Source organism: Cydia fagiglandana, chromosome 10, assembly GCF_963556715.1.
Source record: "Cydia fagiglandana chromosome 10, ilCydFagi1.1, whole genome shotgun sequence".
In the NCBI taxonomy this organism is placed as follows: Eukaryota; Metazoa; Arthropoda; class Insecta; order Lepidoptera; family Tortricidae; genus Cydia; species Cydia fagiglandana.
This window is the reverse complement of record NC_085941.1, coordinates 10,473,398-10,545,486: the sequence shown is the minus strand read 5'-3', so window position 1 is coordinate 10,545,486 and position 72,089 is coordinate 10,473,398. Positions and strand designations below refer to the sequence as shown.

At 37.4% G+C, this 72,089-nt stretch overlaps 3 protein-coding genes across 3 annotated transcripts; 1 reads left to right on the top strand and 2 right to left on the bottom strand.

Moving 5' to 3' along the window:
• Positions 1 to 11,501: 11,501 nt before the first annotated feature.
• LOC134668080 (glucose dehydrogenase [FAD, quinone]-like) lies at positions 11,502 to 16,932 on the top strand. Its single transcript, XM_063525559.1, has 3 exons — positions 11,502 to 11,719; positions 12,874 to 13,004; positions 13,515 to 16,932. The coding sequence occupies exons 1-3, from the start codon at positions 11,554 to 11,556 to the stop codon at positions 15,084 to 15,086; spliced, it is 1,869 nt and encodes a 622-aa protein (XP_063381629.1). The 5' UTR covers positions 11,502 to 11,553; the 3' UTR covers positions 15,087 to 16,932.
• Positions 16,933 to 38,417: 21,485 nt separating this feature from the next.
• LOC134668322 (chymotrypsin-1-like) lies at positions 38,418 to 58,241 on the bottom strand. The gene is made up of 6 exons (XM_063525804.1): positions 58,077 to 58,241; positions 56,587 to 56,723; positions 54,030 to 54,192; positions 48,451 to 48,570; positions 41,400 to 41,528; positions 38,418 to 38,657 (listed from the first exon to the last, which is right to left on the bottom strand). The coding sequence occupies exons 1-6, from the start codon at positions 58,239 to 58,241 to the stop codon at positions 38,418 to 38,420; spliced, it is 954 nt and encodes a 317-aa protein (XP_063381874.1).
• A 3,865-nt stretch (positions 58,242 to 62,106) lies between these two features.
• On the bottom strand, positions 62,107 to 71,542 carry LOC134668218 (kallikrein-1-like). Its single transcript, XM_063525720.1, has 5 exons — positions 71,424 to 71,542; positions 70,943 to 71,105; positions 69,709 to 69,828; positions 63,818 to 63,943; positions 62,107 to 62,338 (listed from the first exon to the last, which is right to left on the bottom strand). The coding sequence occupies exons 2-5, from the start codon at positions 71,096 to 71,098 to the stop codon at positions 62,111 to 62,113; spliced, it is 630 nt and encodes a 209-aa protein (XP_063381790.1). The 5' UTR covers positions 71,099 to 71,105; positions 71,424 to 71,542; the 3' UTR covers positions 62,107 to 62,110.
• Positions 71,543 to 72,089: the final 547 nt, after the last annotated feature.

The window sequence follows — 72,089 nt, the reverse complement described above, 5'->3', positions numbered from 1 at the left end:
TAGGAATGAAAGCTTAAATTAGGGAGTTTTCATAAAATAATGTTTCCAAATTGCGTGAGTTGTTAAGAAAAGTCCGTTTTGTGACTACCACGCTAATTGGATGCCTACACTATTATTCGTGCGTCGTAGCGCAAAAATAATCACTTTTTCGTTCCCCTTTAATAAACCCCTAATTCATAATAAAAAAACAAAAAAAAAACTTCATAAGGCAAGGTTCATAAGGTAAGGGTTTAGGTTCTCCTAAACCGTACGTCGCAGTGCAAAAAATAGGATATCAAATTTTCGTTGCCCTTTAAAAAACCCGTAAGTAATGTTATTTAAAAACCACAAAAAAAGAAAAAAAACAACAAAAAACAAAAAGGAAAAAAATATATTTATAGGGCTGTATCTCCTAAACCGTGCGTCATAGAGAAATTTTCGTTCATCTTAAGAACCCCTCGCACTGAATAACCTATCTCATTAGGACATGAAACAATAATCATCATCATCAATTTGTATTATTACCTATGTCATTGCATGTTTAAGAAAAGCACTATACATATCTCGGCGTGAAAAGGGGTTATCGGCCTCATGACTATTCGTAGGTATTCGTCTATATGTAGGTATTCGGCCGGCAACCCCTTACTTCCCAGCCTCTGTAGCAATGTACCTACTATACTATACCTACCTGTGTGATATATTTCCGTAAACAATAGAGATGCACCGGATATTCGGTTACTATCCGGTAGCCGGAGTATCCGGCCATCTTTTTAATATCCGGCCGGATACTGGATAGTTAGTTGTGTTATGGATTGTGAAAAAAAAGCTAACTTTTTTTTAATTATATCACTAATTTATACGAACCACGTAGGTTTTAAGTAAAATACATACTTTGTACTATGACCTTTACATATTATTTTAACATCGAATTTGGACTAACTCTAGCCCCTAAGGCACAGGTGCTTACTTAGTTTAGGGGTCGAAAGTTTGACCACTACATACTGTCATGTTTGTACAAACTCTTGTGTACTAAGTTTATTATGTAACGTGCTCTTTTATGTACCTACAATAAAGTATTTTGTTTGTTAAATTCAAGGTATAAAGGACTTTTGTTTTAAAATACCGACGTTTATTATTTAATATTTTTGTTTATGTTTAAAAATGTTTTTATTTCTCATGCTCTGAAAGAGGGTCATTGTTGTTCTAAAAGGTGTGCAGAAAATAAGAGGTACGTTTCTGCACTAGAGCATTTCAGGTGCCAAGTGCGATTTTGTTATTTTATAATTTAAGCAATTGAAATTTGGGTATGAGAAATGAAAAACATTGTGTGTAATGTAACTCCAGGGGTAAGAATATTGTTACTTGAGTCTTTAATTCACTCCAGCCTACGGCTGTCGTGAATATAATAGACTCTCGTGCAATATTCCACTTACATCCCACGTTACACAATGTAGGTACTATTATTTCCACTTAGTCAGGGTAGGTACTCCATCATTGCCTACTGACCTACTGATGTAATTTCAGTTAAAGACGCTATGTAACGTCCTTGACTGACATTGCCATTCAGATTAACAATAAATTAACATTCTTATTGTTTAGTTCACAATTATAATTATGTAATACCTACAATTATTTATTTAATGTTGCGTAAAATAAAATAAAAGACAAATTTATTCAATAACAATTGTTCGTTACTTGTCAATAAGTTTCGTAAAACTTATTTTACACTTACCTACCTATGCGGAAAATTTAAATAATATCATACACGGACGATACAAGTAATACACAACTCGTGTCGATTAAAAACACTCCCTTCTTCCCCTTCGATGAAAATTTAAATAATATCATACACGGACGATACAAGTAACGGGTTGGCTTAAAGTAATGAGAATTTTCGTTTTCGGAAATATAAAAAAAAAGACAATAGCTGTGGGTTTTCGAAATTTTACAGTGACAAACAAGAGCATATTTTAAATTACAAGAAAACATTATATATACTATAACATCTCCCACATCCGATTTCTCATAACTGTGTTCAAACCCTCTGCGTCATGCTTTGGACAACGTTTTATTTACATTCCATAACTGTTTTATTGCCGTTAATTTTAATTATTTCGGCATATTAGCTTGTTATCTATATCATGCCATCATTCACAATTGCTAACTGATTAACATTTTCATGAAATCTGCAACTGATTGATATTTAGAGAAAATTGTTTATGTATCATATTTTGGTAAAATGTATGCAATGACGTTTTTAACTGGTTTTAGGCTCTCGCGGAAAAACGACTAAACGTTTCCAACCCTAGAATATCCCCAAGACTTAAATCAATCGAAGAATTTTGGCAAATATTATATACTCTGATATGTATATTGCGATAGTAGGCAAAAATATTATAGAATAAAATAAATTTTACCGTGTAATTACAAAACGATCAGTCAGAGAGTACTTGGTAGTTTGTCCAAAGTGAAAAGCAAACGGTCAGAAGCATGTTACGTAAACTAACACAAGGGAGGCCAATTACTTCATTCTTGAATTTGGTTCTAATGTTGGATATTGCATAGTTCTTCAATATAACATCCAGAAATCCATGGCCATTGTCTTTTTGTCTTTATGTCCGAAAACAAAAATTCTCATTACTTTAAGCCAACCCGTTAATACACAACTCGTGTCGATTAAAAACACTCCCTTCTTCCCCTTCGATCGTGTTTCAATTTATTCCCACTCGTGAATTTCCTACTTGTATCGTCGCAGGTACTATTATCACATATTAGATATTTAGTCATAGAAAATGGTGGAGTAGTGACAATATGGGGCATTATCTATGAAAAGGGACCCTATTGTCGACGGCGCTTACACCGCACAGCGTCGCGCGGCATTGTATTTACATAATTTACATCGGAGCATCGTTACTAATGGCGTAAGCGCCATCGACAATAAGGTCCCTTTTCATAGATAACGTCACATATTCTAGTTTCACTGTAGGTACTCTATGCATATATCTAGCAGTTTTTTGGTTAGAAGATTAAAATAAAATGTCAATTAAAGTTCGATATAATTTGCGACAGTAAAACAATACAAAATACAGGCGTGGTGATCGTTGCTTCGTTCCCACTGAGAAATTTCAAGTAGCTGGTGACCCTGGTAAAGAAGCTGTCATGGCGGCTACTTCGGATCGCGTATCCGCACGTCACCCCGACAATTACTCCGTAGCCTCTGTCGTTCGGGTCTCCAGTATCTTTGCACACCAGTGGTCCTCCTGAATCACCCTGCATCAAACAGTCAACTATACTCCAAAACGTAATTCAAGACCAAAAAAAGTAAGAAAATGTTGCCATTGCAATAATTTGTTTGTAAAATAGTAAATTCATTTTGATAAATGACCACGCTAAGATAATTTATTCATTAGTAATTTTACTCCTACTATTTAAAAAAGCACTTTTATTTACTTATTTGTACATAAATACAAGACGCGCTAGTAAAAAAATGGCAACATTTCTTACTTTTTTTGGTCTTGAATTACGTTTTGCAATTTAAACGTATTATCTACCCCTTTGTATTTAGTTGGGTTGGGTATCTATTTACTTATACTTGGTCAAGCAAATCTTGTCAGTAGATAATTTTTAAGAAAAAAAAACCGACTTCTTTGGGGGCCGGTGAAAGATTATTGTAGATAATACACTATGTAGAAACGGAGGTAAAACCACCCACTTTTCTACTAGCATTTCGCTTCTGTAATGGCTCCTCTACAGGATGGGCCAACGCCGGCCACTCCAAGGGACGCAGCCTTGCGGTAGAATGAGATAGCAATATTACTTGCTCCCTCTAACGCATAAATGCGGAGTTGGCCCATCGTGTAGAGGAGCCATAAGGGTCGTAGTTCTAGCCTAACCTAACCCACTTCTCAGATAGCAGTTCGGTTCTGTGAGGATCGCAGTTCGAACCTAATCAAACCCACTTTTCAAGTAGTATTCCGTTTCTGTAAGGCTCGCAGTTTCAACCTAACCTAACCCTTGTTCGGTTCTGTGAGGATCGCAGTTCAAACCTAACCTAACCTAACCCACTTAATGGCGCATGCGGTGCGGTGTACGGGGGTTTAAGCGGGAGGGGTTAGTAAGATTGGCATCATCATACTTTATACCTACATTTTATGGTAGGTAATCATAGTGGTTTATTTAGTTAAGGTATCATAGTGGTTTTCCGGGCCAAGGTCCGGGTCCGAGTCCGGGTCCGAGTCCGAGTCCGAGTCCGGGTCCGAGTCCGGGTCCGAGCCCGGGTCCGAGTCCAGGTCCGAGTCCGGGTCCGAGTCCGGGTCCGAGTCTGGGTCCGAGTCCGGGTCCGAGGCCGGGTCCGTGTCCGTGTCCGGATCCCAGACCGGATCCGAGTCCGGTTCCGAGTCAGGATCCGACTCCAGGTCCGAGTCCGGGTCCGAATCTGGATCCGTGTCCAGGTCCGGGTCCGGGTATGAGTCCGAGTCCGGGTCCCAGTCCAAGTCAAAATCGAAATTCGTTATCACCAGACGTGTACCATGCGTCGTTGAAGAGTTCTGTTCTGGTCACCATCAGCAGTTCCACTTCATCAAATGCGACAGTTTTTAATGTAAATGCTTGATTTTATGATGAAAATACAGAAAATTCTATACGTATGCCTTTAAGATTTGAGGAGTTCCCTCGATTCCTTATGGATCCCATCATCAGAACTCGAGCTTGACAAAAGTGTGGCTTAAAAACTTAACTTGCTTAACGAACATAACGAAGAGGAAAAATCGCCAAACGTGAACTATGCGTCGTTGAAGAGTTCTGTTCTGATCATCATCAGCAGTTCCACTTCATCAAATGCGACAGTTTTTAATGAAAATGCTTGATTTCCTGATGTAAATACAAAAATCTCTATACGCATGCCTTTAAGATTTGAGGAGTTCCCTTGATTCCTCATGGATCCCATCATCAGAACTCGAGCTTGACAAAAATGTGGCTTAAAAACTTAACTTGCTTAACGAACATAACGAAGAGGAAAAATCGTCAAACGTGAACTATGCGTCGTTGAAGAGTTCTGTTCTGATCATCATCAGTTCCACTTCGTCAAATGCGACAGTTTTTAATGAAAATGCTTGATTTTCTGATGTAAATACAAAAATCTCTATACGCATGCCTTTAAGATTTGAGGAGTTCCCTTGATTCCTCATGGATCCCATCATCAGAACTCGAGCTTGACAAAAATGTGGCTTAAAAACTTAACTTGCTTAACAAACATAACGAAGAGGACAAATCGCCAACCGTGAACTATGCGTCGTTGAAGAGTTCCGTTCTGATCATCATCAGCAGTTCCACTTCATCAAATGTCACTTTTTTGGATGTATATGCTTGATTCGTTGATAAAAAACCAAAAATCACTATGTGTATGCCTTTAAGATTTGAGGAGTTCCCTCGATTCCTCATGGATCCCATCATCAGAACTGGGTTTTGACAAAAACGAGACCAATCTGTATGCATAAAGCTTGAACACGCCAAAACGTGGGCACACATTTTTGCTTATACATTTTGGAAAGGGTGGTTAAATTTTATTACTTTACTTAAATTAAAATCGCTATAGTATGAGGAATATATGATACCACAATAGTTGTCAATTGTATGATTCGTTTTCATGATAACGAGCTTTAAACAATAACGGAGCGAAATCACTTTGCACCAATAGAATTGGAAAAGTCGATTAGGCTAAAGAACCTTGTGAAAATGTTAATATATCGAGGATCGATTAGTTTTTGTGTTTTTGAAATGTTGCGGAGACGTCAATGAATGGAAAGACAACCAGAAAGCAGAATAACACGAGATACAAATGAGAAAAAAAAAGAAACTAGGAAAATACAGCGTTCTTACATAAAGACCGAAACCAAATTTTTCTTATGTTGCAAAAAACGTACAAATATCTCAAATTTATGTACAAAAAGAGAAGTCAAGTTAAATTAAGAGCTAGCAAGAGCTTATCTGCTCCCAAAATAGTGGTGCTAAATGAAATTTGTATGCAAAATGTAGGATATTAAAACGTTTGATCATTTTTAACGTATTTGAGCGTGTTAGGTGTTAGACGATGGTTCTATAGAAATACATACTTCAAGCAATACACAAAATAAAAAGTTTGACTTGTATGAGTTGCTAATACATTCCCGAAGATTGCAAGATAAAAATAATGCTAAGTATCCCCATTATTTATTGGTTGAGCCAGCTACTTGTGATTGCATCAAGCGACGCCGTTAATTGATTCGCATAAGGGACATTGACTATAGAAATGTATGCAAGAAACATTTGCGAAAATGACCTAAACCTATTTTAAAGAAGCCACAGCTCACAGTTACTATTTTGGTAGCATTCATCGTGTTGTCATTACACTATAACAGTGACGAAGGGGTATTAACATGATGGACATGCTGACAATGCCAAAAGGGTACTTTTGGCGGATGGTAATAAATGAAGGCGGATGGCAATGGACTGGGCCCATATCAATGAATATTTGAAAAAGACACCCGTTAAAGTTATATTATCAACTTATCCGCAAATAACTCTGGCTTGGACTACTTAAACATACAGTAATCATGTCGTGCAAAGTGCCTGTGTCCTGGTCATCACGAAGTCTGTGACATGTCAAATCCTGAGGCTGAAATGATAGTCTAGTATATTAGCATGATAAACTATAATATTTTCAATTATATTCAATATATATTTCGCTCCATTAGACCTTTATTTTCTATTTATTTGTAATTTTATGTGCCCACGTTTTGGCGTGTTCAAGCTTTATACATTCAATCAAAAAAAGAATTTTCAAAATCGGTCCAGTAATGACGGAGTTATGAAGTAACAAACATAAAAAAAATAAAATAAAAAATAAAAAAAAATAAAAAAAAACATACAACCGAATTGATAACCTCCTTCTTTGAGATTTGGAAGTCGGTTAAAAAAGGCCGCAAATTTAAAAATTATACGCGCGAAGGTTTATCGTACCATAGAAAATTTGAATTTCGCGTCTTTTATCTACTGACAAGATTTGTATAACTGATATAATGATAATTCTATTCGTGGAATCATTTTACAATTGTGGAATTACAGGTTCAGGGCTATAACCGCGAAAATAGAAGTTCGCAAATTGCGGGCATCTTTCTCTGTCACTCGTATTACGCCTTCATTTTAGTAAAAGAGAAAGATCCCCGCAATTTGAGAATTTCGGTTCCACGTTCCCACGTTCGACGTGTGTCCTGTCTTTCGCACTCGCACTTGTAAATTCGTACGTAAGTGTGACAGCGAGGCAACGCGAAACGAGGCACGTATGTCGGACGTGGTTCGCCGGTAGACCTTCAGGTATTTCGCTAGCTTGATTTTAATATCTACCTAAAAGCAATTTATTGTAATATTTTCGAAAATTAAGTACCTACCCATACAATTATATTACACATGTATAGTTTTCAGTTTTGCCCTGTATGTATTTCTATTGTAGCATAAGTCGATATTACTTGCCCATAGTTCTAGGTCAACGGAACGTAGAGATACATTTTGATTCCCTTGAAAGTGTCGAAATATAGATACATTTTTTTACGGCATATTTTTTTTTTGGATTCAGGTGATCTATTTAAAATATGTCTCTGCAGTAGTATCATAGGCTGTTATTTTTTTAATATTTTCGAAAATTAAGTACCCATACAATTATATTACACATGTATAGTTTTCAGTTTTGCCCTGTATGTATTTCTATTGTTAGGCCAAGCAATAAGAAGTTATAGAGGGAAATGCTAGGCACACAATTTTTGACTCCGTAGCTTTGTTTGGACTAGTTAGGAGGTGAACATATCAAAAGCCCCCAGCCGTAGCCCCGGTGCTGGGGGGTAGAGGAGGGAAAGAAGGTCTCATTTTTCGGTTTTTCACTTATATCTTGGAAACTTTGCGTCTTAGTGACATGACTACTAAGACAAACCAAAAGCTGATAAAATTTGTTACAAGTTTTATTCGTCAAGTTTAGGGTTTCTCGACCTTTTTAATTTCTCGAGGCACGGGAATTCTCGACCAAGATTTCTCGAGTTTCTCGAGTATCTCGAGAAATTTTGAATGTTTCAAAAAACACCATGTTATTTTCATTTATTATTTGCTTTATTACAAATCAGACTCATAGGAATCGTAGGTGAGGTCAATAATCAAACATATGGTAAATTTTTAGTTACCATAAATTGTACTTAATAATCAAAAATTCAACAACAAACAAAAAAAACTATAGGTGCAGGCATGCGCGCCGGCGATGTGATATGGTATAATGTATTTATTTAGGTATTTAAAAAATGAAATCAAACCACAATACCTATGGTATTTTATTAGGCAGGAATATTCAAGTCAATAAATTTAACTAGATGTGACAAACTTACAGACATTTTACTACGAAATAGTCAACGTAACAATGAAGCTGCTAAAATTGTGATATTTTGCTAATAGGAATATATCGGGATGATTTGATTTATCAATAGTAATTTATCATATTTGTTATTACATGGCCCTATATGTAATTCGTTTTTAGCATTAGAAAGAAGTTAAGCGATTTGGACGAGTCTTTCTATCGAAAAACACTTGAAAATTAAATCACCGCAAATAAATTATGTAACAATTACAAATCATATAGGTACGATAGTTTACATTAAGTATTTTGCTTTCATAAGTAGTAGTTATTTTTTTATTTGGTTGGTTAAATAAATGTTTTAAGTACCTGAAAATGTAAAAAAAAATATTTCACTACCTAAAGAATAACACTTTAGACATATCACGTTTTATACGCGTGTTTTCTGTTTACTTATCACATGAGATTTATTTCTCGACTTCTCGAGGCATTGAGTGCTTTTTTCCCGTCTCGACTTAGGACAAATTTCTCGAGATTTCTCGCCTCGATAATTCTCGAGCAGAAACCCTAGTCAAGTTTTTCGATATCTTGAATAGTTTTTAAGATATCCGCTATTGAAAGTTTATTTAGGGCTTTCAATTTTATCTTGATATCTACATTAGTGAAGCTCTTAGGCCGTGTTTGGTATCATTTTCGTATAAAGATAAAAAGTATCTTATGTCAGGACATCGTCTTGGGACTCGAAATATCTGTATACCAAATTTCAATTAAAGCGGTTGAGCGGTTTAAGCGTGAAGAGGAATAAAAAAAAAAGGTATTTGTTTACATTTTATATGTTTTTTCTTAGGAATGGTGCCAATGTGATACCAAAAATGAATTCAGCACCCCCGATTTATACGAAAATGATACCAAACATGGCCTAACAGCTTCACTGACGTAGATATTAAGATAAAATTAAAATCCCTAAATAAACTTTCAAGAGCGGGTATCTCAAAAACTATTCAAGATATCGAAAAACTTGACTGGATAAAACTTGTAACTAATTTTATCAGCTTTCGGTTTGTCTTAGTAGTCATGTCGCTAAGACGCAAAGTTTCCAAGATAGCAATGAAAAACCGAAAAATTCAACCTTCTTCCCCCCTCTGCCCCCAGCACTGGGGCTACAGCCGGGGACTTTTGATATGTTCACCTCTTAACTAGTCCAAACAAAGTTACGGAGTCAAAAATTGTGTTCCTAGCATTTCCCTCTACAACGTTTTTTGAGCATTCATTTCCTGACCTATGTAGCATAAGTCGATATTACTTGCCCATAGTTCTAGGTCAACAGAAATATAGGTACATTTTTTTGCGGCATATTTTTTTTTGGACTCAAGTGATCTATTTAAAATATGTCTCTGCAGTAGTATCATAGGCTGTTATTTTTTAAAGATTTAATTAAATCCGTGATACGCTAGCCTAGTAGCCTATAAAAATGTATGTCATGACTTTTGCTTGTCACCCGACGATGTGTTTGAAGTGATTAACTGATTACATTGAATTGTTCGGAGATTAGTTATCTAATATTTTATGAATGATGTAACCCGGTTTCTTGCGTATCTAAAATAAAATAATTTCGAGTATTTTTAAATTTTATTATTATCTGTATACACTATTAGCTTTAAGTTAGTTATAAGGTAGGCCCCCACTGAAAATCAGCGCTGCGGCTTGCTGTAGCATTACGCTGAGTGGGGGCCCTTTTAACGTCCATCAGACCTATATTGTTTTAATTTAACTGGTTTTGTAACTATGATGACGTGAATAAATGTATTTTCTTTCTTTTCTTTATTTCTTTCTTTCTTAAATAATCATATCTTGTTTGATTGGCTTCGATTTTTTTTTCACAGCTTCAAGAGCTAGGTTACTATGCTACCAATGCTGCCATGTATAAGTTATATAGTTATATGTATAATTTCAACTCTATAACCTCGATACTCGATACCTACATTCCCTTCCCATACCATATATAATTATTAATTATACATGGTATAAATGTCAACACGATACCTCAACGCGTTCCCGAGATAAAGGACCCGATTCGGATTTTGAAATAGACATCAATTAGATATCTTTTAGATATCACCAAGATACGATATCGATATGTTTAAGATCTAATCTGTCAAATTTGACATTTGCGCGATTCTGGTGATACTCTTGAACGATTTACACAGGATGACTTAGAGATCCAATTCACATTTAATATGTTTAATATATGTATATGTGTCGTTTAACTTCAAACTCGGGTAAATCCATTGGACCCTCTCAGCAAATATCTTTATTACGTTTTCTTAATACCAAAATCGCATAATCTGACAGATGGATTTACCCGAGTTTGAAGTTAAGCGACTCATATCTTACTCTATCTAAAGTAAAAGTGACATTGGTTGCCCGAATTGCGCTGCAAAAGAGAACTAGTTGATATCTAAACTATAACGTATCTAGAATGGATCTAGTACGTGTCGTCTCTTGTGAATATCTTGAAGTTCGAATACGGCAGAAAGGGTCATGACTGACATACGGACAACAAAGTGATAGTCCTAAGGGTTCCGTTTTTTCCTTTTGAGGTACAGGACCCTAAAAATCAAATCATGTAAATTAGAACATCCTTATTCACAAGCCCGTGGTATTTAGCTTATTATGTTAGTCGATAATTCGCGAACTCCACGGTGAATGGTTTTTAATGAAGCTAGTTACATTCAATTACGTGATCATTTAAGGCCCCGTGGGTTCAGGTTCTTCTGTCACTTTCAGTGAGCGTAAGTGTGAGCGAGATGGCTGTGCGTGCTGGGGATCGCGGTTATCATTGTTTATGAATTTTTTCATTTAATTCTAGCGTTAAAGAAAATGTTTTACTGAAATAGACATGTAATATTGAGGCCGTCTATACGTCCTCGTAATAATAGACGATATGTACCTAGTCATAGTAACGATATTTTTAGTCGCATTAAATCATGATTTGTTTTTTTCCAAAAATTGAGTTCATTATTTTATATTGTATTACAGCAGATAAGATAATACACCCTTATCTACAAAATGGGACCAGGTTATTATATCATTAGGTACGGTCAATTTAACGACATCTTTATTTAACAGCGGCTAATAAAGCACGCATCATCATTTGAAGACAAGTCGAGCACTGTAGCGGACATAGGAGATTTTTTTCTGTGGTTATGGATTTGTGGCCCTGCAATCAAACTCTGCCATTGCTGGCTTCAGAAGTCATACAAAGCAGTGGGTTTACGTTTGTATCCGTCGTAAACACTGTGATAGCTGCACATTGCGCTCTAACAACTCCTCAGCAATGGCCACCCGACCGATCCGAGGAAGTAATAGCAGGTAACAACTGAGTGGCTACCGCGAAAACCGAAATTCGCAAATTGCGGGGATCTTTCTCTTTTACTCCAACGAAGGCGTAATTAGAGTGACAGAGAAAAATCCCCGCAATTTGCGAACTTCGATTTAATAATAATATAATAATAATAGTATGTTTATTGCTTTCATATTGGTGTTTATACAGATGTTCTTAACTAATAATGTTCCACAATATGACACCCTGTAAGGGTATTGCAATGTTATCTAACACATAAAACAATTATACAAGTTACAGAATACACAACAAATAGTAGTCGCAAAAAAATTGTTTATAGTATACATATGCCTATTTATGGTATTTATTATCATCGAAAAATTCTTGTATAGAATAAAAACAATTACTTATTAAATAAGTTTTTAAGTGACCTACATATTTCTCATATTTAAATTCTTCTGCTATTTCTTTAGGAAGATTGTTGAAAATTCTTATAGATATGCTATAGGGACTTTTATTACTCATTTGTAAATTACTGGCAGGAAGGGCAATCTTATTTTGATTTCTATTTCTATTTGATTTTCGCGGTTATAGCCCTGCTCATTTAATTTAATTACACAAACGGGTCTACAGCGATATAAACAATGAAATTATATCGCGGTAGATCGCGGTAATTAAATATGTGTACAATACGCGAGAGTTTAAAGTGTTAATCTGTTCATTTTGTTATTGAAAAGAAAGTGTAGGTAGTTGTATAAGGGACACGTGAATTTGGAAATTCGAATATTTGTTTGTAATATTTAGTATGCATATATAATATATTTTATGACAATATGTAATAGGATAACCGTGGTGATAAAGAGAACTATTTAATACTAACAGAAAGACCACGTCTGTAACGCTATGAATGTGCTGATTTTAGTGCAAAATATTTGGTGACACATTTTGAACGATTGATATTTCCAATTTGTTAATCAAACTATACTGTTGCACTTAGCCGTTAATAGAATTTGAATAATGTTCTTCATTTTGTTTATGCATGTATAATATGTATTTTAGGTTTTCGTAAAACTATTTTATTTATTTAAAATATAAAACAACAAAACAAATACATTTCAACACATTGATATGATAGATCTAAAATTGATAAAAATTATTGATAAATATAATATGATTGTTTCAGATCCAACATTTGATTTTATTATAGTTGGGGCTGGTTCGGCAGGTTCTGTTATAGCCAGTAGACTATCCGAAAATCCCGACTGGAGAATACTTTTAGTAGAAGCAGGCGATGACCCCACTTTGGATACCGAGGTAGTTTATTAAAGAAACTGTCCGCGTAATATTAATAGTTATATGTTTTACAAGGAGGCAAAATTGTTGCTTAACCGCACGTCCTAATATTGATACTCGTACGATAGCAAGCGAAAGATTCCAAAATTGAATCATGATTGAATCATGAGCGTTGTGAGGGTTTCAAAGCACGAGGGTTAAACAAAATTTGCCCCCGAGTGAAACACAAAATTTTTCACCACACCAACCCGAAGAAAATAATATTAACTATAATATATCAAACAAAAAGAAACCAAATCAAATCCAAATGAATGTAATTAAATAAAGAATTATCAATCAAAATCATCATTTAAAAGTCAAATTAAATACAACATAAGAAAACAACTCAAAATTTGCTGCCGGTTTTTGGACAATCAAGAGAGCCTTTACCAGTTGGGGTGGTGAAAATTAATATACATAGACGTAAGTTACATTACTTACATTATATATTTACAATGAAACTTCTCAACATTTAATTATTGTATGTTTTAGCTGATAAGTGCCTTCTTCAATACATTCCACTCGAAAAATGATTGGGAATATAGGACAGAACCATCACAAAGTTACTGCCTTAGTTCCCAAAATAAGCAATGTTACTGGCCAAGAGGGAAAGTTTTGGGAGGAAGCAGCAGCATAAATGCCATGTTTTATGTCCGTGGGCACAGAGAAGACTTCAACGAATGGGGAAACATGGGGAATGATGGCTGGAGTTATGAAGATGTATTGCCATTGTTCAAAAAAAGTCAGGCGTTGCACGCTGACGATATATCAGTTGAAGAAAAAGACAAATTTCACAATGAAGATGGACTACTTAACATAGCAAGACATTCAGAATCAGATGCTTTTAGTGATGTTATTTTAAACGCATATAATGAAATGGGAGTACCGACTGTATATGATCTGTGTGGAAAGGATACCGTCGGGGCTTTGAAGACATTAGCTACTGCGTATAAAGGACGTCGTCAGAGTACAGCGCGGGCATTCCTGACACCAGCCAAAGAAAGAAGTAATTTGTACGTAATGAAGAAAACGTTAGTCTCTAAAATAATTTTCAATGCAGATACTAATAAAGCTTTAGGAATTGAAATTCAACAAGAAGGAGAAAGATATAATATTTATACGCAAAAAGAAATTATAATTTCGGGCGGTGCGATTAATACACCTCATTTGTTAATGTTATCTGGCATAGGTCCGAAAGAACATTTAGAAGAATTAGGTATACCAGTAGTTCAAAACTTGCCAGTAGGATTTCATTTGCAGGACCATTTAGTTGTCTCCAACTTCATCACCCTCAAAACAGACATGCTTCAAGTTGGCAATGATGATTTCAGCATTTCGATGACTGAGTACTTAACCAAACAAACTGGTCTCTTCTCCAATCTTGGGCCAACGGAAGTAATTTCTTATGTAAATATTTTTGATTTAAATGACACGCTGCCCAATATCCAATTTCATCACCTCGTACTTCCTCCTAAATATTATGAGGTGTTAGATATATTTAAAATTCATGAATTCGATGAGTCCACGTTAAATATAATCAATAAATTAAACGAAGATTATCCCGTGCTTATGTTTTGGTCTGTATTGCTAAAGCCAAACTCAGTCGGAATGCTAAAATTACGAAGTGCTGATCCTCATGATAAACCATTAATATACCCAAATTATTTCGGCGACCCATATGACATGCAAACCATTGTGGCAAGCATGAAATTTGTATCAGAGATAGCAGAAACACCGACATTGCAGGCATTGAATGCATCCCTTGCCTACGTGCTTTTGCCCGGTTGCGAAGATTTTGCCTTCAAGAGTACAGAATACTTCGAATGTCTCGCGCGGCACTTGACTACAACGTTGTACCATCCCGTTGGAACAGTGAAAATGGGCCCATCGGAGGACGCCACATCAGTCGTCAGTCCAGAGTTAAGAGTCCATGGAATTCAGAATCTCAGAGTAGCGGATGCAAGTATAATGCCGCGAATCGTTAGAGCAAATACAAACGCTGCTACAATCATGATTGGCGAAAAATGTTCCGATATGATAAAGCAGTTTTGGAATTTTAAGTAAATTACTCATATCTTAGTACCTTGCTAAATATTAAAATTTCAACGACACCAGTTACTACATTCAGGAAGGGATAAAAAAACTCTTTAGACAAATTAGAGTTACGCGTTTATTACCTACATTGATGTGGATCCGCACGCTGTAATATGTAAGGGTGATACTGATAGCACTATGCACGCGTATATCGGCTCGATTCGGGAAATGAATGAGAGACTCACTAGATATGAAAAATAGTAAAGATATGTGAAGTTCCACTGCGAAAGGTACTTTATGGCGACTGGCGCCGCAATTCGGGAAATTAATTAGAGAGAAGAGCCAACCGCTGTAAGGTACGTTTACCCGTGGGACGTCACATATCTTTACTATATCATATCTAGTTAATTTTTTATTCATTTCCCGAATCGCGCCGCCTGTAGATAACCCGCACGCACACCGGGAGCGCCGAGCCGATTCGTATTTCATGTAAAGCAGGATTTTCATTCTGTTTTAATTTAACTTTTTACAACGAGGTAATCATGCTTGAAAATACCCTCATTTTGTTCTTAAATCGCGTTCTACGAACAGTACGAACAGTGCCCTATTTTTATATTTTCAATTTAATACACTTTAAATTTCACAACAGAGTTCCAATGTATGTTTACTTTATATCTGTATACTTTATTGCCTTTCATTGTTTTAATACTACAATCTATGTAATGTTACGCAAAGCAGATACTTTCAAGCCGTATCCCTTGCCGGCCAGGCCACCGATAGCCCTGGCAAATAAGTAATTCGTCAGATTATAAAATGTATTTTTCTGGCCCTCACCGTTAAATAAAAAAAAAAATTAGGTAAGTATATTTCGCAATTTTTTAACCGGATGGCATCATTACTAACAAACTAAGTAATAAATGTTCTTACCTCTAATACTTCCGTTACGTCAGATTCAGTGCATATGAACTTGCCCATGCTTGCTCTATGTATGCGTGAACACTGGGAACTAGGTATCAGCCGTAGATAAGCCCACAATAATATGTCTGAAAAAGACTGTAAAAAAACTACTTTTTACATGTGTCGCTTAACTTCAAACTCGGGTAAATCCATCGACCCTCTCAGCAAATATCTACTCTATTACCTTTTCTTAATACCAAAATCGCATAATCGGACAGATGGATTTACCCGAGCTTGAAGTTAAGCGACTCACATTTTGAATATGACCTCATCTCTTACGGCAGAATGTGACTCTTTGTTGTTACGATATACCATGTTCACAATTTATTATTGTCTACTGAAATAATTATCATTGTCTGTTAAAAGGTTGTGGGTTCATTCATTTATTTATTTCAAAAACAATATTACATTGTTTTTGATATAACTTTAATCTAGACATATAAATTACATTCTTAGCCATCGAAATGTATTTGTTAGTCGCTATTCCGTTCCACTGTGTAGACATTATCGATATATAACATGATGAAAACGCAATCATCATATTTTATGTTTGCGTGAAGCATGAAATCTCACCAAAAAGCTACGGCCTAAGTACCTAATTATGTATTGAAAAAAATTTGCGTAGCCCCCTTAGTAGCAGGGCTGTTGTAGATACGGCAATTGCCGCAATGTTGCAGTGTATAAATAGTTTAGTTTCAATGTTTTAGGTATAGTTATAGTTCTAGTTTTTAATTAGTTTAGTTAATTGAAGCATAGCCGCCTCGTCGTCGAACGGCGTACGTCCGGTCACAACGGAAGAACAGCGCTGGCTTTGCCAGCTACATGCTGGGTTGTGACCCTTTTATGGCATTTTGCTCTAAATGTTATACATTGTATATTTGTCAACATGTTTTTGGCATAAATAAACGTATTGTCTTTCTTTCTTTCTATAAATATATAAAAAAAAACTTAACTATAAAATAATAAAAGAGAGGACCTACATAGTCAAATAAATACATGGCAGTAAATATTTTGAAAATTAAATAAACATGAATTTAAGAAGGATAAGATATTAAGAAAAATAAATCCGCTGGTAAAAAATATGTTTGAGGTCGGTGCCAAGCCAAATATCAAAGCCGTCAACACACTATCGTACCGATATCCAACCCAGATGAGGTTCAATAAGAAAGAAGGAAAGCTATCCATTAGGTCTTGGGAGTATTGTTAATCAGTATTGTAACTAGGTATTTGGCTTAGCACCATCTCAAACATACCATACATGTCATTGTATCAGTTGATAAGATAACGCATAGTATATTATAATACTTAAAAAGCATAGTATTTTATTTTTTCCTTTTTGAAGCAGTTTTTTTTCTAAAAATATTATTATAACTGTAAGAAGCTCCCCATAATTTTATACTGTACCTAAGATTCGAATAGACTAATGCATAATATACTTTACTATTGGCCTATCCTGGTAACTTTTTCTGATATCTTGATTGTAGCGGGCGGAACTAATGTATTTATTATCTATAATTTAATCTATGCAGTTCCTACTTTCAGCTGAGAAATTTGACAAATTAAACAGAACACAAAACCTCATTATCAAAGACAAAGATAAGATAAAGAGATAACTTCGATCACATTTCAGTACACACATTACGAGTAAGTAATGTTATGATAGGTTTTATCTTAGCTTAGGGTTTGTGCACATCACGCGAGGTTCGATAGGGGGAGGGGGGTCACGAAAAAATCACGATAGATCACGTTGGGGGAGGGGGGGTATAAGGAAACCTCGCGTGTATTTTTCTACAGTGAACGAAATTGAGAAAAAAAACCTACCACATAAGTAGTAGCTTTTTTTCGGTTTCGTTAAACATAAATCTTCACTCTGCACTTCAAAATAGCGAGTCTATTTAACGAAAATAGAAAAATAAACAAGAGTTTCTGTATACAATACTATTTATCTTGAAATTAGGTCGAATGAAATAATTTCAAAAAATACACGTGAGGTTGTGTGGGGGGAGGGGGGTAGCCAAAAACCTCACCAAATATCACGGGGGAGGGGGGTCAAAAAGTAGCCGGAAACACCTCGCGTGATTTGTGCACAACCCCTTAGCAGCTAGTTGACTAACCCCTTTATTCATAAAAAATTACGGGCCTGATTTAGTTAAATTGTGTTTTATTCCTTTCTTACAAATACATAAGTCAAAATGACAGATAAAGACAAACGATTATTAGCTAATTTAGGTTTGTAGCGCGTTTATGAATAAGGGCGTCAATTGTCAAACATTAACCTTACTTGACTATTTATCTTTCCCCAGCCTGATGCAACACAGTCCATAGATCCATAATCCGTCTTACGCGAGGCAAGGGGCAGGGCCTTTACATAATCGTTAAAAACAAATGGTACATCTGTAAACTGTAAATAAATTTATAAGCTGATGATGCAGACTTTCTGTGAGCTGTAAGATTTACTTTAATATGTAAAAGTAGTAGTAGTAAATGTATTTTCACGCCACTGTTCGGAAATGTAGCAATAGATGGTCTAAAACCAAGCTGGAAAGTAGGCAATAGCTGTAGCACCTGAACCACCACTACTACAATGTTTCATTGTTATCATCATCTGTCATTGGTGACAGTTCGCTACAGCAATGAGTATCATTTAAAACATAAAAAAACAATAAAGGGTCTTTTTTGCGCAACTTTTTCCTTCAAAAATAAAATTAGGTTATTTATAGAACCAATTTCTTGTTTAAACAAAAAAAGAAATGACAAAACCATTCACTTCATTTTTTTTAAACAATTATCCATTCAGTTCACGCTTAAGGCGTTTTTGACTTTTGTAGCTGTTTGTGGTTTTTTTAGCAAAAACGCTTCTAATTTTAGAGTTGGTTTGAAGTAAATAACAGAAAAACGCCTCTTAAAAGTGGTAAAAAAAGTAAAAAAGGCGGGATCTGAAAATACTTACTGAATTGGATAGTGTATATTGTGTTTGACTAAAAAATATAAGAAACGCGTATCTACGCTCGCTATAAAAATGAGTTCTTCTAGTAAAGAAAATGATATTCTTACGCTGACGCCTACCGAAATTCAAGAGACAGTACAGGCAGTGGCTAGTAATTTGCTACCAGAGAAATCGCGGGCTAGTACTTATAGTTATGTAAATGTTTTCTTATTTCCTCGCAGTAGTCGTGAAAAGCACTATGTAATGCCTCGGCCGGAAACGCTAAAGATGGACTCGTATTAGTCGAGGGCCTCCACTAACGTGTCGGCCCTCGAACTCACTCGTCCATCTTTTAGCGGTTTTCCGTCCTCTCCTACAATGTACTATAGTAATCACTTTATTATATAATAAATTAAGTGATTACTACATTTACTACTACTACTGTGTTATATTGTATACACAATACAACACAGGCTTACAAAAATAAATTACATTAATGGAAGTACTAAGGCGAACTATAAGGGATCTCTTCCAGCTAACCTTCGAGTAGATGAGAGGAAAACTCCAGTCAGGTCAGATAGACAAACTTACGAGATGTACAGTAATATTTAAGAAAAATAAACTAACATAACACTGTAGAATAAAATACATAAAGTAGGTACATACTAGCATACATACTAATTATAGTAATTATATATTATAATATATACACCGTGTTTTTTTTTATTTCCGTTAATTTCAAGGGTGCATTCCTGAGCTTAAGCTAAGCAGTGGTGGCCGAGTGGATATGACGTCTGACTTTCAATCCGGAGGTCGCGGGTTCAAATCCTGGCTCGTACCAATGAGTTTTTCGGAACTTATGTACGAAATATCATTTGATATTTACCACTAGCTTTTCGGAGAAGGAAAACGTCGTGAGGAAACCTGCATACATTTGCGAAGAAATTCAAAGGTGTATGTGAAGTCCCCAATCCGCATTGGGCTAGCGTGGGGACTATAAGCCCAAGCCCTCTAGCGCATGAGAGGAGGCCTGTGCTCAGCAGTGGGACGTATATAGGCTGAAGTGATGATGATGATGATTCCTGAGCTTTAATCAAGATTAAGTAACTCCATTTCAGGCAATACCTTAACCAATATTTTTTTTTTCTATAAGGCCTCTACAAGCGTGTACACTTGCCTTAGGGCCGGTTTACATATTGATTAGTGTTTAGAATGAGTTCATACAATTGTTACTAAACCATAGAGAAATATAAGTAAGACAAGAGTGCTCACTTCATACATCACTTTTGGTACAGTCAACGGTAAAAATATGGATGTAGACAACTTACTCAAAAATATGTCCCATAGTTCTTAATTCACTGACACAAGAGTTATGGGACATATTTCTGAAATCATTTGTACACCCATATTTTTACCGTTGACTGTACCAAAAATATTAGTACCTATTTTAATAGTCGACATCTAGCATCGAGTAGCGGAATTGTCAGTACTTTAAGTAGCAATAGTAGTACTGTCAAGTGACAATAGATGTAGCACCGACCGGAAACTTAATTTCAACAACATAAGATTTTCCGATGCTAGAATCTAGTATCTAATCTATATTTAGTAGATCAATCTAGTAGTAGATTAAACTTAAGTACAATCTCGGTCGATCGATGTTCGAAATGATATTGATATGTCGCAGCTTTCAATTGTTTGGTTGAGTTAAATGTAATGCCCGTGTTACAACAACGCTATATAGTAACAGCACCAGTCATGGGACATTTAAGAGGAAATTTGGAGTATTTATGATATTTCCCGTATACATGTAAATGGTCTACCGCTTAGCGTGTTAAAAGATGAAAGTCCTATCCATCTTTCATGTTTTAGGCGTGTTGTATCAAAGATACAGCAATTAGTTTCCACATATTTAACAAATTAAAACTATGCTTTTTTTCTCCAGTCATGGACACCAAAGCTCCAGTAATGGGCCCCCGGTAATGGACGTGGATCCAGTAATGGGCCCCCTATAATGGACATTGCTCTATCAGTATAAAATATTGAAATGGGGAATAAGTTAGGGAAAAAAAAATCAATTTTTGGTATAAGCTTTATTGCTGAATGTATTTTTCTTTCCACAGCCAATTATTATTGTATTAGATCCATCGAGACAATTCTAATACACCCAAACACAATTAGTTAGGGTTTATTGCGAAAAAGTTCCCACGGCCACCTCCTGTCTCCATCATCAGATTAGGTCCATGTTATCATAATATTGCATTATAATCCGATTTACATACTTAATTACGTACTTACACAAAATTTCAACTGAATCGTAAATCGAAAAGTGGCTCAAATTCAGCTACCAAGATTGGACCCACACTAACTAACAGGGCAAGTTAAATAAAATTTTGGAAAAACGATATTAATTTATCCGAAGTCCGAGAATACCTCCTGATTGACATATTTCGTAACTACATTTTACTTCTGTATGGTTTAAATATGATATTATGGCATGGCAAGCATCATTCTGTCAATTGTCCCATCATAGGAGGTACGCATTTTTACAGCTCCTATAATGGGATTGGGCCAAATACCACTATTTTTTTTACATCTGTGGAGTCACAACATAGTGCGTTGTATACCTTATCTCATGGTAAATGCAATTAACAAAACACATTCTAGTTTTCATCAAGTATTAATTAATTGAAATTTAATAAATTAACTCACCTCTCTTAGCGAAGTTGTTAAGAATTCGTAGTGGTATTTTTTTTCAGTGACACGACAACTTTTAGGTTGACGCCAATTTCTTAAAAAGCAACCAAATTTAATGAAACTTCAAACTGAAACAGCTCTAGGACTCTTATTTATGATAATATACAGCCAGTGTTTATAAACTACTTTTAGATACTTATTTTAGAGGAATTATGTTTTTTTGTCCCATTACTGGTTCCACGTCCATTATATACATTTAATTACTGTTTAAACTATTTTTTTAAAATTAACTATTGCATTTAGTTCTCTTAAACGTACTTAACCATACCCCGAAGTTAACGGAATTCAATTAAAACACGGTGGGTAATGGTAAAATATAACTGCATTTCCGTTGCTGTTAGGATGTGTCGAATTTTTTGACTGGTCCAATTTCTATGGGAGGGAATTTCTTCTCTCGCGATTTCGGGGTTGGTAGTAAAAGTTTGTCAGTATAATCCCAAAACCTCCCTGGCAACGGGAATGCAGTTATTTTTTAGCCACCGTGTATAATATATCTTACAAGTGTAAAATAGAAATAAAGGTTAGTACAGTCGCCATCAGATATATCGGAGCAGCTAAGGCGCTCACAAATATCTGAACACGTCTCTATTGTCAGGGCGTTAGAGTGCGTGTTCAGATATTGTGAACACCTCGGCCGCTCCGATATATCTGATGGCGACTGTACTTAACTATATCACGCTCATTGGAAAGCGAAAGCTTCTTCAGATTACCCTTATAAGTATTAGATATTACGTCATCGCCCAAATCTAATGTTTAGTTAATTTTATTCCATTTATGTGTATGGTTTTTTTTCTTTTGTAAATAGTTTCACAGTGCCTTGGTTTTATACTGTAATGCTGTGTAACTTTAAAAAATGATGATAATTTAGCGACTTACCGCTACGCATATGTCGTTTTCAGGAAACCAGAAATGGCTGGGTATCCTGACTTTTGGCATTTTTCTCCACTGCTCAGTACCTTCCTCGTCTCTTTGGTATCTTCCAAGGTTCCGTAGCGTCCCAGCCACGACATACAAATTCACTAAGCTTTTTATTTCATATCTGTACCAAATAAATAATGTGTTTTAGGGTTATTCTGATTATTGTGCTCATGATTATGTTTATTTTCACGAGTATTTTCATATATCAATATATTCCAATACCTTTACAAGCTTATGTATACGAGCAATTCTTGTTATTTGGAGGAACCTATATCCTGTATTTATTTCGTGGATCTCGGAAACGGCTCTAACGATTTCGACGAAATTTGCTATATATTATGAGGGTTTTTGGAGCGATAAATTGATCTAGCATATCTCTTACATATCTCTGGTAAAAAGCGCACTTTTGAGGTTTTATATGTTTTCCGAGCAAATCTCTGTCTCCCAGATATATATATATCCCAGGTATATGTATGTACCTATATATTAGTTTGGTTTGGTACCACAATACAACTACAACAATTTAATTTAGTGCCGAGTCTTTGCGTAATTTGAAAGTTTCCTGTCAAGTAGGTATCAAAGTAATTTTACAGTACCAATAGGTATCAAACATTCTCTTTGGATAAGAATCTTTCCAGTACATGCTTAACTAATTGCTCTATTTAATGTCTTAGGCTTACAGTTAGATAAGACCGTTACTGTTTTAAAATCTCAAGAATTCTGCTATACCTATCTGGTAGACAAGGCCTTCTTTTGACCCTTTAAAAACAAACAATGCAAGGTAATGGGAACACTAATGTTCGAATGTTGCTAACTGTGATATACATATATAACTATTGCATACTTATTACTTACCTATAATACCTACCCACCTGCCTACCTTTTTATATTACCTATCAAGTTTACCAACCTACCCATTTCTACTTTCTTATCACAAATGAATCCAAATCTGCCCTTTAATGGACAGTCAACGGTAAAAATATGGGTGTACAAATCATTTCAAAAATATGTCCCATAACTCTTATGTCAGTGAATTAAGAACTATGGGACATATTTTTGAGTAAGTTGTCTACACCCATATTTTTACCGTTGACTGGACATGAGCTTTTGCTAAATTTAACCTTACCATTTTGTAAAAGGGTTCCAAACAATTGGGGAAAAAATGTTAACCTGTCTTATAAAGGCCTAAAAGTTTGATAAATAAATAAGAGTTTGGAGCTTTAGACTGGCTCAAAATTTATTATATTAAAATTTAATTAATATTAAAACTCCATCCAATGGCTGACTGATTAAGATTTCCATGTATAGTCTTTGGTATTGTACCTTTGTTCGTATGTAGTTTATCAGCTGAACACAAATGCTGCTTAAATCATCCGTAAAGATGTACAAGACTGGGTACAGCCTTGTACATCAGATGTAGGTATACAAGAAGGAATGTTTACAAAAACAACATAACTGACTACACTGGTTGATACCTGAAACGATTAACAATGTTCTTAAATTAAAAAAGTGTCACCCGCTCTAAGCAGTTATGTTGTTTTTGTAAACATCCCTTCAATTACATGTGATGATGCACTTTTTTTTTTTAATTAGCCTATTGTAGTGTCCCACTGCTGGGCAAAGGCCTCTCCCCTTGATTTCCACAACTCCCGCTGTAGTGCCTTCTCCGGCCAGCCACTGATGAAGGCGTCTAAGTCGTCCCGCCATCTCCGTCTGGGCCTGCACATGCACTTACGTCCCGATATTTATAAATTTCACTTTTCATGTGCACTTTGCACTTGCATATCGACTTTTAGGTATAACTGCATCGGTTATTATAAAAAAAAAACTAATAATTACTCGATAAAACTTAAATTATAATAAAGTGCGACAGGTCGCGTGAAGGCGCAAGGAAATATATGAAGTTTCATCGTGACAGTTGGGGATTTTTTCTTTTATCTGGCAACTCTAAATATATTTGCCCAAGCGAGCGAGATGTACTACACTGTTAAATTATCCAGGACTAAATACGAATATAATTCCAAACTGAAGAGTTATATTATATTTTTCAATGAAGTACCTACAAATTAGGTACCAATTGTGTGCTCAGGGAATGAATTTGGAATGAAATGCCAAAATGCAATGTGGGATTGCTAGAGAGCATGAGATTGTGTGACAGCGGCGCCACTTGGAAACGGTATCGTCTTGGGTCGTCCCATTAGTTTTTCGTCAAGTTCTTAAATTAGTCCTATTCTGCTTTCGTCACTCATTCTACATTCGTCACAATCATCGGTCGCTTTCAATGTAGAATGAGTGACGAAAGCAGAATAGGACTAATTTAAGAACTTGACGAAAAACGAATGGGACGACCCAAGACGATACCTTGGAAACCGCTTGAGGCGGCGATATTCTGGTCACAGGGCGGACACGCCATACATCAAAAATCATTTGCGTTTAGGTATATAGTAACAGCACCAGTCATAGGACATTCAAGAGGAAATTTGGAGTATTTATGATATTTCCCGTATACATGTAAATGGTCTACCGCTTAGCGTGTTAAAAGATGAAAGTCTTATCCCTCTTTCATGTTTTAGGCAGGTTGTATCAAAGATACTGCAGTTCGTTTCCACATATTTAACAAATTAAAACTATGCTTTTTTTCTCCAGTCATGGACACCAAAGCTCCAGTAATGGGCCCCCGGTAATGGACGTGGATCCAGTAATGGGCCCCCTATAATGGACATTGCTCTATCAGTATAAAATATTGAAATGGGGAATAAGTTATGGCAAAAAATTCGATTTTTGGTATAAGATTTTATCGTTGAATGTATTTTTCTTTCCACAGCGAAATATTATTGTATTATATCCATCGAGACAATTCTAATAAACCCAAACACAATTAGTTAGGGTTTATTGCGATGAAGTTCCCATGGCCACCTGTCTCCATCATCAGATTTGGTCCATGTTATCATAATATTGCTTTATCATCCGATTTGCATACTTAATTACGTACTTACACAAAATTTCAACTGAAATCGAAAAGTGGCTCAAATTCAGCTACCAAGATTGACCCACACTAACTAACAGGGCAAGTTAAATAAAAGTTTGGAAAAACGATATTAATTCATCCGAAGTCCGAGAATACCTCATGAATCTCATGATTGACATATTTCGTAACTACATTTTACTTCTGTATTGTTTAAACATGAAATTATGGCATTTCAAGCATCATTCTGTCAATTGTCCCATCATAGGAGGTACGCAGTTTTACAGCTCCTATAATGGGATTGGGCCAAATACCACTATTTTTTTTACATCTGTGGAGCCACAACATAGTGTGTTGTATACCTTATCTCATGGTAAATGCAATTAACAAAACACATTCTAGTTTTCATCAAGTATTAATTACTTAATTGAAATTTAATAAATTAACTCACCTCTCTTAGCGAAGTTGTTAAGAATTCGTAGTGGTATTTTTTTTCAGTGACACGACAACTTTTAGGTTGACGCCAATTTCTTAAAAAGCAACCAAATTTAATTAAACTTCAAACTGAAACAGCTCTAGGACTCGTATTTATGATAATATACTGCCAGTGTTTATAAACTACTTTTAGATACTTATTTTAGAGGAATTATGTTTTTTTGTCCCATTACTGGTTCCACGTCCATTATAGGGTATACTACTATATGTGTGCGCGGCCTGTCTGTAAACGCGTCATTGTGTATGTGTGGGTAAGTCGCTTAGAGAGGAGGCCTGAAGTCCGCCAGATTCATGTCGCGGCCAGTCGCGGGGCGAGGTAATGCGAGTCGGGGCGGGGCGGTGCGTGGCCGTTCTGTATGATAATACTATTACTTATTTTGTGGTCTGGTGCCGAGCTTTTTGGTATGTTCCAATGTTATATTCAATTCTTACATCTTACAAAGTTTTTTGCAAATATTTCCATCGGTTGTTAAGCAATGCGCCGCTGTCAGAACCTTGTTTTCCGCTATCACAGAACCGCCGCAAAAGCTGATGTATTGGCCGTCACCGATGGGCATTTTCAGCGAAACCTTGAAAATACACGGAGTCGAACAATGATTATCGTCGGCTTAAAGGGGCCCACTGATTAACAGCCCGCTGGACGGTATCGGCCTGTTAGTTGTTCGGAACTGTCAAAATTTTGTTCCAACTGACAGGCCGATACCGTCCGGCGGACTGTTAATCAGAGGTCCCCTTAAGTCGCAAACCTCGTAACTCTATTTCAAGGAAATTAGTAATTGCTACCTTGGACAAAAATACACTTAAAGCCGACGTTATAAGATGTCACTCCGATATGATATGATACTGATCTTTAATTTTCAAATAGGATATTTATTAGAATAAGAATAATTTCATTTATTTATGGCCAACTACAACTAAATTTCATACAAACTTATTACAAAAAAGTATATTTCAAACATGAATTAGGTATATAGTTTACCGCGGTCCCGCCTCAGACCACTTGTGGGCCGCGAAAGCAACCGTACAATACGGCCTTATCAATAATCTGAACGCGTCCACATTGCGCTTTGCGGTGATCGCGGTGGCGGTGGTGGTGTGGTAGTCTTCAACCAAAAACGTCTCCTTTGACACTGACAGCTTAGATCAGTATCATATCGGTGTGACATCTTATATGCATGGCCTGGTCCGAACAATGCTTATAAGCATACATCGGGGTTTTCGGTGCGGGAATGTTGTACACTAGCCAAATAACAGGTAAAAACTGTAAATAACTATACTAATTTAACATTTCTAAGCACATTTGGACCTTCGTTTAATTCATAGTTTGGTAATTATTTTACAATAAACAAAGTTATAAATACTTACACGAAATCATTTCCGCACCGAAAACCCCGATGTATGCTTATAAGATGACACATCGATACGATACTGATCTGTCAGTGTCAAATTGACATTTCTTCAACCAAAAACGTCACTTTTGATACTGACATGACAGATCAAGTATCATATTATCGGTGTGATATCTTATAAGATTTGTTCGAATCGGGCTGACAGTCATTACCTATTGTTAGGACTAAGAGAGGTTTTATCACGAACAAAAATAATTAGACGCTCGCTTAGAGCTCGAAGTCGAAGGGAAAAGCTATAGAACTAATAGGCCAAGAAATAAGAAGTTATAGAGGGAAATGCTAGGAACACAATTTTTGACTCCGTAACTTTGTTTGGACTAGTTAGGAGGTGAACATATCAAAAGTCTCCGGCCGTAGCCCCGGTGCTGGGGGGGAGAGGGGGGAAAGGTCTCATTTTTCGGTTTTTCACTAATATCTTGGAAACTTTGCGTCTTAGCGACATGACTACTGAGACAAACCAAAAGCTGATAAAATTTGTTACAAGTTTTATTCAGTCAAGTTTTTCGATATCTTGAATAGTTTTTGAGATATCCGCTCTTGAAAGTTTATTTAGGGCTTTCAATTTTATCTTGATATCTACATTAGTGAAGCTGCTAGGCCGTGTTTGGTATCATTTTCGTATAAATCGGGGGTGCTGAATTCATTTTTGGTATCACATTGACACCATTCCTTAGAAAAAACATATAAACTTTAAACAAATACCTTTTTTTTTTAAATTCCTCTTCACGCTTAAACCGCTCAACCGATTTAATTGTAATTTGGTATACAGATATTTCGAGTCCCAAGACAGGACATAAGATACTTTTTATCTCAATAATCATCCTTTAAAGTTGTGAAATGGAGTATGGGGGGAATTCAACTTCGTCGACGAAACTGAATTCCTGAGGTAAATACTGCTTAAGGTAAAGTTTGAAGTCATGTTAGGTATCATTTTCATCTAAATCTCAGATGTATACCATCCTAAATTTCACCTAAACCGGTTCAGCGGTTATTGACTCCTCATACAAACTTCCACCCCACTTTTCACATCCTCAAAAGATGCTTTTGGTTATAAAAACCATCCTATGTCCTGTGTCGAGACTGAAACTATTTCTATACAAAATTTCAACGAAATTGGTTCAGCGGTTTAAGCGTGAAGAGGGATTTTTAAAAATATATTTTTTTTAAATTTTGGTTAATTACTTCGGAATAGTGTCAATGTGATACCATAAATGAATTCAGCACCCCCGATTTATACGAAAATGATACCAAACATGGCCTAACAGCATCACTGATGTAGATATCAAGATAAAATTAAAATACCTAAATAAACTTTCAAGAGCGGGTATCTCAAAAACTATTCAAGATATCGAAAAACTTGACTAGATAAAACTTGTAACTAATTTTATGAGCTTTCGGTTTGTCTTAGTGGTCATGTCGCTAAGATGCAAAGTTTCCAAGATATCAATGAAAAACCGAAAAATTCGACCTTCTTACCCCCCTCTACCCCGCAGCACCGGGGCTACAGCCGGGGACTTTTGATAAGTTCACCTCCTAACTAGTCTAAACAAAGTTACGGAGTCAAAAATTGTGTTCCTAGCATTTCCCTCTACAACGTTTTTTGAGCATTCATTTACTGACCTATAACCAAAATTACCTATAATATCTACGTCCAACGGTCTCTGAGAAAAACGCTTAACTGATTTGCAAGACCGAAAAGTGATCCCATAAATGTTCCGTGAGCAAAGTTTTGCACGGAACACTAAAAATTAAATAAATAATAGATATTCAAGTTAATAATGCAGTGCAAGTGGCCCTTAATCTGTTGAACAAAATTGCAGTACTTATTTATTTATTATGCCGCTATAAAAAAAAATACTAAAACGTACGATGTAAATAAGAAAATAGGGCCAATTTTTGTGACAGCGTTTTGGCGACATAGGTTCCCATACTAATCTAGGCTCATGCTGTTTCCCGTCAGAGTGCGGCGCGCTCATTCTTTCATCCGTGTAAGAAACAAAGGCTTTGTTCAACAGATTGGGGCCCGAGCCGAAAAAATCGTCTGTGATAATTTTAACTGTATAAAACATGCAAAGGGTATATTTGAGACACAAAATGTGTCTCTTTATTGCTTTTACTTTCTGTTTAGTTTACGAATTTTATTTTGTTGAGACATAAAATAGTGAAGTATTATTCTATTAAAAGCGGAATAGTATAATAGGTAGAACTTTATTCTACTTTTACTTTGCACTGCACGTATGCTATTGGATAATTCCTATACATAATAAGGGCAGAATATCTTAGTTAATGTTGTTTCTAAAATCTCTATTACCTGGTAAGGGATCGTGCCTAATTTCGCTGGTTTTCCGTTAACAATACGAAACACTATATCTTCATTTTTACTTGTAGACGATTCTGGATTTTCGTTATTTTTATATTCTGACACTGCTAGCGGCATGAATATACAAGCTAAGCTTATTATAGATAACACTCTTAACATAATTTAAACATTTTGTTATAAAATAGTTATAAAATAAAACGCCTGATGGTATGAAAATAACCTTAATGATCTTCATATCATTTCATATGATCTTATGACATTCTGACATGAAAACGCGTCGGGTGACAGTACGAAGATTTAATAGTTACTCGCCCAGCGGTGAGCTATAAATATCGCCGTGTCTCTTTTATTTACACGGGAGTGCTTATCTTTTGTTCGTGTTTATAGCCGATAGCTCATAGCTTACTAGCTCGCGGTGGGACCAGTGCCTCTAGAAGATGTGATGCAAGGACTATTGACTTCCTTGGAATGACGTGACTATCTACCTTCCATAGACGTGACCCTTCATAATTGATGCCTGTAAGGTATGTACATGTGTGCTCCGTTTCTAGAGCTGTATTGCCAGTAATTACCATAAAATATTTTACTACAGCAACATTGCTAGAACTGACTTTGTCTATAGTCGCACCAATAAAAGTCTGCAGCGGATTTGATAGCCCACGCAGTGTAAGTGTTATTTATACGTCATAATTTCATAGAAGTTTGACGTTTAAAATGACACTTGCATTGCGTGGACTACCAAAATCGCTGCAAACTGTTTACGGTCTAACTATATACGATTTCTAGGAACAAATCCAATTATTTTATCAAATATATTTTGATTTGTATTTTATGAAGTAGTCAAAGTCATATGTAAATTATTATTAATTTTTTGAAATATGTAAATTATTATCTATTACAGTTTGTCTTTGTCTATGGTCATAAAATCTATGAAGGGTAGACGTGCCTCTACTCTTCTTGATAAAATTTGAAAAAATCTTTGTCAATAGGCCTCTTTGATGGGCCTTGATTAAGGTCTGGCCGGTAAGAACATAGACAAGACAAAAGTCTGTAATGTCAATGCTGTCATTTAAGTCATTTAACGCAAAAATATCAGTTTTCATATAAAACGATTTATTCACTTGAAATATATTTATTTACCTATTAATTAATAAATAAAAACTATGGACGACGTACATATGTACGAGAAACATAATATATCTAAATGCGTCTTCGCACAGACTTCGTTAAATTTAAACCTGTGGAAGTGAGGAACTGCTGATAATCGGCGGACGGGCGACAGTAAAATTCTTCGTCTAAGTCAACAGCTTTATTTTACTTCTCACAATACTCGTAGGAAAGGAACAATTGGTAATGAGAAAACAATAACTCCACTCGCGGTAATCGAGCTATCAACACAACATTTAAATATTAAATAAAACGGTTAGGCAGAATCTTAGGAACCATTCATTGACGTCTCAGATCATTGACACACAAGACAGCACAGGCCTGCGCGACAGCGCGCATCAGCCAGTGCTCGCCACATGGCTCCCCTCCAGAGACCGTCACTACGGGCGAGTGTAATCACGGAACCTTACCGTACGGCCAGAACGGGTTTGGATAATTTTTCTATTTACATTCTCAGAGTCTTCTTTATTCTTTATTATATCTTTATCTTGGATAGAAGGTTCTTTAGTATGAGTGCCGTCTTCCAATATATATGCTGGCTTAAGGCGGTCAATCGTGACCGTGACGGGTTTACCTTTTATCATGAGCTTGAAAACTTTTTCGGATCTTTCTATTACCGGATGCGGGCCTGTGTACGCTGGCTGCAGAGCACCGCGCAGAGCGTCTTCTCGCAGGAATACGTGACTAGCGGTGGGTAGATCTTTGTATACGAAAATTGATGGATTACAGTGTCGTGAGGCATGCTTGGGTTGGAGCTTTTCAGTCGCTGACCGAAGACGAGCAATGAAGTCCGTCAAGTCGGTAGTACTGGGTGTACACGGGTGAAAGAATTCACCAGGTAATCTTAGTGTCTCCCCATAGACTATCTCGGCTGATGAAGTTTGTAAGTCCTCTTTGAATGCGCTCCTTATTCCCAACAGGACGAGAGGAAGTGACTCGGTCCAATTCTCTGATGAATGGCAGGTGATGGCGGCCTTAAGTTGCCTGTGGAAGCGTTCGACAAGGCCGTTACAGGCTGGATGGTATGCTGTAGTTTTTTTATGGTGAAAACCGGATATTTTGGCGAGGTGTTGAAATAAGGCGGACTCAAACTGTCGGCCACGGTCTGTAACAATAGATGATGGACAACCAAACCTTGCTATCCATCCTGACAATAAGGCTTTGGCTACAGTTTCAGCTGTCGCGTCGACGAGTGGTATTGCTTCTGGCCATCTGGAGAAGCGATCCACGGCTGTGAGGCAATAGCGATATCCGTTAGACGGGGGCAACGGTCCGATAAGGTCAATATGAACGTCAGTGAATCTTGCCCGTGGGAGTGTAAAGTTACTTAAAGGAGCAGTTACATGTCTAGTTATCTTCACACGTTGACAAGAAAGGCAAGCTCGGGCCCAGTTCCGACAGTCCTTTCTAATTCCTGGCCATACGAATCGTGCTGCGATAAGCTGTGCTGATGAGTTTGCCCCAGGGTGACTCAGCGAATGTAGGCTATCAAAAACCTGTTTTCTCAATGACTGAGTGACGTAGGGTCTTGGCACTTGAGTGCTGGTGTCGCAGTACAACTCGACCTGTGCATCGGGAAGCTTGATTTTTTTAAGGCGTAGAGATGTGCTATTATTTAAAAGCTGACTTAACTCAGGATCCTTGTGCTGGGCTTCTGCTAGTTGGACAAAATTAATGGACGACTGGATTTCCTCTATGCGAGAAAGGGTGTCAGCCACAACGTTATCTTGGCCAGAAATATGACGTATGTCGGTTGAAAACTGCGACACGTAATCTAAATGCCTAAACTGTCGTGGTGAGCATTTTTCTTTTCGTGTGCCGAAAGCAAAACACAAGGGTTTGTGATCTGTGTAGATAGTAAAATTTCTAGCTTCAATCATATGACGAAAGTATTTGACGGCCTCGTTTATTGCGAGGAGCTCTCTGTCATAAGGTGAGTACTTGCTTTGCGCAGGACTGAGCTTTCTTGAGAAGAAGGCTAAAGGTTGCCATGAGCTTCGCTGACGCTGCTGTAAGACTGCACCGATCGCAGTGTCAGATGCGTCACATACCAGACCCAACTCTGCCTGGCAGATGGGGTGGGCTAGCATTGTGGCATTGCAGAGACCTTCTTTGCATTTGTTGAACGACTCCAAGGTATTATCGGATAGATTTATGGGATGGGAGTTCTTGACAGGTCCGCCAAGTAGTGCATTTAGTGGAGCTTGGATACTTGCAGCATTAGGAATGAACCGCCTGTAAAAATTGATCATCCCTAAGAATCTTCTCAACTCCTTAACGGTCTTGGGGGTTGGGAAATTCTTTATTGCTTCGATTTTTGTATCTAGAGGCTTAGTTCCGCTAGCTGAAATGGAGTAACCGAGGAAGGTAATCTCTGGAACGGCGAATATGCACTTTGCCGTGTTTATAATCATGCCGTATTCTTTTAATCTGTTGAAGACGCAACGCAGGTGTATCTCATGCTCCTCGGCATTTCTAGAGAATATCAGGAAGTCGTCTAGATACGTGTAGCAAAAGTCCAAACCCCTCGTCATTTCGTCGACGAAGCGCTGGAAGGTTTGTCCGGCATTACGAAGCCCAAACGTCATATAAGGGAATTCAAATAACCCGAAAGGCGTCGTAATGGCTGTCTTCGGGATGTCCTCTTCACTGACGGGGATTTGGTTGTACGCCTTCACGAGATCCAGTTTGGAAAATACGCTGCATCCTGATATGCCTTGAGCAAAATCATGTATGTGTCGTATTGGATATCTGTCGGGTACTGTTCGGGCGTTCAACATGCGGTAGTCCCCACAAGGACGCCAACCGTTGTCCTTCTTTGGTGCCAAGTGTAACGGGGACGCCCAAGAGCTTTTTGATGGTCTAGCTGTTCCATCCTTCAGCATAGCTTCGAACTCCTTCTTGGCGATTAATAATTTATCTGGCGCTAAGCGTCTTGGAGATGAAAAGACGGGTGGGCCAGGGATTGTTTTGATGAAATGTACCGTATTATGTTTAACTTGTCTGTCGACACCTGCAGGATGAGTAATTTCGGGATATTCTTTCAACAAATTATGCCATTTTGAGTCGCCGGACAAAACTTTAATAGAATATATCATATCTGACGATATTGCGGGTGTTCCCATCGCAAAGATTGAGGTGGTAGCGTCAACCAGGCGTTTCTGTCGAACATCGACCATAAGGTTGTAGTGGCTTAGAAAATCGGCCCCGATGATCGCTTTGTTTACGTCGGCAACGATGAAACGCCACGAGTATTCACGGCGAAGGCCCAGATCAAGGTTCAGGTGTACGTAGCCAAACGTATTTATAATGGAGTCATTAGCAGCACTCAGTTGAAAATTTGTCTTTGGGCGGCGCTGTTTTAGTGCAGTGCAAGGAAAAACGCAGAGCTCGCTGCCAGTGTCGACGAGAAACTGCATTTTTGACATGCGGTCAGTCACAAACAGGCGACCTGAAGGACTGGGGCAATCGTCCGTCGCCATTACTGACTGCCCGGCAAGTTTTCCGACGGAAAGTCGCATGGTTTATCGCATCTAGTTGCATTCTTGCCAAATTTGGCATGAAACCAGCATAACGGGAACCTTTGATAACTTGACGACGATCGTCGGGTGGACTTACTACGCTGACGTTGACTGGGTCCGGAACGGTAGGGCGTGCGAGATCTACCGGGATTAATCTTGAAATCTTGTATTTCTTTCCTCAGTTCTGCAATTTCATTTCTTAATTCGAGAAGGGAGGAGCCAGGTGAATCGCAAGACATGGACGCCACTTGCGGCGTGGCTGGTGCTATATCTTGAACTCGGTCTGCCAGGTCTGCTAATAAGTCGAGGGAAGCATCTGGTTGAACAGCGATGACAGTTTGGACGTTGTTAGGGAGGCGCGATCTCCAAATCGTCAACAAAAGGTCTTCAGATAGTGTAGGACCGCCTAGGTCCCTTAGATGTCGTAGGAACTGGGACGGTTTGCGCTCGCCTAGTTGCTCGTGCATTAGCAGTTGCTTGACTTTCTTATCTTTGGAAGCGGTCACACGCTTAATGAGCTCTTCCTTGAGTTTTTTATACTTATTATCAGTTGGAGGCGAAATTATTAGATCCTTTACCTCTTTACAATGTTGTTGATCGAGGTGACTGATAACATAATTAAATTTGGTCTCATCTGCCGTAATTTTGGACAGGTTGAATTGACCCTCTATTTGGGCGAACCAGATCTCGGGCTCCTCAGGCCAAAAGGGTGGAATTTTAACGCTGACTCGGTATACCTCGGGAGCAGGAGTGGTAGGAACAGGTTCTCCGAATGCGGTGGCTGTTTCGCCTGAATTGGTATTGATCAGATGTTTTTGCGCGTCGTCTGTCATTTTGCGAGTTGGGTTGCAGGTGTTCGTTCGGGGTTACCAGTGTGGAAGTGAGGAACTGCTGATAATCGGCGGACGGGCGACAGTAAAATTCTTCGTCTAAGTCAACAGCTTTATTTTACTTCTCACAATACTCGTAGGAAAGGAACAATTGGTAATGAGAAAACAATAACTCCACTCGCGGTAATCGAGCTATCAACACAACATTTAAATATTAAATAAAACGGTTAGGCAGAATCTTAGGAACCATTCATTGACGTCTCAGATCATTGACACACAAGACAGCACAGGCCTGCGCGACAGCGCGCATCAGCCAGTGCTCGCCACAAACCGTTGCCTCTCTTCCTTCCTTGCTGTATCCGGCAATCAAAGGCGAATTCATCAATTATTATTCTTATCCGGATTATGAAAAGCCCTAATGTGTGTGTGGAAACCGTTGCAGTAAACCAGAAACAGCGATAATTTCAAGGTAAGAAATATATTAATCTTTAAATAAAAATGAGCGTACTAATTACCAAATTCAAATATAATAATTTAATCTTACTATCCCCGTAAGTCCCGCGGACGCTATATCGCGTCCGAAATTATAATCTAAATTCATCATAGATGTAAAACCTCACGTTGTTTACGAGTAAGCTGGTAAATTTAGACCTTAGGAATTAGCGACGTTAGTAATTAGGAAGTTAGATTATATTGTTTAATTTGTGACTATTTTGTTTTAGAAAGTGAATCAGCAGATGGCTTGAGCGTGAGATAATAATTTAATCCTGGGCCGTTCATTGGAAAAAGCTCAAAGGGCACGTATCTGCTGCATATACAGACTAGTTTTCCGGTGACCAAGAACGCTGCGTGGAACTGTGGAGCAGAAAATGTCCGATAACCGGATAGATGTAATAACAACTTGTAACCATTTGCCATAATATATCAATGTATGTATTCACGTGTATTGCTCCTAACATATATACAGTAATCCTAATAGGAATGAAAATATTTATATCTTAATGATACGTAACTTTTTGTAAGCTTTTATATTTGACGAATTTTTAAATATAGTACCTAATCATTATCTATTCTTATAACGTATTTTTTTTATTTATTTGTGATATGCTAATTTAAGAGCCTAACAACGTGCACACTAGCACCACTGCTAAAATAAATAATCGTGATTATTTAAATTTAACGACAGGTATTTAAAAAAGGGGCCGCTACGGACTGTATTATGTATTTAAGTACCTTGAATACATCAAACCAGTTTTTATGTCGCTGGATTCGTCAATCTATGAACTTAAAACAAAAACGGCTGTTTTAGTTGACGAATCCAGTTACATAAAAATTAGTTTAATGTGTTCAGCAGTGGCGTGTGCACGTTGATGGGCTCTTAAAAACCTGACCCCAACAAAAAAGAAAATAATACAAAAAGAAATTCCCTCTCCGGGATTCGAACCCAGGACCATTAGCTTCCTGAACTGGATTACTGCCAATACCCGCTAGGCTAAACGGGTTGTCAATTCTAATTACAATGGTATCCTACCAGAGCGCTAGTAGTATAAACGAACTTTTGAAGGGGACATTTTTTTTGTATGGAGTTATCGTTCTTCTCCTAGTGAGTATTATATTCTTTGATGTGATGTCTTTGGTTGACTAGTAGCACAGAATAAATATAGTCGCACCAATAAAAGTCTGCAGCGGATTTGATAGCCCACACAGTGTAAGTGTTATTTATACGTCATAATTTCATAGAAGTTTCACGTTTAAATGACACTTGCACTGCGTGGGCTATCAAAATCGCTGCAGACTTTTTACTGTCTAACTCTAACTCATATATATACAGTGTGGAAAGATAAGTCGAGCCCTGGAGGGATACTACCTTAAATCCTTAAGCTGGCTCATTTTACTTAAAGGAGACATTCCTTTATTTTTAAAAAGAAACAAAACTGCATTCAAAGATTTTCTAAAACTCGCTTGCCTCGCCCGGGACTCGAACCGACTAAAAATTCCAAAAAATAAAAAAACTAGCAATTTTATTCTACTAGTCGATACAGTTAATGTTAATGATAACATTTCTCCAAGAAACATTAGGTCTCGTCTGTCGTACAAAATATCCATAAAATCTAATATTTAGTACTCAAAATTTTTTTAGACAAGCCAAATTGAAGAAAAAAATTAAAATACTTTGAATGCAGTTTTGTTGCTTTTTGAAAATAAAGGGATGTCTCCATTAGGTAAAATGAGCCAGCTTAAGGATTTAAGGTAGTTTCCCTCCAGGGCCCGACTTATCTTTCCACACTGTATACATATATTATACTACTCTAATAGTAATAGTAGTAGTACCTGCGTTATACTTATATTACTGAACTATGAACACCGAACGCAGCATCCCAGACCTCTCCCTGTGTGCTCTTGGGCTCCCACTCACATGATTGGTATTTTTCAGTGACCTCTATTATTATTTTAAAATAAGGGTGACAGTTAGCAACTACAGTTGCCAAAACGGACGTGCCACTGTTGATGTGACCCATCCTTAGAGAATATAACCAAACGGAGTGGTCATTAACAGGCGTTCCCCTCTGTCCAAAAAAGGCGGCCAATGGTCAACCACATGTCAAACACATGTATGGACTGACGTTTATCTGACATGGCTATGTTGACGTTACGTATACATTTGATGTGCCCCTCCCCCGCAAAAAACGGCAGACTATTTTGTACCGAAAATTATAGACATGGCGTCTCCGAAGGACCCATCCGAAGTTGAATGTAAGAACTTTTAATCAAATACTTATTTGTGCTTGTAAAAGATACTCACAGCAAAACTTTTTTCTACATTAATATGGTGGCGTATCATAAGTGACAATATTTATCTTATCACACATTTATGTGACATAAATTACGTCATGGAATATGGTCAAGTAGGTACTATTGTTAATATTCTGGTTTGACTCTACAGTCGCCTGCAATAATATGTTACACAACCAAGGCCGCAAAAATATCTAACACTATCTTATTTGTAGAGCCATGAGAGCGTGTCACATATTTTTTCGGCCTTCGAAGAGTAATCAAACTTTATTGGAAAAATCAAATAAGGAATGAATAACAAATCAATTAAAGTTCGACAGGTATAATTTGCGACAGTAAAACAATATACAACACAGACGTGGTTATCGTTGCTTCGTTTCCACTCATGAATCTCCTGTGACTGGAGACCCTTGTAAAAAATGAGTCGTAAGTTTTCGACCACCTTTGCCTCCGGGCACCGCTCACCACCCCGACGATTACTCCCTCGTTATTTATGTCATTCCCGTCTCCCGTACCTCTGCATACTAGCGGTCCTCCTGAATCACCCTAGATTAAGAATGAAAAGTCAACTAAACCACAGAGAAAAAAGGTGGTCTCTATTGTTTCCCATAAAGTCATTATGTCATTATGTATGGATTGTCCGCATTTTCGTTAGTCATAATTTGTTTTTCTAAGAAACGCGAAGAAGTTACAAATAGATTAGATTAGGTTAGGTTAGGTTATGTAACCTAACCTAATCTATTTAGGTATAGAATAACCTTACGAAAATCCTGAAAAGTTAACGGTTTCAGAATTATGACTAATGATAATTTGACAAACAATACATTATGACTTAAAACTTTGTGTCAAACAAGTGGTCTCTTTGTTTTGAAAAAAGTGCATACGGCCCGATTTTACCTTTAAGATACGTCAAATAATAGAACTAGAAACGATATGGATTACTGTAACTGTCCATGGTACGATGGCCGCGGGTTGTACGGCTGTTGTGGAAGTGAAGTTATTTATATTGTGTTTGCGAGGGCATTGCTGAGCCGATCTAACACTATATACCATCTAAACTAACGGCTCGATTCGGAAAATGAATTAGATTTCTACTAGACTTCAACAAGTTACGATATGGATAATTTAAAGATATTTGTAAGATAGATATGTCAAATTTGACGTTTCCGCGATTCTGGAGGTCCTCTTGAACGATTTCGACAAGTTATGATGACTTAGATATTCAAGTCACATCTAGTCGATATCTTATGTACGAGTAGATCTAGTTGATCTCTAAATCGTCTCTAGATATTGTGATTAGGCCTGTTTAACCCTTTTACCCAATATGAGATTCCTATCAAGTCTTAGTTTAAAATACACAAGTATAAAATTTTGTCTAAATATTTTTACTAACCAATAAAAATAAGAGTCGGACTCGCGTTCCAAGGGTTCCGTATATTACACAATTTTTAACAATCAGTGCCGGATCAAGATATTTTGATGCCCTAAGCATTTCTAGGTGCCCCCTCTCCCTAGGGTCATCAAGATTACATTGATTTTTTTGGTAAATTGAGAGAAGTTCATTGCCACATTACAGCTGAGAATGGAAATCAGTCACATCATTTTATCACGAGAATTGACAGTGCCGCAGCAGTAATGTTGCAACAGAGTACCTAAAATGCTGTTGCAGTCGCCACCCGAATGTCACCTTTATCATAGCTTAGAATGTAATAGAAACGCGAGCGAAGCGAGCGCGGAAATTTTTCGATATAAAAACGCAATTTTACTTTTAGTCCCAACCAGGCGCAAATCCAGGATTTCATACAGAGAAGAGATGGGACAGTTTTCTATCAGCCTAGCTTCGCATAGGGCTCGATATTTCAGGGTCTCAGCGAGGTTGTTTTCATGCATAAAATATGCAAGAAGTGTGAGAAAGGCAGTAGGCCCAAATGCGAAATTAAGGCAGAAGATCAACTTTGCCGTAAGGCAGAAGGCCTCGCATAAGACCTAACGCCGAACCGCAAAAGAGTGGGTTGAAATAGAATCACGTAATCACGACTCTTCTACTGCTACCGATTGTTTCCCAAAGAATTTCGCGCTATTATTTTTGCAAATTAGTTTTTGGACAGCTAAAAAAAATCGTGTGGTGAAAACGATGTGTCTGTCCCTTATTTTAAAATTTGTTCACCTTTTTCAACCTGGCATTTTGGTGCCCCCCCCCCCTTGAACGTGGTGCCCTAAGCACGTGCTTGTTTTGCTTATTGGTTACAAAGTCTTTATTAATTCAACCATTAAAGTCGACGAGTACAAAAAACTTTAAGCTAGCTCTCAATTTAACATTTTTTTTAAACATTATTTTTAATTTGACCTTACAATTACTCGTAAGTAGGTAAGACCGTTAAATATTTAAAATGATTATCTTATCAGAAAATTATCACTAATTACTCTAAGAAAACTACTACTCTAAGTAATTCGGCACTGTTAACAATATATTTTTTATGTGAAACGTGAGTGAAATTTCGTTAAAAAATCCGTAGGGGTCGGATTAAAAACTGTAATTAACTCCAACTCACGCTTGACTGTACATTTCTAATAGGTTTTTCTGTCATCTACAGATATAGACCTATTTTATGTATTTTTTTCAAAATTTTAGACCTAGTAGTTTCGGAGATAAGGGGGGGGAATGGTCATTTTTTGCCTATTTTCTTGAATAACTTCTAAACTGTTTATTGGAACATTATAAAAAAAATATATTTGAGATCCTTATAATAAGCTCTTTCATTTGATATGTAACATGATATAGTTAGAAAAATTTATAAATAAAATATATATATTTTTTTTAAATATAATAATTTTTTTTCATTTTTTCATTTACCCCCCAAAAGTGGCCCCCATGTTTAAAATTCATTTGTTTACGTTACATGTCCGTATTCGGGTCACAAACTTACATATGTGTACCAAATTTCAACATGATTGGTCCAGTAGTTCCGGAGAAAATCGGCTGTGACAGACGGACAGACAGACAGACAGACAGACAGACAGACAGACAGACGCACGAGTGATCCTATAAGGGTTCCGTTTTTCCTTTTGAGGTACGGAACCCTAAAAATAGATAAAATAAGTTAAGAATTAATAGTATGTACCTAAACAATATAAAGTAGGTAAATAATTGATATGGAAATAAAGAGGCTTTATTAAAATACCATTTAAAAAGAGACAAGATTTTTCAAAAACTCTGCTCTCTTAATTTGAAAATGTACCTACCTATACCTAGGACACCTAGGTGAATAGATATTGAAATTTTCTTACCTGTAACACATCTGTTACGTACGAATCAGTGCATATGAACTTGCCCATTCTTTGTCTATGTATACGTGAACAAGCGGAACTAGGTATCAGGCGTAGTTTAGCATACAATAATATATCTGAGGCTTTATCCTGTAAAGAAAATATAGTTACATATTGAATTGACCTATACACGGTGTAACATGAGGAAACCGAATAATTTTAACCACGCATTTCTGAGGTCAAAAGAAGGAAAAAATGTAATATGAGTTTAGGTCAAATTCACCAAAAAAACTTTTTTTTTCTTTTGTTTTTTAAATTTTTTGAATGTATTTGTACATAAATAATTTTTAAGAAAAAAAAAACCGACTTCTTTGGGGGCCGGTGAAAGATTATTGTAGATAGTACACTATGTAGAAACGGAGGTAAAACCACCCACTTTTCTACTAGCATTTCGCTTCTGTAATGGCTCCTCTACAGGATGGGCCAACGCCGGCCACTCCAAGGGACGCAGCCTTGCGGTAGAATGAGATAGCAATATTACTTGCTCCCTCTAACGCATAAATGCGTCCCTTGGAGTGGCCGGCGTTGGCCCATCGTGTAGAGGAGCCATAAGGGTCGTAGTTCTAGCCTAACCTAACCCACTTCTCAGATAGCAGTTCGGTTCTGTGAGGATCGCAGTTCGAACCTAATCAAACCCACTTTTCAAGTAGCATTCCGTTTCTGTAAAGCCCCCTCCAGACTATGCGCGTGAATCGCGGGTGAAGCCGCGAACGCAAGTGTGGCGTCGATTTCGCAGATTGTTCACGCCTTCGCGCCTTGTTCTCCGTTTTTTGTCGGTATTTCGGCCCGCGTCAAAGGAGACGCGAAGCGCGAACTTGCAAGACTCCACATTACATAATATTTTGGCTCCTCTGTGGCAAGATAAATATGAATAATATTATGATTATATTATATTAAGCAGCTATATTTTACGGTTTTACAATAAAACAAAATGGAAAAACAGCTAAATCACGTATGATGCCATAGATAACTAACAGTTAAACTCGATCAGCTGATGCTTTTCCGCCATATTGCCGCAAACCAAACTGCGAAATCGCCGTGAAGTGTGCGAGTGTGGAGTCATACGTCAACTTCGCGATATGTTCGCTCCGCGATGTCGCGCCGCGATTCACACACATAGTCTGGAGGGGGCTTAAGGCTCGCAGTTTCAATCTAACCTAACCCTTGTTCGGTTCTGTGAGGATCGCAGTTCAAACCTAACCTAACCCACTTAATGGCGCATGCGGTGCGGTGTACGGGGGTTTAAGCGGGAGGGGTTAGTAAGATTGGCATCATCATACTTTATACCTACATTTTATGGTAGGTAATCATAGTGGTTTATTTAGTTAAGGTATCATAGTGGTTTTCCGGGCCAAGGTCCGGGTCCGAGTCCGGGTCTGAGTCCGAGTCCGAGTCCGGGTCCGAGTCCGGGTCCGACTCCGGGTCCGAGCCCGGGTCCGAGTCCGAGTCCGGGTCCGAGTCCGGGTCCGAGTCCGGGTCCGAGTCTGGGTCCGAGTCCGGGTCCGAGGCCGGGTCCGTGTCCGTGTCCGGATCCCAGACCGGATCCGAGTCCGGTTCCGAGTCAGGATCCGACTCCGGGTCCGAGTCCGGGTCCGAATCTGGATCCGTGTCCAGGTCCGGGTCCGGGTATGAGTCCGAGCCCGGGTCCCAGTCCAAGTCAAAATCGAAATTCGTTATCACCAGACGTGTACCATGCGTCGTTGAAGAGTTCTGTTCTGGTCACCATCAGCAGTTCCACTTCATCAAATGCGACAGTTTTTAATGTAAATGCTTGATTTTATGATGAAAATACAGAAAATTCTATACGTATGCCTTTAAGATTTGAGGAGTTCCCTCGATTCCTTATGGACCCCATCATCAGAACTCGAGCTTGACAAAAGTGTGGCTTAAAAACTTAACTTGCTTAACGAACATAACGAAGAGGAAAAATCGCCAAACATGAACTATGCGACGTTGAAGAGTTCTGTTCTGATCATCATCAGCAGTTCCACTTCATCAAATGCGACAGTTTTTAATGAAAATGCTTGATTTTCTGATGTAAATACAAAAATCTCTATACGCATGCCTTTAAGATTTGAGGAGTTCCCTTGATTCCTCGTGGATCCCATCATCAGAACTCGAGCTTGACAAAAATGTGGCTTAAAAACTTAACTTGCTTAACAAACATAACGAAGAGGACAAATCGCCAACCGTGAACTATGCGTCGTTGAAGAGTTCCGTTCTGATCATCATCAGCAGTTCCACTTCATCAAATGTCACTTTTTTGGATGTATATGCTTGATTCGTTGATAAAAAACCAAAAATCACTATATGTATGCCTTTAAGATTTGAGGAGTTCCCTCGATTCCTCATGGATCCCATCATCAGAACTGGGTTTTGACAAAAACGGGACCAATCTGTATGCATATACATTCAATCAAAAAAAGAATTTTCAAAATCGGTCCAGTAATGACGGAGTTATGGAGTAACAAACATAAAAAAAATAAAAAAAAAATAAAAAAAAACATACAACCGAATTGATAACCTCCTTCTTTGAGATTTGGAAGTCGGTTAAAAATAAACGTTATTGGTAAACTTGTCACTTAAAATTGATTTTTACATTTTTTTTTCGTAAAACCTACTTTTTGCAAAGTGTTACTTGTCATTTTTTAACATCTATCAATAAGGATATTTAGACTACATACCATAGTAGAAACATCGCCATCAAAAAGGCGTTTTGCACCATGTAATAATAAAAACATGTTTATTTTTTAATTGGTATTAACTATGAAACTAGGCGAATTTCAAAAAAGTTTATAGGACATTTTTGTCTCTAAATATGATCAGGAATACGCTGTTAAAATTATTCGGTTTGCTCATGTTACACCGTGTAGAATGTGGCATTTTATTGTTACAATATATCATGTTCATTATTTATAATAGTGCCATGCCTTATGGGAATATAGTTCAGAGCCGGAAACCGCTACCAACTTTTAGTATGTTGTTGGGCATGGCATTGGGTCTCCAAAACTGCCGGGAGACGGCGGCGCCGGCCATCTACTTCAGCGGAATGACGTCATCAAAATGACTCCCGCTTCGTTGCGAATATTGCATACTGCACCCAAATTATGCATAGCACATACACGTGTGGGGTATTAAATGAAAGCCAATTAAATATACTATATTTTATTTATACAAAAAGTATCAAAATATGCAACAGTTTAAGAGAAATTTACAAAATAATAAAAAACACGTAAAAAAATATTCGATTATTTGGGTTTTTCAACCAAACCAAAAGTCGGACGATAAAGCAATGTACTACAACATTAAAGATGACTTCTCAAGCCATACACTGATATCAATAAAATCAAAATTGGACCAAATATGTGGAAATTATGCATCAAAATGTAGATATTCGCCCATACAAATGCATAAAAGTTAAAAAAATCAAAATTGGTCATTTTCAGGATAATCCGCATAAGCTTCTAGTATGTTATTACCAATATGACCTGGAGTCTAAAACTGCCGGGAGACCATCGCTGTTGTTCCTCAGTTACAAATAATGACGTCATATAAATAATCACTGCCGAATTTCGTAAAATGTAAATTATAGCTATACCACGAGTCACACATACACGTGAGTTACATGTAACGAAAGGTTATTAAATGTATTATGATTCACCTAAACATTGTTTGTAAAAAAAATGTACGGTTTCAGAGCTAGAAACAACGAAATACCACTTTTTATGGAAAAAGTAGATATGTATCAATTTTATAGCTAAACTAAAACCGTCAAAAAAATTTTGCGCACAACATTTGAAAAACTTGTTATTCAACTATATATCACAATTTAAATTTTACATTTCCGACAAAAACTGTGGAAGTTGTGGAAAAAAAACTAAAGCGCCCCAACAATTCGCGCCAGTTGGGTATTCTTATAAAAGTGGAATCTTGAGTGGTGCAAGGGTTTCAAGGCTGAGCTGAGAAGGCTGGCAGAATTTTCCCTCTGATCCTCCGAAATACAGGTCACCCCTCTGATCATTCGAAGCCTCCATAAGGCATCTTGCTAACTCATCGAGGCGACGCCCGCTAGGCCTGCTAACATCTACGGCCTGAGAGTTTCAACGTTAGATGCCAAGCCACGCCAGGCCATAATAGTAAAGGTCTAATTATTGAATTTTTATTTTTTGTCCGACTACGGCAGAATTTGCTATCTATGCATGCATGTGTAGGTACCGTTTGCATGAAACTACTGAACTGATTTTGATAAATGAGGTGTCAATTTATTTGTCTTTGTAGCCGAGGTCACAAAAGCTACATTTTAACCGACTTTGAAAGGAGGAGATTAGGTACTTAAAGAAACTGTATTTTGCTTACTTATCAAGTAAATTATTATTTTTTTAATAATTATGGTTCCATTTCGAAAATGTCGTTTTCATGTATTTTATGTAATGTTCATTCATTTAATACTCGATAATTAGAACTTTTCTTTGCATAATATGAGCGCATTAAGGTAGAATTGTTGGGGCGCTTTAGTTTTTTTTCCACAACTTCCACAGTTTTTGTCGGAAATGTAAAATTTAAATTGTGATATATAGTTGAATAACAAGTTTTTCAAATGTTGTGCGCAAAATTTTTTTGACGGTTTTAGTTTAGCTATAAAATTGATACATATCTACTTTTTCCATAAAAAGTGGTATTTCGTTGTTTCTAGCTCTGAAACCGTACATTTTTTTTACAAACAATGTTTAGGTGAATCATAATACATTTAATAACCTTTCGTTACATGTAACTCACGTGTATGTGTGACTCGTGGTATAGCTATAATTTACATTTTACGAAATTCGGCATTGATTATTTATATTACGTCATTATTTGTAACTGAGGAACAACAGCGATGGTCTCCCGGCAGTTTTAGACTCCAGGTCATATTGGCAATAACATACTAGAAGCTTATGCGGATTATCCTGAAAATGACCAATTTTGATTTTTTTAACTTTTATGCATTTGTATGGGCGAATATCTACAATTTGATGCATAATTTCCACATATTTGGTCCAATTTTGATTTTATTGATATCAGTGTATGCCTTGAGAAGTCATCTTTAATATTGTAGTACATTGCTTTATCGTCCGACTTTTGGTTTGGTTGTAAAACCCAAATAATCGAATATTTTTTTACGTGTTTTTTATTATTTTGTAAATTTCTCTTAAACTGTTGCATATTTTGATACACTTTGTATAAATAAAATATAGTTTATTTAATTGGCTTTCATTTAATACCCCACACGTGTATGTGCTATGCATAATTTGGGTGCAGTATGCAATATTCGCAACGAAGCGGGAGTCATTTTGACGACGTCATTCCGCTGAAGTAGATGGCCGGCGCCGCCGTCTCCCGGCAGTTTTGGAGACCCAATGCCATGCCTAACAACATACTAAAAGTTGGTAGCGGTTTCCGGCTCTGAACTATCTCTGCGACCGTTTCCCATAAGGCATGGCACTATAACCAGACATAGAAGTTATTGTGGCAAAGTCTTAATTACCTACTTTTCTCTTATTCATTTTTAAAATAAATTGTACTGCATAAAAGGCGCGTACCAAGACGTCCCGTTACCATGACATCTTACGACAGTTTAGCGACCGACGCAATTTGAAATAGGTACCATTGCTTGCTAAACTTGACTTTAAATTAAAAAATTTCCTATTTTAATAATTTTGAACCATCGGGACCACTTGGCGGTAACTTTGGGTACTCTTATAAGGAATCTCCAGTTTGATTTTTTTGCTCTTATTACGGAGCACACCTTGTATAAGTAGAGTGATTGCAACCGCGTTGCTATCTTACGATAAATAAGTCGAATGAAAGCGATTCTGAAGACCATCTTTCAACTATTTGGCTATTCATACGACAAACTTACGATATTTTTTAACTAAAAAGCAGAAAGAAGTGCGCCCAAAACGATCAGATACTTCTTTCGACCTTTTACAGATCTATCTCTCGACCACATAGCTGAAAGAGAAACGTAACATGCTGCCTTTCTTACGACATAATTTGCTAGTTGGGCTGAAGGTTGGGCTGAAGCTACCTAACGAACCTATGAACTTACCTACCTACGCTTTTTCCCTAAAATGTAATGTTTTCACGGACGTCACACTAAATCAATAGGTAGAAGGTTAGGTTCGTTAGGTAGCTTCAGATGCCCGAAGGGCAAACTGCCCAGAGAAATAGGGGCGCTCGCGGGGCTTCGTCTAGTTAAATTGTGAGGGAAATGTTTTTTGAAAAGAAACAATGCGGTGGGACTATCCAAGAACTCCAGATTTGATGGACACCCCAGCGTTTTTCATAGTTTTGACGTGCAGCGCCACGCGTGGTATATTAAAGAACTAATTCGACCAAAATGCCGCGGCAAATTACCTACAAACGGCGCTAGTAATATCATAAGGTATTTTATAAAATGCGGACCGTTTATAATTTGCCTTCGGCATTTTACAAACGGCGGACTCTTACAAAATGCCTGCGACATATATAATAAAGTAAAAATAAGTTTATAATATCTAATACCTTTAAACGAGCAATTCTTGTTTATTTATATACCTATTTTGGGGATCTCGGAAACTGCTCTAACGATTTCAATGTGCTACGTATATAGAAGTTTTCGGGGGCGATAAATCGATCTAGCTAGGTGTTATCATTGGAAAAACGCGCATGTTGGAGTTTTTATATTTTCCGAGCAAAGCTCGGTCTCCCAGATAGGTATTTCGAATAAAATGAGACAATAATCCAATTTTCAGCGATGGGTAAGCCAATTAGCAACAATGTGCGATCAGTAGGTACTAGTACAAGTCCAAGATATTAAATTAAACTGTTTCAGCACAACTGAGAGGGTAAGATTGCTTTTTGAAAACGATGCACTCGATTCGAACTTCCATCACATTTTCGCGTACTCATTTTTGATATCATTGATAGTGCCGTTCTACCTTATCACTTTAATCGAATTAAATGACTAGGTATTGCTAAACATTAAACTTACTTTTTTACCTATTTTTCCCCAGCCTGATGCAAGGCACTCCATAGATCCGTATTCCATATCACGCGAGGCAAGGGGCAGAGGCTTTACATATTGGTTAAATACAAAAGGAGCAACTGTAAACTGTAAAAAAAAAACTATAAATAACCAATTCAAGTAATTTTCTGAAATCATTCTAACTTTTTTTTTAAGTTTTTTCAAGAAACATTTTTCATGTATTGATATTTTTTTTTTTATTAGCCTATAGGAGTGTCCCACTGCTAGGCAAAAGCCTTTTCTTTCCCGCCATTTGGTTCTATCCCATCCGATGTACTCTCCAGCCATTCTTTACAAAATGTGTCAAGGCCGTCCCGCCTTCTCCGTTCTTCCACTGCCCCTGTGGGACCCAGTCTGTAGCCAGTTTGGTCCAGCGCTTCGGGTGCATAATATTCATATAATTACCTATAATTCCTGAGGGTTTAGGCAGCGCCATAAGCTCTCAGGAAATTGCATAGGTAATTAGCAGAGCTCGGCGGGGGTGAGCTGTTTTCAGAGTTTGCACAACATGGACATGCCTTGTCATTCGATGGTATATGTGGTGTAATTTAATAACTAAATAAATTATTTTATTTAGGCTGCCTTTCCGCTGCGATCTATACGTCGCCATTAAAACAAATGAATTTTATTGCAATATTTTTTAGTAAACCTCTTCAAATAATATGTATCCATCCATATGCTACTATTAAACTTTATTTGTACATAAGGCATGGTCATTTTAGTTTAATTATAATTAATAAAGTTTTATTTTAATATTACTTTCTAAGGTGTATCTATATTAATATCTACACTTGACATAAGTGACGTCAAAATGGCTCACCCCTGCCGAGCTCTGGTAATTAGGTATACTTAGATAAAACTCGACCCATGCCGCCATGACCCGGGTGGCCGAGGCGAGGTTAGGCACCTGCCGTAACGGAGGACGCTGGTTCGATTCAAACCCTGGGCACTGGAGGCCTTGGTCTCTTTTTCTTAGAATATGACGTTTATATCGGTTTTAAAAAAGTTTTTATTTTTGAAAATAGTTTTCATTGCAATATAAGAAGGCCTGTAGGTAATACAGGCGAACAATATTTTTCAGACGAATTTAATTGCTTTCTTTGCGCTGATTGGTTGACAATCGGCCAATCACCACGTTCACAGCACCTGTGACTGTCTTCGACCGGTTCAGAAGCAAAAATGCTAGTGCATTTAATTATATTATTAATATTCAAAAATTACATGTCTGTGAAATCATCACGTTGGCTGCTTTTTAGCGCTTCAACTCTTAGTACAAAAAGCGGCCAAGTGCGAGTCGGACTCGCCCATGAAGGGTTCCGTAGCAGCAAGTAACATAATAAAATTGCGGTTTATGATTTATGACGATTAAAAAAAACTACTTACTAGATCTCGTTCAAGCCAATTTTCGGTGGAAGTTTGCATGGTAATTAATGTACATCATATATTTTTTTTAGTTTTATCATTGCCTTATTGTAGAAGTTACAAGGGGGGGGACGGGGACACACTTTACCACTTTGGAAGTGTCTCTCGCGCAAACTATTCAGTTTAGAAAAAAGTGATAATAGACACCTCAATATAATTTTTGAAGACCTATCCATAGATACCCCACACGTATGGGTTTGATGAAAAAAAAAATTAAGCTTCAGTTCTAAGTATGGGGGACCCCCAAAATTTATTGTTTTTTTTTTTTGGGAAAATCATAATGCGGTTCATAGAATACATCTACTTACCAAGGTTCAACAGTGTAGTTCTTATAGTTTCGGAAAAAAGTGGCTGTGACATACGGACGGACAGACAGACAGACATGACGAATCTATAAGGGTTCCGTTTTTTGCCATTTGGCTACGGAACCCTAAAAACGAATTTAAATATTATTACAAAACTATAAATAAACGAAGTTTATAATTAGGTATTACTAGGTCTTATAACTTATTAACTTAGCCTACTTCTGCGGATTACAAAAATTAAATTGTTTAAAAAAATTCAAAATTAACCTACATACATACACGTACAGAATAAACGCGAAGCCTTATAGTTAGTTACCTATGATACCATAGTATTATAGGCCTAATGGCCTATATATAGGTATCTCAAAAGTAGGGTGGTGATTTTGTAGCAGAAGATAGCTTAGTTTTGAAACTGACAATTTAACTAGTACAGTCGCCATCAGATATATCGGAGCGGCCAAGGGGTTCACAATATCTGAACACGCACTCTAACGCCTTGACATAGAGGCGTGCTCAGATATTTGTGAGCACCTTGGCCGCTCCGATATATCTGATAGCGACTCGACTGTACATGTATTACATCTTTACTCATTTAACATTAACAAAAAGCGGCCAAGTGCGAGTCGGACTCGCCCATGAAGGGTTCCGTAACAGCAAGTAACATAATAAAATTGCGGTTTACGGTTTATGACGTATTAAAAAAAAACTACTTACCAAATCTTGTTCAAACCAATTTTCGGTGGAAGTTTGCATGGTAATGTACATCATATATTTTTTTTAGTTTTATCATTCTCTTAGTTTAGAAGTTACAGGGGGGGGGGGGGGGCACACATTTTACCACTTTGGAAGTGTATCTCGCGCAAACTATTCAGTTTAGAAGAAAATTATATTAGAAACCTCAATATCATTTTTGAAGACCTATCCATAGATACCCCACACGTATGGGTTTGATGAAAAAAATTTTTTTGAGTTTCAGTTCTATGTATGGGGAACCCTCAAAATTTATTATTTTTTTTCTATTTTTGTATGAAAATCTTAATGCAGTTCACAGAATACATCTACTTACCAAGTTTCAACAGTATAGTGCTTATAGTTTCGGAAAAAAGTGGCTGTGACATACGGACGGAGACAGACAGACAGACAGACAGACAGACAGACAGACAGACATGACGAATCTATAAGGGTTCCGTTTTTTGCCATTTGGCTACGGAACCCTAAAAATCAGTTTCATGCAGCAAAGTCTTCAATTCGCTTGTGTACCTAACCCTAATAAATCGCTTGTATATTATACCTCGCAGACATAAAAAACACTAATGTTTCAAATGAAAGCACAATAGATAGACTTGTGTTTTCGAACTAAGGTTGCCTCCAGAAACTCGCGAACTAAATTGACAGGTCAATGTGCACAAATGATACCACAGTTTGGCCAGTGCTGTTCATATCGATATTTTCAAAAAAGTTTGGATTAGAGAATATCGCGAGAATTCACCGCTAGCGGCGCTACTGTTGCGCGGTCAGTTAAAAAGTATCTTTAAGTAATTTAAATTATTTTACAAATGTTACTTGGTATTTCGATAATTGTGCAATTTTATAGTAATAGATACAAGGATATTGGATAAACATATTGTAGTTAATTCTATAAATATTTTATTATATTTATTTTATTGTATTTGTTAGGAAAACTTACAGCTAGAGTAACAAGTTGTAGGTGATAACATAAAAACCGTGATCTTGGCTCAAAATACAAATAGCCTTATTTATATATTCGCCCAGACGGCGAAATAAGATAAGATCTCTCATTTATTTTGTGTGGTGTGGACGTAAAAATTAAAACGTTAGGGACGTTGGAAACTGGACATTCATGTTGACAATTAGGTCAGAATTTAAATACAATTAGACCAAAAAAAGTCTGCAGCGATTTTAATAGCCCACGCAGTGCAAGTATTATTTTAAACGTCAAAATTCTATGAAATTGTACACGCCAGATGACGGTACTGTCAGAATTCCAGGAATGCGTAAATAACCCACACACGTTTGTTGTTAACCATAGTCTTTAATGCACTGATTTTGGTGCTTAATACTAATACAGTAGATTGAATAAATAATCTAGGTCGCGCGTGTGCGCATATTTGCCTAAAGGCATTGCTACAGTGTACGCTATACCTACGCTGTACGATAGCTAGATCGTACAGAAATTATGAGGTATAAATAACAGTTGCACTGCATGGGCTATCAAAATCGCTGCAGACTTTTCTTGGTCTAACTTTAATTATCGTACAATCTCATCTACCGGTCACATTGTATAAAATTAAATCACCAATTTTAGATTTATGGCGACAACCGCGAGCTCTTGATATAAACAACTTGCCCCCAAACCGTCATATCTCCATACAAGCGTACTCGACTGTTTTCTCTGTGGGTTTTGATGCTAGAGCAATGATTTTTTCAACACAGATTAATATTGTCAATATCTATCGGACCGTTTTGCTTTTTTGATATTTTTGTTTTTTTAAGGCGCTAGAGCCTTTCAAAAATGGCCAAAATGGGCTCATTGACTATGCCGCAATGAGAGGCGTAGTATTCAAAACTGATACCAATTAGCCAAAAAAGCAAAACGGTCCGGCACAGATAATTTCATAATCATTTAGATTTCCAAATTTGGTTATGACTGGTTAAGTTTTGGAGGAAACAGTCGAGTCGAGTAAACCTCGATTTTTGAGATAATTACGCAGGATTTTTCGCCTTGTCCTTATCGCACTAGTTTAGGAGCCGCTTCCGTTAGCGAGATGGGTATATTTACCTAAAATATTTAAAACTCAGGTCCTGTTTCGTCTTAACATTGAAATTTGTTAGTTTCACATCCGCACCTCTTGATTTGATTGGTAACGTCACAATCTTACAATCGAATCAACCACTTTTCTCGTCACATTCATACAAATCGAAATCGTTTGTGACCCCTTTATAATTATCACATGGGTGGGTATCGATATCATTTTATCGACAAATACCCCTGACTATTTTTTCTTTGCTATTCCTGGTATCATTTTATTTGTCAAACTCATGTCAATTTAGTTCGCGAGTTTCTGGAGGCAACTGTAACTCCTATCTATTTGTTACTTATTTCTAGTCTCTTCGACAATTTACTCGCATTCAAACAATATAAGTAGGTACATTTACAAAAGAATGCGAACCGAGAGACAGAGAGAGAGGCTTGGAAAGGCACTTGTCCCACCGCCGACGATGAGCGATAAGCGAGTAGAACGATAAACTAGAAAAGAGTGGGCGAGCGGCGAGAAGCGAGTGTTAGCTTCAAATAGTTTTGTCGCTCGGCTATAGGCGAGTGTTCGAGTGCGACGGGCTATTACTCGCGTCACTCGCTCGGGCGGTGCAGCGTAGCCGAACACGGAGACGTCGCAGACTTGTTCAAACTACAAAGCGAGCATCGCCGAGCGCGTACCGCTGAGCTAGTTTTATCTTATCGCGGCGACAAACTAGTAGAGCGAGTGTTCTCGCCGGCAGTGTGAACAGCCAGCGATGAACTATTAATATATTATGTGTCTCTTTTATTTAACACAGGATCCTAATCTTTTGTTCGTTACTTGGACGAGAAAATCGCCGATAGTTAATCGCTTACTATCGCTCTTGGTGGGACAAGTGCCAAATAAACGGACAAGGGCTAGCGAAAGATGATTGATGACATTTTCTACAAAATATAATGGACATTTTATTATGATCAAATGATCAAAGTTATTTCAAGATGATAAAAGAATTATGATCATTTAATCATAGTTATTTTATCATCATAATTTAGCCACTTACTATTATGCATATGTCGTTTTTAGGAAACCAGTAACCACGGGGTACATGAGCGCTTTTCATTCTTCTCCACTGCTCAGTACCATCCTTGTCATCTTGGTATTTTGCTCTGTTCCGTAGGGTCCCCGCCACGACATACAACTTCATTAAGCTTTTCATTTTATACCTGTACCGATAAATTATATACAGTGTAAGCTCTATGTGTACTACTTGAAAAAAGCGACAAATTCAAAATATTTTCATCATCTCGTTTATTTCAACTTTAAGGCATAAATGAAGAGGACTAAACGAGATGATGAAAATATTTTGAATTTGTCGCTTTTTTCAAATTTAATTTCCAAAACATCGATCCTAGAAGAAAAATTGTGAAGACCAAACTTGTAGAGAATCAAATTTCCTACAGTTTCTGTCTTCACGGTTTTACTGTAAAATCAAAAATGGCCGAGTTATTCAAGAAAAACCGTTTTTCGAATATATACAGGAGCCTGATTCAGTCTACTTTTTGAATTTACACACCCCGAGGGACCTACGAAAAAAAATCCAAGAACTGATTATTCACAGGTCAAAATCTATAATGACTGAACTAATAATATTTTGATCCAAAAGCATCGTTAAACCAGAATGGTTTGTCACGATACTCCATTCCGCACTATTTAAATAATTAAAGTGCCTATTGTATAAGGCACTTAAAAACACATCTCATTCGTAAACAGCGTAATGAATATAACGATTGCAAAAAATTACAAACTGAGCGCATCTGTTATCACCAGAGAGCGAAACTTTGGTGCCGATGACGTCATTATGACGTTAAGTCGCTTATAGGATGTTTTTTTAAAACAACATTGTAACACCTCAGTGATTCTTAATAATGATCATATATATATATACAGGGCGTCCCACGGCTATGCCACATGGAGGGAAAGTACCCTAAATATTGTAGATGGAACATTTTACTGAAAGAAGACATTATTTTAATTTAAAAAACAATTTAAACTGCATACATAGATTTTTAAATAATTACATGGATGAACCGGGAATCGAACCCGCCGCACGAGAAAAAAAATCATCCTGTAGCTTTATCATACCGATCGAAAGGCTTGATCATAAGGATTATTTTTTGCTAAATAACATAGTGTCGGAAATAAAAGGAAGCCCATGAATTTTAAAATTTTTAATTCAAAATTAATCAATTTAATTTATCAAATGCTCAAAATGTAGTCTCATTCTGTTGAATACAAAGCCGCACTCTTTTGATTATTTCGCTAAATTTCACATTCATGGTCTTCCTTTTGTTTCTGACACTATGTTCTTTAGCAAAAAATAATCCTTTCGGTTCGATTCCCGGTTCAACCATGTAATTATTTAAAAATCTATGAATGCAGTTTAAATTGTTTTTTAAATAAAAATAATGTCTTCTTTCAGCAAAATGTTCTATCTACAATATTCAGGGTACTTACCCTCCATAGTATACTTATCCTCCATAATGTGGCATAGCTATGGGACGCCCTGTATATATATATATATAAATAGTAAAGAAGAGTCTCGACCAACACCTAGAGAGACTCTCGCTGGGTGGTTGGATCAAGGGTCAGATGCAGAAGGCGGTAATTTTGGACACGGCGCGTATAGTAGGTCGGTTCCTCACTCTGCGGCCCTGAACCGGCAGCCTGGACCCTGCCCCGCTGCCGGAGGCACCCCAGGTTAAGTTTTTTATAAGGTGTTTATATGTAAACGAAAATATATTATATAATAGTTAATTTATAAAAATGCTTGGTAATTTACACAAAAATAATGTAATTGCTTGCTTTTGCTGATAAATTTTGGTCACAGCAGGAGCGGTACATTTTTTAATTTTTTTACAATCAGAAAAGGAAATTTCTGCAAGTACGGCTGCATAGACTCCATAGCGACTTCAAACAATAATATTTCGGTTATATTTTACTAATTAAAAAATAAGTATTTAAACAGAAATTGGTTGTAATTTCCAACAATCTTATTTTTAACATGACAAAGACAGTTAGTTATGTTTTTATACGTGGCCAGTACGTATAAAAACTCTCAACTCAAGTTTCAATATGAGTAAATTAAAAAGGCTAATAAGTTGTTATTTGATTAAGTACCTAACTATAATCTAGATAACAACACTCTGTATTTAGCTTGACGTCATAAATACGTCTGTCATCGGCTCCAAAGTTTCGCTCTCTGGTTATCACACCGGCCGGCCGAGCAAGACAAGAACCGATCGGCGCATACTCGGTACAGGCTGCTCCATTTATGCTAAATGGAATAACATAATTATGCATTTTAGTTAAAATAATATAATTGTTTTAGCATTTCTTTTTTAAGAATATTTCCTATATTATTTGGTGTTAACATTCCATTCTTTAGGTAACTTATTTATTAAATCTGGTACCTATGATATAATCTGATGTTCTTCTGCCATAAAAAATATTGAATTGGGGCTTTCGAAGCATTTGATTTGTTACGTGCCTCGTATTTATTGGATGAGAGATTAAATGCTGTATTTCATTTCTAAAGTATCAACTATATATCAACTTACTTCCTAAGCAATCGATCGCAAGTGTTTCCATCTGTTGTTACACAGTGTGCTGCTGACATAACCTTGTTCTCCGCGATGACAGAACCGCCGCAAAAGCTCATGTAATTGTTCTTTCTTATGGGAGTTTTCAGCGATACCTACAAAATACAGCCGTCGTTGTCACACTTATGTTAATTACTTAAATAGTTGTTTTGTTTAATTCAAGACGTTCAGGTACCTACCGAGCGAATTTCACGACAGTTTCTTTCGGCAATTTAAGTCATTGCCAAGACTTTCATGGAAGGTATATAACTAATATAACTATAGGTACTCGTGTAGCAGTCACCAAAAAAATGTGGAGCATAGGGGGTACGTCAAAATAAAATTACCTAAGTTTAAAAACTTGAAAAAAAAAACGGACAAGTGCGAGTTGGACGCGCCCACCGAGGATTCCGTACTTTTTAGTATTTGCTACCATAGAGCGGCAACAGAAATAGATCATCTGTGAAAATTTGATCTGTCTAGCTATCACCGTTCATGAGATACAGCCTGGTGACAGACAGACGGACAGACAGACGGACAGGAGTCTTAGTAATAGGGTTTTACCCTTTGGGTACGGAATCCCAAAAACAGGGAAGTGCTCAAAAAATGGTTAAATACAATAGTTGACTATATCTGAGAACACATTAAAACATCAACATAGTTAGCTTGGACTATATAACTATGTTGATGTTTTAATGTGTTCTTCAACGAATTTGATAGTGATAGCACGCGCAGTGCAAGTTTTACTTTAAACGTCAAACTTCTATGAAATTATGGCGTAGGTACTTAAATAACACTTGCACTGCGAATGCTATCACAATCGCTGGAGACTTATGCCGGCTACATACGTAACGATAAATCGTTGCGATAAAACTGTGCAGATAAATCGAACCGTGTGTATGACAAATCGTTACGATAATCGACAACGATTTGTCATACACACGGTTCGATTTATCTGCACAGTCGGACTGCACAGTTTTATCGCAACGATTTATCGTTACGTATGTAGCCGGCATTATCTTGGTCTAACTCTGCCAACTTTGGATGTATGAATATATTTTACGGAAGCATAAAACCGAATAAATGAATAAGAAACGGAGATACTTCGCTCTCTTTCCGCTCGGGATACATACATATTTTTATATGGTAATAAAGGTGTGTTAAAATATGTAGGTAGGTACATACTTGGTGATGGTATTAATATGAAATATACATTTACTATAAACTTAGTTTACAATCAACATTATTATAAAACTATTTGTAAAAATCTGTAACTCAAAAAAATATATTTATCTTCACTATCTATTTGATGATGACTGTACTACGCCAGAGATCCTACCGCGAACCACTTTCGACGTGTTGCCTCCCAGTCACACTTACGTATGAATTTACAAGTGCGACAGAGAGGCAACACGTCGAGTAATAAATGAGTATATTATCATAGTAAATGATGTATTTAAAGTTTCTACCTGGTAAGGGATCTCGCCTATTTTTGCAGGTATTCCATTAACAACCCGAAACACTATATCATCATTTTTACGTGTACACGTTGGATCATTGTCATTTATATCTGTTGACACTGCCAGCGACATGAATATATTCACTAAGCTGAGTATAGCTAACACTCTGGACATAATTTAGACATTTTATTATAAAATAATTCACAAATAAAACGGCTTATTGGTATGAAAGTAACCTATCAATGATATAATGACATTCTGTCATGAAGACGCGTCGGGCGACGGTACGAAGATTTTGTATTCTAGATGTGATGTCTTTGGTTTAAATGGTTAGAGCAAAGAGTAGTAGGGTAGACTGGGTACGGTTGTGCCAGGGTACGGTAGTGACAGTCGTTATAACATCGAAACTATACGGATCGTGGGGTAGACTTCAAGGGGAGAAAGAAGCGGCATACAAGTCTGAATGCGTGTCCCAGTATTCCGTTAGCCAGCGCGCGACGTTAAAGTACGCAGGAGTCCACGTTGATTTTCAACATTCAAAAGTATTTTTTTTTGTTTCGAAATCTTTCGGTAATTGCCGGTAATTGGATACAGATAGATTATTTTCAATTTTTTCCGTTATAAGTTGATCATTAATAGTTAATTACGAGTGATTACTTTTTACGTAGATTATTAGGCCCAGACATGGCGATTTTTTATTTTAGAAAGTGTAGGTTGGGTACATTTGTGACAAATTTTGTGGGTACGGTTGTGACTACCAAACTTAAGGCAAAGCAGAGAGATTGTTGGCAGTGCTGCTTTTACAACAGCAAACAACAATAGAAAAACATATAATAACATACAAACACCGTAAAAATATACATACTTATAATATACACTTACAATAAATATATATAAGACGAAACATGTAGAGCTTATAAAAACATTATGAATCTTACATAGTGAAGCGCAGATTTTAGTTCATTTGCTATATTAGTTTAACTAACTTTGTTTTATTGTGTTATGTTACATATTTGTAACAATAAAAGTAATTATAAACCATTTTGGTATATGTTTTATGCCTGTCACTACCGACCCCAACCACTGTTACTACCGTCCTTGGGGTGTGGCCGGTTGTGACACTCTTCCTTTTTTTTCTAATTTGATCTTATGACTAAAACAGCGTCTATAGGCAAAATATTTTAGTATTTTTACGTAGACAAATGTACAAAATGCGATTCATTTTACTTTTTCCCCAGTTTACTGGTAAATTAACAAAATTATTGACGTTCAAACCAAAATTGGCACAACCGTACCCAGTCTACCCTATAATATACAGGGTGATTTCTGGGTCGCGATCCAAAACCACTTTTTCTGACTCTGTTAATGATCCACATTATCATATGGTAGTATTTGATTAAAAGATAATTACTTTAAGTATTCTTATTTTTCAAGTAAAATGTTATGCTAAGTAATTATGGTCACCCTATGACTTTTGACATACGCTGTATGGAAAGCGACAAGACGTCACATTGAGTAGGGTCACCAAATTGTATGCAAAATTTTTTTTCCTACATGTCGTCTGGAAAATAATCATTATTATTGGTGATCAACAATAATTAACAACATCATTAGCAGAGCTCGGATAGGGTGAGCTATTTGCCTTATATATGACATAAGACATGTCAAATTATAAGGCAAATAGCTCACCCTATCCGAGCTCTGATCATTAGGTTCATCTTTGGATTCTGTATGATGTCTGGCTCTCTTGCTCCACGACCCCGAAATCACCCTGTATATATATGAGTTAGAGGTAGACCAAAAAAAGTCTGCAACGATTTTCATAGCACACGCAGTGCAAGTGTTATTCTAAAATTCAAAGTTCTATGACAATATGACGTATTAAATAACACTTGCCCTGCGTGTGCTATCAAAGTCGTTGCAGACTCGTCTTGGTCTAACTTTGGTCTCACTCTAGATAAAAAAAAAACACACTTTTCTAAGTAGTCTTTGGTAGAGTTCATCTATGCTAGACTCGGATCACGCTAAATATGCACAAATGACAAATACCTGTCTGTATTATATCGTTATAACGAATGTACCCCCTCGCCGGGGTACAAAAAAATAATGAATTGAATTTACGAATGTACCCTAAATTCAATTCATTATGTTTTTAGGGTTCCGTACCCAAAGGGTAAAACGGGACCCTATTACTAAGACTTCGCTGTCCGTCCGTCCGTCCGTCTGTCACCAGGCTGTATCTCACGAACCGTGATAGCTAGACAGGTGAAATTTTCACAGATGATGTATTTCTGTTGCCGCTATAACAACAAATACTAAAAACAGAATAAAATAAAGATTTAAATGGGGCTCCCATACAACAAACGTGATTTTTGACCAAAGTTAAGCAACGTCGGGCGGGGTCAGTACTTGGATGGGTGACCGTTTCTATTTTGCTTTTTTTTTTGTTTTTTTTTTTTGCATTATGTTACGGAACCCTTCGTGCGCGAGTCCGACTCGCACTTGCCCGGTTTTTTAGAATAGAATCGTTTATTGCGAACCATGGTACATAATAAAGTTGTAACAATAAACATTTTTAGAACACATGGCACCCTGGTGTCCTACCAGCAAATTAATCTTATGTCTAGTTATTTATGCCACATGTTTTTTTAAAACTAAATAGTGTTTTCTTTTTCTTTCTAAGTCTAAATCAAAAGTGCTGAGAAGTGAGAAGAGTGCTTAGATTTTGGAGTCCGACTCCCACTCGGAACAGGCAAGAAGACGAGCATGCTCCCCGGGGCTGGTAAACGTTTCGTACAGGTGATCCCGAACCAGAGGGCCTACCGCGAACCACGTTCGACGTGTTGCCTTCCTGTCACACTTACGTTCGAATTTACAAGTGGAACAGAGAGGCAACACGTCGAATAGGCGTACCCAGCATTTTTTAAAGGGTGCCTTACTGTGCCTTAATTTTTCCTAAAAATTTTTAGCTTCTCGTCAGACCACAGACCAGGGTGGGGCAAGTTGCCCCACTTGCCCCACCGTGCGTACGCCTATTGGCTCCTCTTCACGTAGGGCCAACGCCAACGCCAACGAGGGACGCATTTATGCGTTAGAGGGAGCAAGTGATATTGCTATCTCATTCTACCGCATGGCTGCGTCCCTCGTTGGCGTTGGCGTTGGCCCAACGTGAAGAGGAGCCTTACGGTCTCGAACGTGGTTCGCGGTAGGCTATTCTGGGGGCCGATTTTTTAATTTCGATTTCGTCACTCGAAAAACGGTGGTAAACGGCAAAATGTTAATTTTTGAAATACGAGTGATTGAAATTTTGGATCGAGTGGTACTGACCACTCGTTTTCAATTCTATTAGTAGAATTTAAATGCTTAGTAGTGGAGATATTATTGAACGAAATACACGAAATTGACCGGTCGAAATTCAAAAATCGGTCCCCTGAACGCAGAGCGGTTCGTCTCATAGTCGTTGCGAGCAGGGGGTCGTAGGCAGGTCAGTGTTGGGCCAATTCGACCTCCAAAAAATCCATGGCATCTGTGGCAAAAGAAATTTTGAGATAAGGAGGGTTTTTTAGAATTTTGGCAACTAAATTTTGAGCGCTGTGAACTGATGAAAGAAATGCCGGAAGATAAGATATAGATATAATCGAAATTTTGCGGATCTCCGTGAATCAAATACTTATTTGTGCTTAGAGCCCCCCCACATCTGGCGTCTTTCGAACGTCGGCGTCTACAATTCTATGGCCGCTGTTCGACGCAACGTCGACGCAGCGTCGACGCAACTGCGCAGCGACGTCATTTTCCATAGCGCTGACCAGACGCCGACAAACGCCGACGCTCGAAAGACGCTAGATGTGGGGGGGGGGGGGCCTTAGTAGTAGGTACCGCAAAACCATTGTTTCTATAATAACTGACAACTGGTGACAATATTATTTATCACACATTTATATTTGGTTGAAAAATTGTTGAGTGCCTACTGTCAATATTCTGGTTTCACTTGAACTCTATTATGCAAATCTAGCACTTCTTTAATTGGATAATCAAATAAAATATCAATTAAAATTCGATATAATTTGCGACACAAAAATATTACAAAGCAAAGGCGTGGTTATCGTTGCTTCATTTTTAAGGAATTTCAGATGGCTGGTGACCCTTGTGAAGAAGGGTCTGCGCTCGGAATTTACACGTCTGCCGCCGCTCACCACCCCGGCGATTACTCCCTCGCCTTTGTCGTTTGGGTCACTAGTACCTTTGCATACAAGTGGTCCTCCTGAATCACCCTGCATTCAGAACAAAAGATCAAATTAAATTAATACAAAAATATTACTTTGCTTATCCGCGAAAAGATAACGTGCTGACTAGACTAGAATTAGTGCTAACCCGTTATACTTAAGTAGGTAGGTAAGCGTATTTTTTACATGCAAAAAATTAATATTGAACCCTCCTACCGCATAAATTAAACAAAGTTCAAAGCATTTTTCAAATTAGGTAGGTAATGAAGTTAAGTGTTTTATGGAGGTTTTTATTACGAAAATAAATTATTTTAAAAACTATTTCCATTACATACCATAAAAAAGTATTTCGAGTTTGTCAACAAAACAACGTGTCATTGCATATTGAATGAGTTCTGACTTCCTAATAATAAGAGCTACTTTTCTCTGTATTCATTTTTAAAATAACTTGTACTAAAAGGCGCGTACCAAGACGTCCCGGTACCATGACATCTTACGACAGTTAAGCGACCGTAACGCAATGTTAAATCCATTGCTTGCTAAACTTGACTTTAAATTAAAATTTCTCCTAAATTAAGAATTCCGAACCATCGAGACCACTTGGTGGTAACTTTGGGTACTCCAAGGAATCTCCAGTTAGATTTTTTGCTCCTATTACAGGCCACACCCTGTATAACAAACCACCACCAAAAGAACAATACTCGACACGTCTACAGTGTACTATGCTGCATTTGAAATGTCAAATGACAATTAGACAGACATTTTTTTTACATATTTATGTAATATAACATTACATTAGTCAAAATAAATCATTTTTGGGTCATACACATTTTAACTCGTTCGCGTCTTTCCTGTAGATGAGTTTAGGATGAGTTTAGGTATCGAAAAGTTAAGGGAATCTTAAGTAAATTTTTACGCTTCATCCTCACGGCACGGCAGGCACGGCAGTGCCCCACCAAGAAGAGCCAAACGAAGCGCAAGACCACTACCTACCTTTTCTCGAAGTGCTTCGTCGTTTTTTGAACCCTCATAACATAAGTTGGGTTTGGTTTATACTAGATAAACTAAATTCTCGGGATGTGATGTCGATAGTGAATTTATTACTTAAACGTAAAAGGTTTCAATTGCGTTACTCTTATACTTTAGATTAAAAAAAACCCCGATTTCCTCATTGACACACTCACTCACTGATGATCATCAAAATTGTAGGGTACTTCCTGAAGTCCTAGAAAGCTGAAATTTAGTAGGTAAGGTAGTATTAGTACACAAACATTACTGGATTATAACTTGACCAAATAAATTATACACGAAATGTAAATTCGCTAAACGGCGATAAGATTTTTGGAATAATAAGTGAAAAATATTTGGCCCAAGGAGCAGTACACCCCAAAATCGTTGAGGTACCTAAAGGTTAAGGTAACAGACTTTGTACTGAAATTAATTAATGTCAAAATGCGGGGAAGAAGAACAGGGGAGTCAACTATCTCTGCAGCTGAATGTAGATTATACTAGAAATGTATACTTAACCTGTAGCACACTCGATACGTTAGACTGAGTGCATATGAAGTGGCGCATATTTTTGTTATGCATGCGTGAACACTGGTAACCAGGTATCAGCTGTAGATTAGCCCACAATAATATGTCTGAAGCTTTCTGTAAAAAAAATGTTGGATATATTGAATTGACCTCATATGGCAGAGTGTGGCCTTTTATTGATACGATATATCAAACACGTAAACGTTTACTAATAGACCGGGAGATAGTGACACATTTTACTGGGTCATTTGTACCAGTATGGCGGTTCGTCAGGGGTCTAAGCATGTAATGAAGGAAAGAAAAATGATGGTCATAGCGCTGGTACCGGCGGCCCAATCGCGTGGGCGTTAGTCGAACGTGTCGGATAAAATACGAGTGTCGAACGATTTGTCCCACAAAAATCCTCGTATTTTCCGATAGTCCATAAAAAAGAAGTAGGCGGTAGCGTAATGCCATACTTCTCCAGTGTGACTTACAGCCCGCCATACTGAGGCGAACACATTAATTTAAAAAAAAACAATTCAACCATTTGTGCCAAGCTAATTTTTGCACAGGTGATCATCGTCGAGCAGCCATTCATGGACATCACCATGCCATACTCTTCGGACGGTTCCAAATGGCCGCCGCAAGGGAGTTAATTTGTTTTTTTTTGCTAAACGATTTGTACCAGTATTGCATTTAAATTTTTGGAAAGTATTTGATAAAATGTGACCGTTATTATAATTGCCATACTTATAGTAGGGGGAAAAAGTGCTGCCATACTTGAAAAACTTATTTAATCGACACGTTTCAAAAATACGACTATGTATACGTAAAATATTTTTTTACAGCATGGCATCATCATATTCTGTTTGTTTGGATACAATTATACCTAAAAAAAAATATTTCAGATTATAACTACGGGGCGGACGACTGTGAGACTTAAGCCAAAACTTAAAGCAAAAAACAATTTTTTGACGATTTGTACCAGTATGGCATTTGGATTTTTGGAAATTATATGATGCAATGTGACCATTATTATATTTGCCATACTTCTAATAGGGGGAAAAAGGGGCACCATACTTGAAATAAATAAAAAAAAAATGTACACATTTGCCACCTCCTACAGGTATGGCATTATGAGATTTCCATTTATAATCACACAGAAAGTCTTGAAAAAAAAATACAACATGGTACAAATCGTTTAGCAATTAAAAAAAAATTAATTCCTTTGCGGCGGCCATTTGGAACCATCCGAAAAGTATGGCATGGTGATGTCCATGAATGGCTGCTAGACGATGATCACCTGTGCAAAAATTAGCTTGGCACAAATGATTGAATTGTTTTTAGTGTTCCGTACAAAACTTTGTTTACGGAACACTTATGGGATCACTTCGGTCTTGCAAATCAGTTAAATACGTTTTTCTCAGAGACCGTTTGACATAGATACCTAAAATTTGGAATAGTTATAGCAATTACCACCACTCATATTGTAAATAAGTCAAAACTGCTTATTTCTTATTAAAGGGGGATATTTAGGGGGTTGAGAGGGGTAGGCTGAAACTTTTTTCATTTGTAAGAATCGTGTGGGGTACCATTAGAAAGCTTGCAAAAAATTGAGCCGATGGACTGATTTTGACTTCATTTTAGACTGCAATAGTTTCGTCAAAAAATGCATTTAAAGTTGCAAGTTTTCATACAAAAATGTTCACCTCTGTCCTGGCGATTTTCGCGAAAACTATAGCTAACAGGCAGCTGACCAGTCAATACCCAACTTAAAGAAGCATGGAGACGGCGGGAAAATTATCAGCTTAACTTTATCTTTATTAGTTTTTCAACTGCAGCTTGACCTTTGGTTGCTTAGGGCTAGCTAACTGATGCTTACACTGGTCAATTCATATAAGCAGTAATTTTAGCGAGAAACATCCTTAGTAAAAACTTTGGCATTGAAATTTATGACTTATGTCTTTGACACAAAGTTGAATTCTGCTTGCTTATTTTTGTGGGATATTTAATTTTATCTCAATACCCTACTATAAGTATGAGAGGGATCTACAAAATACGAGCTTATTATATTGCAAATAAGTTTAAATTTCGCACGAGCTTTCCAACCAATGGACTAGGCATCTCAAAAATCTGAAAAATTCAAATTAAGAATTCCGTTCTTGACTGTCGTTGTGTTTTTTTTTTCCCAATAGGACACATAGAGTTAGTAAGGCGTATAGAGATAATAAAGTCATTTAATATTTATGAACAGCTTTGGCCTCATGTATAGATTTTATTGAGAGTATCTGATTCGTCGAAACAATATACACAATATTCCTTTTCATTAAGTACCATTACATTTCTGTATTAATTGTATAATTATAATATCTATTAATTATATTCAGTACTTATGTATATTTTTGAACGGATCGGTGAGCAACAAGATTCAGGGCTATAACCGCGAAAATAGAAGTTCGCAAATTGCGAGCATTTTTCTCTGTCCCTCTAATTACGCCTTCATTGGAGTAAAAGAGAAAGATCCCCGCAAATTGCGAATTTCGGTTTTCGCGGTAGCCCCTCAGTCCTGTTACGAGAAAATAATTTTGGAAGACATTAATAGTATATGACAGTTAAATATCACAGTTTTTAGAAACAAAGGTATAATTGACGAAATATTTAAAGTAAGCCGATCTTGTTTTTTAGCAGTTCTAAATAATATTAAAGTCTATATATATGGCATAGAACTAGAAACAAAATCAAATAAAAAAAAAAATGAGGATAACTAAATTCAAATTGAAGGAGTATACATTTAAGGTATTATAGGCCAAGCGCGCACCACGATTTTAATTTTTGCGACACGATTTTAGAATCGCGCTGTAATATATCGCAGAAAATTCACTGCGCGCACTGCGATGAAAAAGTCGACGATTTGTTCATTCTCAACATGGATTTCGTACCAGTCGCTTGTCATGAAACGTGTCTTTAATATGCGATTGCTGTATGACTTTGAGCATTTATAACACAAAGGTGATCCCCGTCTATTTCCATAATTAAATGGTCAACATTTGGTTTGGAGAGCGAAATGCCGACTGAGGTCCGGCCGGGGTGCGATTTTATTATCATAGTGCGCGCGGGGCCATACAACTCCGCATGCTGCAATTCACTTTGCGACAATCGCGTCGCGAACAATCGCGGAAAAATGTGACAAATCACAATTTTAAAATCGCTGCGATTTTTTTGTCGCATATGCGCGCACTAACATATAAACACATACGTTGCATTTCTGCGACAAAATTATCGCAGGACAAAAATCGTGGTGCGCGCTTGGCCTTACTCTAAATTATTATAATACATCAAGCATTCGCGAGATGTTCGACTTCGGTATTCAAACACAAAGCAATAGTATAAGAATCTAACTAAATGCAAAGGCCGAAGGAGCGATTCGAAGATCCGAAGCGTCCGACAGACGCGCGCCTCTCGTAACTTTTCCAAGTATTTTTAAGTACAAGTGTTTTAAGTACAAGGCTGAAGTCGCATTGGGCCGAAAGCCCGAAGCATCCAGGAGGTCAGTTCTAAACACAGGTAATTAATACAAGTGTCTAAATGCGAAGGCCCGAAGCCTGCAAGATGTCAGTGGTTAAACACAGAACTGACAGCCTGGACGCTTCGGGCCTTCGGCCCTTCGCGGAGCTCGGCCTTCAGCCTTCGCATTTAGATACTTATACTATTGTTCTGTGTTTAAGTACTAACATCCTGGACGCTTCGGGCTTTCGGGCTACGCGGAGGTCGGCCTTTGGCCTTCACATTTAGACACTTGTACTATTGCTTTGTGGAAAAGCGATGACATTTTGCTAAATCTCGGCATTCGGCCTTCGCACTTAGACACTTTGTACTATTGTTCTGTGTGTGTAGTTGAATACGGTATCCTATTAAAACAGGCAAACAACCTCTGTAAAATGTAACGATGCGAGCGGTACGGCTACCATCAGTTTAGCATTGACAAAAACGCTACCGTGGGCGTGAACGTAATTTACTTTCTATGCATCTCGCTCGTACTGACATATTAGTGCGAAAGAGATATACCTATAGGAAGTAAATTACGTTCACGATATCGTTTATGTCAATGCCAAACTGATGGTAGCCGTACGGAACACTAAATGCCTCGAGCTATCTCGGGCTTGGCCAAATTATTTTTTAATTAATGTGTTCGCCTCAGTATGGCGCGTGGCGGGCTGTAAGCCACACCGGAGAAGTATGGCATTACGCTACCGCCTACTTCTTTTTTATGGACTCTCGAAAAATACGAGGATTTTTGTGGAACAAATCGTTCGACACTCGTATTTTATCCGACACGTTCGACTAACGCCCACGCGATTGGGCCGCCGGTACCAGCGCTATGACCATCATTTTTATTTCGTTCATTACGTACTTAGACCCCTGACGAACCGCCATACTGGTACAAATGACCCAGTAAAATGTGTCACTATCTCCCGGTCTATAAAGTTAACAAGCCGATAATAATCGTTTGTCCCTTTCCATCATACCAATACGTCGGAAAGGGACAAACGATTATTATCGGCTTGTCAACTTTAGTAAACGTTTATGAATAAGGGGGTTAGTAAGTAGGTTAGGTGTTAAGCGGTCGGGGGTTGCGACTTGAGGGAACAGGGGTGGGGACTTGAGGAGTCAGGGATGGTATAATGCCGCTACAGTATTACAGTTTACCGGTATGGTATTACAGTTTATTATCGCAAATAATGAATCTCAAATAATGAAGCAGTTTTATCTCTCACGACACCGACGTTCTTTGAGGGGTGAGTCGTCGTACTAAAAGTATGGGAGGGTTTGAAGTTAATGTTTGGGATATTTCTGCTTTTATTTAAAAAAAAGTTATAAATGTAATTTTACTCAGGGGTCATCCATTAATTACGTCACACGTTTAGGGGGAGGGAGGGGGTCAAGAAAATGTGACATATTGTGACATGGGGGAGGGGGGAGACACAAACTTTGTGACGTCACTTTAACTTCATCAGTAACCGAAAATTTATTTAAATTATTTAGTTCGCTGTACATTTAAATAACAAGTTTTTAAAACGAAAATAGTTTTTAATCGTTTAATTTTCTTTCCTAAGCAGTTTTGGGTTATAAAATTACTAATATGTATATCGTCAAAAATATTTTGATAAAATATTAATAATACTTAGGTACTTACTTAATTCGATTTGGCGATTTCGTAGAAAAAATGTGACGTCACACTAGGGGGAGAGGGGTTTGCCAAATGTGACCAAGTGTGACAAGGGGGGGGAGGGGTCAAAAAACCTAGAAATTGGTGTGACGTAATTAATGGATGACCCCTCATTGGGTAACGCACTTTCGATATCAATTTGAAGTTTGCTGATATCTGTTATATTTACGGAATTATCGCCTGGCTACACTTAACGATTACACCCTGTATTATGAATTGATGATACTTATTACTACGAATATCCTCCGTGTAGCCTATACTGACAGAATGGTAACTACGGAACCTTACACTGAGCGGGGCTCCACATGGAGCATTCCACGGGCTGTCCCGTACAAACGCATTTTATTTCCTGTGTTGCGACTTTTTTCTCGGCATTTAAAGCAGGCGATTATTTTTCTGTGCATATTTTTGACTATTTGTCATAGAAAAGGAAACTCTTATACCTTTAAATCTTCAGAAACTTCGCGTTTGTACGGGACAACGGTAGACAATTTCATGGAATGCTCCACATGCTCTTGGCCAATTAGGTCAGAATTAGGTATTAAAATTACAATCAAATACATCGATAAATTTGATCATATTTCGAACACACATTTTTGTTATGATAGTGAAGTTAGCTCTAGCAGTTTTACCGAATGAAATAAATGTTGCTAAATACTAGTATTAAACTTACTTTTTCATTTATTTTTCCCCAGCCTGATGCAACGCACTCCATAGAACCGTATTCCATTTTACGCGAGGCAAGGGGCAGAGGCTTTACATAATCGTTGAATTTAAATTTAATCTTTGTAAACTGAAAAAAAAAAATCTAATAAGTTGGTCCACACAGAGCGAGCGTACGCGAGGCAATTTCCTCGCGCACAAAGCGGCCGACGCACGTCTAATATACGGTAGTTTTACTCCATTTTCGAGTAAAACCCCTGGCCTGGAAACTAAAACCCCGCTCCGGGTCATTCCTGGTGCAGAAGTTGTCCATCGCGATTCAGCGCGGTAATGCTTTTTGGGCACCTTTGCGCCAGGGATGACGCTGGGTGGGATATTTGACTGACTGTTGACTGCTTTGTTTTTGACTTGTGTTTTTTTATGTTAAGTATGTAATTTGTAGAAATGTATTTTCGAGTCAAAAGTGTCTTTGTGTGACGTCCGTGTCTTTGAACGGGCTAATCACGGCACGGGACCTCGCTCACCTCGTCCCCCGCACTCCAGTATTTTTGACTGCATCGGCTTCATGAAATAATTGCTCAAACTCCGTCTAGAGGATTCCTAGTCTATGACACTGGCCGTTTTGTGCGCGATGACCTTGTCTCGCGCGTAATCTCGCTCTGTGTGGGCTCGGTTGATGATACCTACAGACTTTCTGTAAAGCCGGATACTCATTAGCGAGCCGTAACCGTAACCGGAACATTCCACGGGCTGTCCCGTACTTACAAAAGCATTTTATTTCCAATGTCGCGACTTTTTTTCGGCATTTAAAGCAGGCGATTGTTTTTCTGTGCATATTTTTGACCATTTGTCATAGAAAAGGAAACTCTTAAACCTGCAAATCTTCAGAAAATTCGCGTTTGTACGGGACAAACGGTAGACAATTTCATGGAATGCTCCAACCGTTGCATCTACTGTAACCAAAAAAACATAGGGTGTACGTGGTTCGCAGGTTTGCGAACCAAACTCAAACTTGGTTTGCTCGCTAATGAGTATTCGGCTTAAGGTATTTTATTCTTGAAATTAGTATTTTATTGCAATAGGTATAAACATGCCAACAAAATACAATTCAACAATGTTTTTCAGACGAATAAAATTGCTTTCTTTGCTCTGGTTGGTTGACAATCGGCCAAAAAACCCAAACAATTCTGTAAACATGTAGAATATGATCAAATTTCTTTTATCGGCATAATTAAGCCACTTACTGCTATGCATATGTCGTTTTCAGGAAACCAGTAACCAATCGGTATAGCAACACGTGTTATCGTTCTCCACTGCTCAGTACCTTTCTTGTCTTTTTGGAATGCTGCTTTGTTCCTTAGGGTCCCCGCCACAACATACAACTTCTTTAAGCTTTTCATATTATATCTGTACCAATAAATAATTTTTCTTGGAGTTATTTAGATTTTTGGGCGATTTGAGAATAATTGCTTTCGCTTGCTCGGGTATCAATATTAGCACGAGTGGTTAAACAACAACTTTGCCGCTTTGTAAAATAAATAACTATTTCCCGATTTTGGGGTTGGGCCCATAGTAAAAGTTTCTCAGTAGGTACCTATGACCTGTATATTCCGCCCGTAAATTATTGCATAATCGTAATCAAAATATGAGTATGATTGAGGCGGCGCTGATCTAGTGGCGAGTTTTTTTGGTGTACCTACTGAAAACTTATATAAACTTACTTACTGTTTACATAAAGTTTGGCACACATTTCCGTCTTCTGTAAGACAGTGCGCCGCTGTCAGAACCTTGTTTTCTGCGATCACAGAACCGCCGCAAAAGTTGAAATATCGCGTTTTTTTCTTTTTCTTAATCCTGGAGGGTGCTTTCAGCGATACCTTTAAAATATAGCCGTCATTTTCATCAGCAATATCAGGGTGTATAGCCAACATGCCAATCGTATACACTCCGTAGGGAAAAAAACGCAACTGTCACTGTAGCACTAATATGGAAGAGTGATAGAAACACAAAGCGTTTCGTTATCGTAGAGCAAGCGATTGTCACCTTGGCTAGGCACCCAAGAAACGTTGTCGTTAAAACTGAATAAATGTACTTATATACGAAAGTAAGAAACGAAGTAACTGTTGTATTAGTCGGCATTAAATACGTAAAGACGGAACACATCTTGATTTCATATTTTTATGGTATCAAAGGTGTTTTACAATACTATTTGGCCACTTTAGCTCGTTGGCGTTAAGATTGCTGTAAAATCATCCTTGCCCACTGGCTAGTTCAAGTTCACAGTGACCAGGCCGCGTAGCCAACGTACCAATCGCTTACGCTCCGTAGCGATCGAAACGCAACTGTCAAGTTAGAGAGAAGCAAGAGCAAGTGATAGAGATATACAAAGCG

Bases quoted from the DNA above. Each gene is read 5' to 3' on its own strand.
- LOC134668080 (XM_063525559.1), top strand. From the start codon at position 11,554: ATGGATTTGTGGCCCTGCAATCAAACTCTGCCATTGCTGGCTTCAGAA. The intron at 11,720-12,873 runs GTAACAACTGAG...TGATTGTTTCAG, and splicing joins ATCCGAGGAAGTAATAGCAG to ATCCAACATTTGATTTTATT. The intron at 13,005-13,514 runs GTAGTTTATTAA...TGTATGTTTTAG, and splicing joins ACCCCACTTTGGATACCGAG to CTGATAAGTGCCTTCTTCAA.
- LOC134668322 (XM_063525804.1), bottom strand. From the start codon at position 58,241: ATGTCCAGAGTGTTAGCTATACTCAGCTTAGTGAATATATTCATGTCG. The intron at 56,724-58,076 runs GTAGAAACTTTA...TGTATTTTGTAG, and splicing joins TAGGCGAGATCCCTTACCAG to GTATCGCTGAAAACTCCCAT. The intron at 48,571-54,029 runs GTAAGTGGCTAA...TTTTTTTTACAG, and splicing joins AAAACGACATATGCATAATA to TTTACAGTTGCTCCTTTTGT.
- LOC134668218 (XM_063525720.1), bottom strand. From the start codon at position 71,098: ATGAAAAGCTTAAAGAAGTTGTATGTTGTGGCGGGGACCCTAAGGAAC. The intron at 69,829-70,942 runs GTAAGTGGCTTA...TTTTTTTTTCAG, and splicing joins AAAACGACATATGCATAGCA to TTTACAAAGATTAAATTTAA. The intron at 62,339-63,817 runs GTTAAGTATACA...TTCTGAATGCAG, and splicing joins ACGTATCGAGTGTGCTACAG to GGTGATTCAGGAGGACCACT.